The sequence below is a fragment of the Erinaceus europaeus genome, chromosome 11, assembly GCF_950295315.1.
Source record: "Erinaceus europaeus chromosome 11, mEriEur2.1, whole genome shotgun sequence".
NCBI classification, from domain to species: Eukaryota; Metazoa; Chordata; class Mammalia; order Eulipotyphla; family Erinaceidae; genus Erinaceus; species Erinaceus europaeus.
The window spans coordinates 72,583,241-72,655,329 of NC_080172.1; positions in this window are offsets into that span (position 1 = coordinate 72,583,241).

The window sequence follows — 72,089 nt, forward strand, 5'->3', positions numbered from 1 at the left end:
AGACACACTGACCAGTGGAATAGAAGTGAGAGCCCAGAAGTCAGCCCCCACATCTATGGACATCTGATCTTTGACAAAGATGCCCAAGCTATTAAAGGGGGAAAGCAGACTATCTTCAACAAATGGTGTTGGAAAAAATGGGTTGAAACATGCAGAAGAATGAAACTGAAACACTGTATATCACCAAATACAAAAGTAAATTCCAAGTAGATAAAGGACTTGGATGTTAGACCAGAAACTATCAGATACTTAGAGGAAAATATTGGCAGAAATCTACATAAATTTTAAAGAAATCTTCAATGAAATGAATCCAATTACAAAGAAGATTAAACTAAGTATGAACCTATGTGACTACATCAAATTAAAACACTTCTGCACATCAAAAGAAACCACTACCCAAACCAAGAGACCCCTCACAGAATGGAAGATCTTTACATGCCATACATCAGACAAGAAGCTAATATCCAGAATATATAAAGAGCTTGACAAACTCAACAACAAAAAAACAAATAACCCCATCCAAAAAAGGGGAGAGGACATGGACAGAATATTCACCACAGAAGAGATCCAAAAGGACTAGAAAAACATGAAAAAATGCTCCAAGTCTTTGATTGTGAGAGAAATGCAAATAAAGACAACAGTGAGATACCACATCACTCCTGCGAGAATGTCATAGATCAGAAAAGGTAACAGCAGCAAATGCTGGAGAGGTTGTGGGGTCAAAGGAACAAAAATGGGCAGAGATATGAACAAAACATTCACCTCAGAGGAGATCCAAAAGGCTAACAAACATATGAAAAACTGCTCTAGGTCACTGATTGTCAGAGAAATGCAAATTAAGACAACACTAAGATACCACCTCACTCCTGTAAGAATGGCATACATCAAAAAGGACAGCAGCAACAAATGCTGGAGAGGATGTGGGGACAGAGGAACCCTTTTACATTGCTGGTGGGAATGTAAATTGGTCCAGCCTCTGTGGAGAGCAGTCTGGAAAACTCTCAGAAGGCTAGACATGGACCTTCCATATGATCCAGTAATTCCTCTCCTGGGGTTATACCCCAAGGACGCCATAACACCCAACCAAAAAGAGGTGTGTACTCCTATGTTCATAGCAGCACAATTCATAATAGCTAAAACCTGGAAGCAACCCAGGTGCCCAACAACAGATGAGTGGCTAAGAAAGCTGTGGTATATATACACAATGGAATACTATGCAGCTATCAAAAACAATGAACCCACCTTCGCTGACCCATCTTGGACAGAGCTAGAAGGAATTATGTTAAGTGAGCTAAGTTAGAAAGATAAAGGTGAGTATGGGATGACCCCACTCATCAACAGAAGTTGAGTAAGAAGATCTGAAAGGGAAACTAAAAGCAGGACCTGATCAAATTGTAAGTAGGGCACCAAAGTAAAAACCCTGTGGTGAGGGGTAGACATGCAGCTTCCTGGGCCAGTGGGGGATGGGAGTGGGTGGGAGGGATGGGTCACAGTCTTTTTAATATATAGGCTGTGTATTTGATATGAGGGCTCTTTCAAAAGCCTAGACCAAGTAGAATAGAAGCATCCAATAGCACAGCTATATACAAGATACTGGGTATTGTACAGCAAACCCTAACAAAAAGACTTTTCAAAGTTAACCCAATTACCAAATAATGTGATGAGAACATTAACTATCGATTTCTTTTTGAACCCTAAGACAGCAGGAACCTCATATCTCCACTATAGAGCCCCTACTTCCCCCAGTCCTGGAACCCTTGGATAGGGCCCACTTTTCCGTATGCGTCTCCCAATCCATACCAAATAATATTGCATCTGCCGATCACAACCTAACCAACGCAACGATGGCACCTCAACATGCTTCACCTCAGACTGTGTCCAGAGACTTCAAGTGTGGAATGACAACCCTTCAGCTTCATTACTCGGGTGAGACCTTTCCTTTTATAGTACACTCTAATTTCATCTCAGGTGGTTCACTTTCTAACAAAGTCCCATAACCTAGATATACACCAGTTTCTGTGAGAGAGAGCTTATGTTCACACATATCCATAAACTACTGCAAAATATATACCTGAAAGCAGAAGTACACTAGAGTTTGCAGTGAGTACCCCCCTAACACTTCCTCTCCACTATTCCAAGCTTTGGGTCCATGATTACTCAACAATTTGTTTGGCTTTGTATGTTAACTCTCTTTTCAATCACCAGGTTCCAGATGCCACCAGGATGCTGGCCAGGCTTCCCTGGATTGAAGACCCCACCAATGTGTGCTGGAGCTCAGCTTCCCCAGAGACCCACCCTACTAGGGAAAGAGAGAGGCAGACTGGGAGTATGGACTGACCAGTCAATGCCCATGTTCAGCAGGGAAGCAATAACAGAAGCCAGACCTTCTACCTTCTGCAACCCACAATGACCCTGGGTCCATGCTCCCAGAGGTATAGAGAATGGGAAAGCTATCATGGGAGGGGGTGGGTTATGGAGATTGGGTGGTGGGAATTGTGTGGAGTTGTACCCCTCCTACCTTATGGTTTTGTTAATTAATCCTTTCTTAAATAAAGAAATTAAAAAATTATTTAAAAAATTATTTATTGGTGGGTGAATGGTTTACAATTGACAGTAGATACAATAGTTTGTACATGCATAACACTTCTCAGTTTTTTCACATAACAATTCAACCCCTACTAGGTAACCCTGTGCCATCATATTCCAAGACCTGAACCCTTCCTCCCACATCAGGGTCTTTTACTTTGGTGCAATACATTGGACACAGTACAAGTTCTGCTTTGTGTTTTCTTATTTTTCAACTTCTTTTTTAAATTAGTGATTTAATGATAATTGATAATATTGTGGGATAAGAGGGGTACAACTCATACAGTTCCCACCACCAGAGTGCCATATTCTATCCACTCCACTGGAAGCTTCCTTGTTCTTTTACCTTGGGGAAGATGGACCAAAGAGCTGTATGGGGTACAGAAGGTTGGAGGTCTGGCTTCTGTAATTGTTTCTTCAATAGACATGGGTGTTGACAGGTTGATTCATACCCCTAGCTTGTTTCTATCTTTCCCTAGTGGGGCAGGGCTCTGGAGGGGGGAAATCCAGGACACACTGATGATGTTATTTGCGCAGGGAAAACAAGTTGGTGTCACAGTATTATTATTATTATTATTTACTTCTATGAGTGAGATCATCCCATATTCACCTTTCTCTTTTTGACTTATCTCACTTAATATGACTCTTTCAAGCTCCATCTGAGATGAGGTGAAGAAAGTGAAATTACCATATTTAGTAGCTGAGTAGTATTCCATTGTGTGTATATATATACTGCACCTTTCTCGGTGACTCATCTGTTGTTGGACACATGGGCTGCTTCCAGGTTTTGGCTATTACAAATTTTGCTGCTATGTACACAGGCATACACGGATCTTTTGGGATAGATGTGTTTGGTTCCTTAGGCTATATCCTTAAGAGAGGAATTGCAGGGTCATAGTGTAGGTCCACTACTAGCCTTCTGAGAGTTCTCTAGACTGCTTTCCACATGCAGGGGGGGGGTTCTTTGTCCCCACAACTTCTCCAGCATTTGTTGCTGCTGTTACCTTTTCTGAAGTATGACATTCTCACAAGAGTGAAGTGGTATCTCATTGTTGCCTTTATTTGCATTTCTCTGACAATCAAAGACTTGGAGAATTTTTTCATATGTTGGCCTTTTTAATCTTTTCTTTGGTGAATATTCTGTTCATATCCTCTCCCCATTTTTGGATGATGTCATTTTTCCTGATATTATATATATATATATATACATGTATATGTATATATAATATTTTTATTTATAAAATGGAAATATTGACAAGACTATAGGATAAGAGGGGTATATTACCACACAATTCCCACCACCAGAACTCCATATCCCATATCCTCCCTTGATAGCTTTCCTATTCTTTATTCCTCTGGGAGTATAGACCCAGGATCATTATGGAGTACAGAAGGTAGGAGGTCTGGCTTCTGAACAAAGGCACTGACAGGTCGATCCACACTCCCAGTCTGTCTCTCTTTTTCTCTAGTAGGGTAGGGCTCTGGGGAAGCAGGGCTCCAGGACACATTGGTGGGGTCATCTGCCCAGGGAAGTCAGGTTAGCATCATGGTAGCATCTGCAACTTGGTGGCTGTAAAAGCATTAAGATATAAATTAGAAACTATCAAATACATACAAGAAAAGGTTGGCAGAACATGTCATGACCCATGCTTTAAAAAGACCTTCATCTGAACTATTCCAGCCTTTAAATTCATGAGTAGTCCACAATTTGTTTGGCTCTATATGTTAACTCTTTTTTCAGCCACCAGGTTCCAGATGCTAACATGATGCCAACAGGACTTTCCTGGGAAGACAACCCTACCAGTGTGTCCTGAAGCCCTCCTTCCCCTTTCTTTCTTTTTTTTTTTTTTAATTTTTTATTTAAGAAAGGATTAATGAACAAAACCATAAGGTTTTGTTGAGCAATCATGGATCCAAAGCTTGGAATAGTGGAGAGGAAGTGTTAGGGAGGTACTCACTGCAAACTCTAGTGTACTTCTGCTTTCAGGTATATATTTTGCAGTAGTTTATGGATACGTGTGAACATACGCTCTTTCTCACAGAAACTGGTGTATATTTAGGTTATGGGACTTTGTTAGAAAGTGAACCACCTGAGATGAAATTAGAGTGTACTATAAAAGGAAAGGTCTCACCCAAGTAATGAAGCTGAAGGGTTGTCATTCCACACTTGAAGTCTCTGGACACAGTCTGAGGTGAAGCATGTTGAGGTGGCAATCGTTGCGTTGGTTAGGTTGTGATTGGCAGATGCAATATTATTTGGTATGGATTGGGAGACGCATACGGGAAAGTGGGCCTATCCAAGGGTTCCAGGATTGGGGGAATTAGGGGCTCTATAGTGGAGATGTGAGGTTCCTGCTGTTTTAGGGTTCAAAAAGACAATCGATAGTTAATGTTCTCATCACATTATTTGGTAATTGGGTTAACTTTGAAAAGTCTTTTTGTTAGGGTTTGCTGTACAGTATCCACTATCTTGTATATAGCTCTGCTATTGGATGCTTCTAATCTACTTGGTCTAGGCTTTTGAGAGAGTCCACATATCAAATACACAGCCTATATATTAAAAAGATTCAGTTTGTGTTTTGAAAAACTTTGAGACATACAACTGATTTTCCCCCTCTCATATTAATTAACTACTGATTTATATGTCTACATTTTGCTAGGAGTGTACATAAACACCATTCCCACCACCAAAAGACTGTGACCCATCCCTCCCACCCACTCCCATCCCCCACTGGCCCAGGAAGCTGCATGTCTACCCCTCACCACAGGGTTTTTACTTTGGTGCCCTACTTACAATTTGATCAGGTCCTGCTTTTAGTTTCCCTTTCAGATCTTCTTACTCAACTTCTGTTGATGAGTGGGATCATCCCATACTCATCTTTATCTTTCTAACTTAGCTCACTTAACATAATTCCTTCTAGCTCTGTCCAAGATGGGTCAGCGAAGGTGGGTTCATTGTTTTTGATAGCTGCATAGTATTCCATTGTGTATATATACCACAGCTTTCTTAGCCACTCATCTGTTGTTGGGCACCTGGGTTGCTTCCAGGTTTTAGCTATTATGAATTGTGCTGCTATGAACATAGGAGTACACACCTCTTTTTGGTTGGGTGTTATGGCGTCCTTGGGGTATAACCCCAGGAGAGGAATTACTGGATCATATGGAAGGTCCATGTCTAGCCTTCTGAGAGTTTTCCAGACTGCTCTCCACAGAGGCTGGACCAATTTACATTCCCACCAGCAATGTAAAAGGGTTCCTCTGTCCCCACATCCTCTCCAGCATTTGTTGCTGCTGTCCTTTTTGATGTATGCCATTCTTACAGGAGTGAGGTGGTATCTTAGTGTTGTCTTAATTTGCGTTTCTCTGACAATCAGTGACCAAGAGCAGTTTTTCATATGTTTGTTAGCCTTTTGGATCTCCTCTGAGGTGAATGTTTTGTTCATATCCTCTGCCCATTTTTGGATGGGGTCATTTGCTTTTTTGGTGCTAAGTTTGCTGAGCTATTTATATATTTTGGTGATTAGTTTCTTGTCTGATGTCTGGCATGTGAAGATCTTCTCCCACTCTGTGAGGGGTCTCTCTGTTTGTTTAATAGTTTCTTTGGATGTGCAGAAGCCTTTCAATTTGATGTAGTCCCATTGGTTTGTTTCTGCTTTAGTCTTCCTTGCAATTGTGTTTGATTCATCAAAGATGTCCTTGAGGTGTATGTGGGAAAGTGTTTTACCAATGTTTTCCTCTAAGTATTTGATTGTTTCTGGTCTGACATCTAGGCCTTTGATCCATTTGGAGTTGATTTTTGTTTCTAGTGAGATAAAGTGGTTCAATTTCATTCTTCTGCATGTTACAACCCAGTTTTCTCAGCACCATTTATTGAGGTGAGCCTCCTTTTTCCATTTAATGCTTCTACCTTCTGCAACCCTCAATGATCCTGGGTCCATGCTCCCAGAGGTATAGAATGGGAAAGCCATCAGTGGAGGGGGTGGGTTATGGAGATTGGGTGGTGGGAATTGTGTGGAGTTGTACCCCTCCTACCTTATGGTTTTGTTAATTAATCCTTTCTTAAATAAAAAATAAAAAATAAATAAAAAAGGAACTCTCCTGCACTGCTTATGGGAATGTAAATTGGTCCGAACTCTGTGGATAACAGTCTGGAGGACTCTCATAAGGCTAGAAATGGACCTTCCCTATGATTCTGTAATTCATCTCCTGGGCATATATCCTAAGGAACCCAACATACCCATCCAAAAAGATCTGTGTACACATATGTTCTTGGCAGCACAATTTTTAACAGCCAAAACCTGGAAGCAAGCCAGGTGTCTCACAAGATGAGTGGCTGAGCAAGTTGTGGTATATATACACAGTGGGATACTACTCAGCTATGAAAAATGGTGACTTGACCGTTTTGAGTAGATCTTCGATGGTCCTTGAAAAATTCATGTTAAGTTAAATAAGTCAGAAAGAGAATGATGAATATGGGATGATCTCACTCTCAGGCAGAAGTTGAAAAACAAGATCAGAAGATAAAACACAAGTAGAACCTGAACTAGAGTTGGCATATTCCACCAAAGTAAAACACTCTTGTATTGGGGTGGAGGGATAATAACGGTTCAAAAGGATGACAGAGGACCTAGAATGGGTTGTATTGTTATATGAAAAACTGGGAAATATTATGCATCTACAAACTATTGTATTTACTGTTTATTGTAAAACATTAATTCCCCAATAAAGAAAATTTTTAAAAAGACAGAAAACAAAACAAAGCAACAGAGAGAGAGAGAGAGAAGAAGAAGGAGGAGGAGGAGGAGGAGGAGGAGGAGGAGGAAAAAAGAAAATTTGTTGTTGTTTTCAGCATCTCTTAGTCTCTTTTTGAGATCTATTACTTCTTTTTTAGTTGTCTCTAATTCATCCTCAATCTTGCTAATTCTGTCTTCAGCCTCATTGATTCTATTCTCTCTGCCCTCTACTGCTTTCTGGAGTTCATCTATTTTGTTGCCCTGCTCTGATACTGTTTTAGCTTGTTCAGCTAGTTGCCTTCTTAGCTCAGCGATTTCAGCTTTCAGCTCTCTAATAACCATGAGATTATTAGAATTTTCTTCCATATTCTCATTTGTTGTTCCTGCATTTCTGATTACAATTTTTTCAAATTCTTTACTCACTCCTGTTATTATTTCCTTGGCTAATGTTTGGATGTTGAACTCGTTGTTTTGTGCTTCACCCTCTGGAGGACTTTTAGCTGGACTCTTGTCCTGGTTCGAGTCTCCAATATTTTTTCTTGTTGTGTTAACCATTTTATATAAGTTAACAGTTTTTTCAATCCCTGAGTTGGAGTTCAGTGGTGTAAAAGCCTTTTTTTTTCCACTGTAGGCTATGGGAGCCTGAGGGCTTTTAAACTATCAATAGGCTTCTTAGCTTAATCACTGACTCCTGACCAAGAGATAAAGCAGGGTGTGGCAGAGATAATCCAGTGGTTATGCAAAGAGACTTTTACAGCCCCTCAGCTATGCCACCGAGGTATAGGTCTTCTCTTGAGTTTCCCGGTTAGATCTCTGTACCCTGGTGTCCCTCCCTGTTGCTGCTCCAGATTCTGAGGGTAGTAGCAATGGAGACTCAGAGTTGCACTTGGTGAGTCTCTGGGGAGTCCTTTCCTCCCTTCAGCTGTCCCCTTGTTGGTGGAGCAGACTGGAGGTGGTGTCTCCACTGACAAACTGTTGGACTGTTAGCAGTCACTTAATCTCTCCTTAGGCCCCTCTCTCCTCTCTGTCACCAGCCACGCGTGTTTGTACTCACGGGTGATTTACTGGGTTTCTGTGGTCATTCTAGTCCTGTCTTGTTTCGGTCCGGGTGGTCTCCTTTGGTATTCCCTTGCTGGGAGCAAGAAGCTCCCCGTTACCTAGCAACCAGCGACTCAAGCTTCCACCGGCAGGAGTTTCCCATTAGGTATAGCAGATTCGCCTCCCAAGAGATGCTGAAAACAACAACAGAGTCCTATGGGATGACTTCAAAAGAAACAATATACGCATTATTGGCTTACCAGAGGAAGAAAGAGAAGGGGAGGAAGAAAGCATTCTCCAGGCCATAATAGCTGAAAATTTCTCTAGTCTAGACAACACCAAAGACATAAAGATTCAAGAAGCCCAGAGGTTCCCAAACAGAATTAACCCAGACCTAAAGACACCAAGACATGTCATACTTAGATTGGAAAGGAATAAGGATAAAGAAAGGATCCTCAAGGCTGCAAGAGAAAAACAAAGAGTCACCTACAAAGGAAAACCCATAAGATTAGCAGCAGACTTCTCCATACAAACACTACAGGCCAGAAGAGAATGGCAAGATATCTATCGAGTGCTCAATGAGAAAGGCTTTCAGCCAAGAATATTATATCCTGCTAGATTGTCATTCAGATTAGATGGAAGCATCAAAACCTTCTCAGACAAGCAACACTTGAAGGAAGCAACCATCACCAAGCCTGCCCTGAAAGAAGTTCTGAAAGGTCTCCTATAAATAGTCAGACCACCACAAATAGGACATATATCAAAACACTCTAAAACTCTACAAGAATGGCGTTAAAATATCTTCAATCTTTGATATCAATAAATGTTAATGGCCTGAATTCACCTATTAAAAGACACAGAGTAGGAAGATGGATCAGAAAACACAACCCAACAATATGTTGTCTACAGGAAACTCACCTAACGCAACAAGACAAACACAGACTTAAAGTGAAAGGATGGAAAACTATCATTCAAGCCAATGGCCCACAAAAAAGGGCAGGAACAGCTATTCTCATATCTGACATGATAGACTTTAAAATAGATAAGATTAAAAAAGATAGGAATGGACACTACTTAATGCTCAGAGGATCAGTCAATCAAGAGGACTTAACAATTATTAATATCTATGCACCTAATGAGAAGCCATCTAAATACATCAAACTTCTACTGAAAGAGCTACAGCAATATATTAACAGTAACACAATCATAGTAGGGGACTTCAACACCCCACTATCTCAACTTGACAGATCATCCAGGAAGAAAATCAGTAAAGACATAAGGGAGCTAAATGAAGAGATAGATAAACTAGAACTATTGGACATTTTCAGAGTCATTCATCCCAAAAAACTGGAATACACATTTTACTCAAATCCACATGGATCATTCTCAAGGATAGACCATATGTTAGGCCACAAAGACAGCATCAGCCTATTCAAGAGCACTGAAATCATCCCAAGCATCTTCTCAGACCACAGTGGAATTAAACTAACACTTAACAATCAACAAAAGATTAGTAACAGTGCCAAAATGTGGAAGCTCAACAGTACACTTCTTAACAACTTCTGGGTCAAAGAGGAAATCAAGGAAGAAATCAAAATGTTTCGAGAGTTCAATGAAAATGAAGACACAAGCTATCAAAATATTTGGGACACAGCTAAAGCAGTCCTAAGAGGGAAGTTCATAGCTATACAAGCACACATTAGAAAACAAGAAAAGGCACAAATAAACAGCCTGATTGCACATCTTAAAGACCTAGAAGAAGAACAACAAAGGAATCCTAAAGCAACCAGAAGGACAGAAATTACTAAAGTTAGGGCAGAAATAAATAACATTGAGAAGAGGAAAACCATACAAAAGATCAATGAAAGTAAATGTTGGTTCTTCGAAAGAGTAAATAAAATCAACAAACCTTTAGCCAGACTCACAAAACAAAAAAGGGAGAAGACCCAAATAAATCGGATAGTAAATGAAAGAGGAGAAATCACAACAGACACTGCAGAAATTCAACATATCATGCGAGGCTTCTATGAACAACTATATGCCACCAAGCTAGAGAACCTGGAAGAAATGAATGATTTCCTAGATACCTACCAACTTCCAAAACTAAGTAAAGAGGAAGTGGATAACATGAACAGGCCCATCACAGCTAATGAAATTGAAACAGTTATCAAAAATCTTCCCAAAAATAAAAGTCCTGGACCAGATGGTTTTACAAATGAATTCTACAAAACCTTCAAAGAAGAACTAATACCTCTACTTTTAAAAGTCTTCCAGAAGATTGAAGACACTGGAATACTCCCTGCCAGCTTCTATGAAGCCAACATCACCCTGATACCAAAAGCAGACAGGGACACAACCAAAAAAGAAAACTACAGACCAATATCTCTGATGAACATAGATGCGAAAATATTGAACAAAATTCTAGCCAACCAGATACAGCAGTATATCAAAAAAACTGTTCATCATGACCAAGTGGGGTTTATCCCAGGCATGCAAGGTTGGTTTAATATACGTAAATCAATCAATGTGATCCACCACATCAACAAAAGCAAGACCAAAAACCACATGGTCATATCAATAGATGCAGAGAAAGCCTTTGACAAAATACAACATCCCGTTATGATCAAAACACTACAAAAAATAGGAATAGATGGAAAATTCCTGAAGATAGTGGAGTCTATATATAGCAAACCTATAGCCAACATCATACTCAATGGTGAAAAACTGGAAGCATTTCCCCTCAGATCAGGTACTAGACAGGGCTGCCCACTATCACCATTACTATTCAACATAGTGTTGGAAGTTCTTGCCATAGCAATCAGGCAGGAGCAAGGAATTAAAGGCATACAGATTGGAAGAGAAGAAGTCAAACTCTCCTTATTTGCAGATGACATTATAGTATACATGGAAAAACCTAAGGAATCCAGCAAGAAGCTTTTGGAAATCATCAGGCAATACAGTAATGTGTCAGGCTATAAAATTAACATTCAAAAGTCAGTGGCATTCCTCTATGCAAACACTAAGTTAGAAGAAATTGAAATCCAGAAATCAGTTCCTTTTTCTATAGCAACAAAAACTATAAAATATCTAGGAGTAAACCTAACCAAAGAAGTGAAAGACTTGTATACTGAAAATTATGAGTCACTACTCAAAGAAATTGAAAAAGACACAAAGAAGTGGAAAGATATTCCATGTTCATGGGTTGGAAGAATTAACATCATCAAAATGAATATATTACCCAAAGCCATCTACAAATTTAATGCTATCCCCATCAAGATCCCAAGCACATTTTTTAGGAGAATAGAAAAAATGTTACAAATGTTTATCTGGAACCAGTAAAGACCTAGAATTGCCAAAACAATCTTGAGAAAAAAGAACAGAACCGGAGGCATCACACTGCCAGATCTCAAACTATATTATAGGGCCATTGTCATCAAAACTGCTTGGTACTGGAACATGAACAGACACACTGACCAGTGGAATAGAATTGAGAGCCCAGAAATGAGGCCCCACACGTATGGACATCTAATCTTTGACAAAGGGGCTCAGACTATTACATGGGGAAAGCAGAGTCTCTTCAACAAATGGTGTTGGAAACAATGGGTTGAAACATGCAGAAGAATGAAACTGAATCACTGTATTTCACCAAATACAAAAGTAAATTCCAAGTGGATCAAGGACTTGGATGTTAGACCAGAAACTATCAGATACTTAGAGGAAAATATTGGCAGAACTTTTTTCCGCATAAATTTTAAAGATATTTTCAATGAAACGAATCCAATTACAAGGAAGACTAAGGCAAGTATAAACCTATGGGACTACTTCAAATTAAAAAGCTTCTTCACAGCAAAAGAAACCACTACCCAAATCAAGAGACCCCTCACAGAATGGGAGAAGATCTTTACATGCCATACATCAGATAAGAGTTTAATAACCAACATATATAAAGAGCTTGCCAGACTCAACAACAAGACAACAAATAACCCCATCCAAAAATGGGGGGAGGACTTGGACAGAATATTCACCACAGAAGAGATCCAAAAGGCCGAGAAACACATGAAAAAATGCTCCAAGTCTCTGATTGTCAGAGAAATGCAAATCAAGACAACAATGAGATATCACTTCACTCCTGTGAGAATGTCATACATCAGAAAAGGTAACAGCAGCAAATGCTGGAGAGGGTGTGGGGTCAAAGGAACCCTCCTGCACTGCTGGTGGGAATGTCAATTGGTCCAACCTCTGTGGAGAACAGTCTGGAGAACTCTCAGAAGGCTAGAAATGGACCTACCCTATGACCCTGCAATTCCCCTCCTGGGGATATATCCTAAGGAACCCAACACATCCATCCAAAAAGATCTGTGTACACATATGTTCTTGGCAGCACAATTTGTAATAGCCAAAACCTGGAAGCAACCCAGGTGTCCAACAACAGATGAGTGGCTGAGCAAGTTGTGGTATATATACACAATGGAATACTACTCAGCTGTAAAAAATGGTGACTTCACCGTTTTCAGCCGATCTTGGATGGACCTTGAAAAAATCATGTTGAGTGAAATAAGTCAGAAACAGCAGGATGAATACGGGATGATCTCACTCTCAGACCGAAGTTGAAAAACAAGATTAGAAAAGAAAACACAAGTCGAACCTGAAATGGAATTGGAGTATTACACCAAAGTAAAAGACTCTGGGGTGGGTGGGTGGGTGGGGAGAATACAGGTCCATGAAAAATGATGAATGAAATAGTGGGGGTTGTATTGTTAAATGGGAATCTGGGGAATGTTATGCATGTAAAAAAAAAAAAAAAAAGAAGTAGAAACGCAAAGCAGAAATTGACTGAGTTTGGAGTATGGCACCAAAGTAAGAAAGCAGAAGTACACTAGAGTTTGCAGTGAGTACCTCCCTAATACTTCCTCTCCACTTTTCCAAGCTTTGGGTCCATGATTGCTCAACAATTTGTTTGGCTTTGTATGTTAACTCTCTTTTCAGTCACCAGGTTCCAGGTGTCATCAGGATGCCCGCCAGACTTCCCTGGATTGAAGACCCCGCCAATATGTCCTGGAGCTCAGCTTCCCCAGAAACCCACCCTACTAGGGAAAGAGAGAGGCAGACTGGGAGTATGGACCGACCAGTCAACGCCCATGTTCAGCGGGGAAGCAATTACAGAAGCCAGACCTTCTACCTTCTGCAACCCACAATGACCCTGGGTCCATGCTCCCAGAGGGATAGAGAATGGGAAAGCTATCGGGGGAGGGGGTGGGATATGGAGATTGGGCGGTGGGAATTGTGTGGAGTTGTACCCCTCTTACCCTATGGTTTTGTTAATTAATCCTTTCTTAAATAAAAAAAATTTAAAAAAAAAGAAAGAAAAAAAGAAAATTTGTGGAGTTAACTTATGTCCATTGAGAGATGACTGCCTAAAAAATCTGTAGAATATTTATTTAATGGGAAAGTATACAACCATTGAAAAAATGACATCAAACTTTTCAACCCCCTTGATATGATTTTAATAGTCACATATATATTAAGATTCCTTTTGTCTCTCAACTTATAGTCATTTTATGAGTGTGCAGCTGAGAATAATGTGCATTTTGTTTCTGTTAGCATGGAAATTATTATATATATTTTTTATCATATGAGTTATCTTTGTTTAAAGTCACAATGTCTTTGTTAAAATTTTTGTATGGATATTCTGTCCTTACTGTAAGAGTGTGCTGAGAGCCCTTACTACTACTACTGTGTTGCTGGTTGTCTCTTCAGATATATTAGTAAGTTTTTTTTTTTTGTATTTAGTAGTGTCATGCTAGCAGCATACATATTGATGACCATTGCATCTTGATGAATTGATCCTTTGATCATTATATATTTTACACTTAAAATAGAGAAGTCTCATAACCTATAGAGTTTCTGTGGAAAAGTTCTTTAGTGCTGCATTTGTGTATTATTTTTTTCCTTTACTTAATAACATATAATATCTTCTTTCTACATACTTGATTTTTGATATTTTATTAATGGTTTGTCTCAGTGTAATTTATATTGCTTTCAGAAATTTAGGTGTTCTTGCCATTTTATGGTCATTTATATTTTGACCATTTCTAAGATTTAGGAAATTCTCAACTATTAAGTCTTTGAATATGGTCTCTGCTATCCTCTCTCTTTAGTTTCTGTAATTCTCATTGTCCTTATATTTATTTTTTAAATTTTTATTTATAACACGAAAATATTGGCAAGACTATAGGATAAGAGCAGTACATTTTCAGACAATGCCCATCCCCAGAACTCCATATCCAACCCCTCCCCCATTTCACTATTCTTTTTCTCTCTGGGAGTATGAACCCAAGATCATTGTGAGGTGCAGAAGGTGGAAGGTCTGGCTTCTGTAATTGCCTTTCTGCTGAACATGGGCATTGGCAGGTCTATCCATACACTCAGCCTGCCTCTCTCTTTTCCTAGTGGGGCAGGAATCTGGGGAGACGGGTCTCCAGGACACATGGTAGGTTCCTCTGCCCAAAGAAGTCAGGTTGGCATCATGGTAGCATCTGGAACCTGGTAGATTTAAAAGAGTTAAGATATAAAGCAGAACAAATAGTTGACTAATCATGAATCTAAATGCAAGAATATTGTAGATGAAGATTTGGGGTTCCCCTTTTGGAAAAAGTTAGTAGGTCTATTTTAGGTATATTCCTAATGACCCACAACTTAACTAGTTTTTGCCTGAACCTGACAGCTAATATGCAGGTGGACCCAGGTTATTGTCTGGGAAGATGGTGTCATAATTGGGAAAAGGACTAGAAAGCTGGATCAGGGAAGAGAGTAGCTCCCAAACATAGGAAAAGTATCTAAATATTAACTGTAAATCTCATAGATTTGATCTGGGGCCCATATTTAGCACAGGAGCCTATGTAACCTCTGCATCTCTTTAGGTCTGAGCTTGCATTCTGTGGTAACAACTAGGAACATTCCAGGCTACACTAATTTCAGGACCCATCTTCCTCAGGTAGTAGGTAAAGTATGTTGTCCAACCTACCTTTGTAGAATGGAACATCCCCTACCATTGTTCATGTATATTAAGGTTAAGGTCCTATAGGGGTCCACAAAGGGGTCCATTATGGTAATCAGATTGAATTTTAACAATGGGCTCGAGGAGCCAAGATGGCAACTTGGAGAGAACACCTGGTGTGAGTTCCAAAAAGAAACAGCTTTCAACCTGGGATTCTCTGGAAAAGGTAAAATTTCTGGACCAGCAGTGGAGGGGGAGAGCAAAGGGTGGTCAGTGTGATATCAAAGAAGAGTCCTATAACCCCCTCTTGGACTGGAAAACAGAGACCAAAAAGGATGCAGGAAAGGATAACCTTTGGCTTGGCTATTTCTAAACTCACCCTTTTCCCCACCCTTAAATCAGCACCCAAAAGTTGGCCAGCTTCTTCTAGCAGACTTCCTGTAGAGCTATTTTTTTTTTTTTTGAAGGGGTATAGAGCTCTATTGAGTGACAGAATACCTGACCAATCAGGGCCTCAGCCCTGCCTGGGAAAGACTACCTATTTACTTCTGGAGTTTCTGTCGTTGTTGTTTGTTTTGTTTTGTTTTACTTCTTATATCAGAGCAAATAAAAATTATTGAATAATAGCACTGCAGTACCTTAAATCCATAATATCAACAAATGTCAATGACTTAAACTCACCCATTTAAAGGCACAGAATAGGAGGATGAATCAGAAAATACATCCCAACCATATGCTGCCTGCAAGAATCCCACCTGACCCAACAAGACAAACACAGACTTAAAGTGAAAGGATGGAAAACTATCATATAGGCTAGTGTACCACAGAAAAAGGAAGAGCTGGGGAGTTGGGCTGTAGCGCAGCGGGTTAAGCGCAGGTGGCGCAAAGCACAAGGACCAGCATAAGGATCCCGGTTCGAACCCCGGCTCCCCACCTGCAGGGGAGTCGCTTCACAGGCGGTGAAGCAGGTCTGCAGGTGTCTATCTTTCTCTCCTCCTCTCTGTCTTCCCCTCCTCTCTCCATTTCTCTCTGTCCTATCCAACAACGACAACAACAATAATAACTACAACAATAAAACAACAAGGGCAACAAAAAGGAATAAATAAAATAAAGTATTTTAAAAAATTTAAAAAAAAGAAAAAGGAAGAGCCATTCTCATCTCTGACACAATAGACTTTAAATTAAATAAAGTAACAATGGGCTCAAATTATTAATAATTTATTTTTTATATTTTTTATAAATTTCTAATAATGACTTGTCCTTTGGAATATTAAATGTCCTAAAAACTTAGACCAGGGAGAACCGAAGCAACTGGTGGTGTTACTTTATAAGATACAGATATATATAAATAGCATAGAAGGACATAAATTATGGCGAGGTTTTGTATATAGCAAATCCTAACAATGGGGTTTTCAAAGTTAACCTAGTTGCCAAATAATACTGTTATAGCAATAACTATCTATTGCCTTCTTAAATCCTAAGACAGCAAGAACTTTCTTCTTTCCTATAAAGCTCATCTATCTCCCTGTCCTGGAACATCTAAGGTGGAGCTCACTTTCCTGTATGCTTCTCTCAGTTCATACCAACTGATACTGCATCTGCTGATCCCAACTTAAGCAATGCAGCCAGTACTACCTGAGCATGTTTCACTTTGGACTGTGCCCAGAGTCGTCAGGCATGGAATGGCAACCCTTCAGCATCATTACTCCAGTGAGATCTTTCCTAGCTCATAGGACTCCATAATTGCATTTTAGGTGGTGAACTTCTTAACAAAACCTAGATATAGACCAGGTCCCATGAAACAGGGCATATGTACATGTATCCATAATTTGGAGGAAAATATATACCTCAAAGCAAAAGTGCACAATAATTTGCAAAGTCAATAAATGAAGCCAGGAAGTAGAAAGACCTAAAAAAAAAAAAAAGACCTTTAAGTGCCTAATGAAACAGTTTATACTTAGACCTAGATACCCTCCTCACCGATCTCCTATTACATGTCCCACAACCACTCCAAAGCTAACCTTGTCAGACAAGGTAAGGACCACAAATGCTGAATAAGGGCAAGAGAATGGAATACTTTAATGATGACTCTTTAGTCACTACCAGGTCACTCCATCACCTGGGGCCTTAGTCAAGGAATCCTGGGATTCCTACACAGACATGATGGGCCTAGACCTCTAACAGATCTCTCTCGACACTGTCACTGGCCATCTCCATAAGGAACAAATATATTTACTTTTCTAATGGTCTGTTATTTCTCATAAAGTTATTTCATTCTTTCTATATCTTGTTTCTCTCTCCTCTTCCATTTGAGAGATTATTATCCATCTTTTTTCTTTAATATTTTTATTTATTCATTATTGGATAGAGACAAAAAGAAATTGAGAGAGGATGGGGAAAGAGAGAGCTAGAGATACAGGGATACTTACAGCTGTGCTTCACCACTTGTGAAGCTTTCTCCCTGCAAGTGGGAACCAGGGGCTTAAACCTGGGTCCTTGTATGTAATATGTGTGCTTAACCTGGCCTCCTCATTTTATTTTCTAATCCTTGTATTCTCTCCTCTGATTGATGGAGGGTCACTTGTCAGTTTTTTCAATGTAGTATGAATTTCATTCACTGTGCTCTGTACTACCAGAATCTCTGTATTGATTTTTTTCTACACTGTTACCACCAGGGTTATTGATGGGACACAGTGCCTGCATTATGAATTCACTGCTTCTGCAGCCATTATTCCTATTTTTCTCACTTTCTTTTATTTGACAGGATAAAGAGACATTGAGGGAGGAAGGTAAGATGGGGAAAGAAGAGGAAGGAGGAGGAGGAGGAGGAGAAGAAGGAGAAGGAGTAGGAGAAGAAGCAGAAAATGGAACCAGCAGTACTGTTTCACAATTCTTGAAGCTTCCTCCCTATAAGTATGGATTGACTGGGGACTTGAACTCAAGTTGTGCATGATAATCTGTATGCTTAACATGGAGCCACCATCTGGCCTGAATTTTTTCTATCTTATTTTTTTCTGATGAGGCATTCCTTGTGCTCATGTAGCTTGTTTTCAGTATCTTGAATTTGCTTTTCTCTATTAAATTGGAACTCAGTTTCTTTAAGCATGGTTATAGTGACTCACTTAGTTCTTTGTCCACAAAATCCTCCATATCTTTGTATTTATGAATGTTTCTTAGGAACTCATTCTCTTTAGGAGATTTCATTATCTTATTTCTACACAGGTCGCTGTTGATTTTCTCTTCCATCTAGGCCAGCTTCTGTTGCTTACCTGCAGGTGGCGCAGTAGCTATAGAGTTGGAATTTTCATTTGTATGGCATGTAGGGAAGGTAAAAGCAATAGAAAGAAAAAAAAAAACCCAACTTTTCTTGATCACCTAGTGCCATTAATGTAGCACAGTTCTCCTGTCCTCTTAATATGACAAAGTCTCAGTTTCCCTATCTATGTAAACAACTGTTTACTTTTGACTTCTGTCTTCTCTTGTATTGATTCCCTGAATGTAAAGGCTACATAGGCTCAGTCACCAGTTCTCAGCTGATTTCCTTTCCTACACCAGAACTAACATCATCTGGGAAAGTCAGTGCCTTCCTTCCTCTGGAATTTTCCTGATGGCATAGGGTAAGAGATCCCAGTTTGTGTCTCCTTTCATCATGGTTGACTCTGTCAGGAGTTTAAGTCCAATGTTTTAGCTGGTCCTCACCTCTTTATTTCAACAGCCACTAAATGTTTACTTGTATCTTTCGACAAACTAGCTGTGAGACTTTGAGATTTTGCTGTGTCTAATTGTTGAATATATATATGGAGCAGGAGAGGTGAAGCTTTGCTTATAACTATTCTGCCACAGATCCATTTCTATCTCAAGATGATTTTTTAAGTTTTCTTTTTATTTCATCATTGAACAACAGCTTATTCAGGAACATATAGTTAAAGCTCAGGATCATATTTGTCATTTTTCAACTTTTATTTTTGTGGATGTGTTCTAGCCTACTACCACTGGGGTCAGAATGAAAAAAAAAAGGTTTATATGATTACAAGCTTCATATACTTACTAGAACTTGTTTTGGGTGTCAAAATATGCTTATGAATCTAAATAAGGACAATAGACCAGGACATATTAGTGATGACCCTTTTGGTCACTAGCAGGCCACACCATCATCCAGGGCTCTAGTCAGGGAGTCCTGGGTTTCCCACATAAGATATGATGGGCCTAGATGTCTAACAGGTCATTCTGTCCACCACCATTGGTTGTCTCCACCTGGAACATCATAAACCCCCTTGTGGGCCTCTACAGGACTTTGCCTTCAGTGCAGAACAATAATGGTAGATATTGCCCCACTCTCTGAAGAGAGGCTGGGTCAATGTATTCTGCCACTTGAAGAAGACTGTTCCAGAAATGAATGCAGCCTAGAATGTTTCTATCTAGAACAAGCTCAGACTGACAGGGATGCAGAGGTTACAGAGGCTCCTGTGCTAAATATGAATAGATATGAGCCTGTGGTAAGATATATGGGGTTTACAGTTAATGAAACTTACATAATTTTCCCATATTTGGGAACTACTCTACCCTGATCCAGCTTTCTAGTCCTATCCCCAACTTTGACACTATCTCCCCAGACAATACTTTTAGCTCACCTGCATGTTATCTGTAGGGCTCAGGCAAAAATTAATAAAGTCATGGGACCCTTGGAATATATCTAAAATAGGTTTCCTAGCTTCTTCCAAAATGAAGACCCCAAATTTCATCTGATATACCTTTTACCTTTATGTTCCTGATTATTAAACACATTGTTCTGCTTTATATCTTAATGCCACCAAGTTGCATGACACCAAGATGACTTTCTTTTTTCATTTATAAAAAGGAAACATTGAATAAACCATAGGATAAGAGGGGTACAACTCCACACAATTCCCACCACCAGAACTCTGTATCCCATCCCCTCCCCTGATAGCTTTCCTATTCTTTAACCATTTGGGAGTATGGACCCAAGGTCATTGTGGGATGTAGAAGGTGGAAGGTCTGGCTTCTGTAATTGCTTCCCCGCTGAACATGGGCAATTGACAGGTCCATCCATACTCCCAGCCTGTCTTTCTCTTTCCCTAATGGGGAAGGGCTCTGGAGAAGTGGAGCTCTAGGACACATTGGTGGGGTTGTCTGTCCAGGGAAGTCTGGTCAGCATCATGCTAGCATCTGGAACCTGGTGGTTGGAAAGAGAGTTAACATACAAAGCCAAACAAATTGTTGACCAATCATGGACCTAAAGGCTGGAATAGTGCAGATGAAGAGTTGGGGAGCCCTCCATTTTGTCAATAGCTAGTAGACATATTTTCGTTATATTCCGAAGGGCCTGTGGCTATACTAGTGTTTTGGTATTTTTTTTGCCTGAGCCTGAAATCTGATATGCAGGTGGATCCTAATTATTGTCTGGGGATGTGATGTCATGGCTGTCAGAAGGACCAGAAAGCTGGATCAGGGAAGAGAGTAGCTCTCTAATATGGGAAAAAAAGTATAAATATTGTTGACTATAAACCCCATCGATTTGATGTTATCTGGGGCTCATATTCAGCTTAGGAGCCTATGTGACCTCTGCATCCCTGTAGATCTGAGCTCATATTCTGTGGTCATAGGTAGGAATGCTCCAATCTGCCCCAATATCAGTACCCATTTTCCTCAGGTGTAGCATAGAGTTCGTTTCCATCCTCTCTTCGGAAGTTGGAACATTCTCTACCATTGTTGATTCAAGTTGAGGGCAAGGTCATATGGGGCCCCATAAAGGGGTCTATTGTGTTGTTCCTGATAAAATGACTGGTAACAATTGAGAGAGGGATTTATTTGAGGTCTAGGCCCATCATAACTGTTTGGAAATCTCAGGACTCCCCAGTTAGGGCCCCAGCTGATGGGGTGACCTGATAGTGACAAAAAAGTCATTGTTAAAGTATGTCAGTCTCTTGCCCTTATACAAGGTTAACTTTGGAGTGAAAGAACTGTAATAGGAAGTAGGTGAGAGGGCCAAGCTGACTGTCTTAGGCAGAGGACCTCACCAATATGTCCTGGAGCCCCACCTTCCCAGAGCCCTACCCCTCTGTTAAGAAATATAGAAACGGGGAGTCGGGCTGTAGCGCAGCGGGTTAAGCGCAGGTGGCGCAAAGCACAAGGACCAGCATAAGGATCCCGGTTCAAACCCCGGCTCCCCACCTGCAGGGGAGTCGCTTCACAGGCGGTGAAGCAGGTCTGCAGGTGTCTATCTTTCTCTCCTCCTCTCTGTCTTCTCCTCCTCTCTCCATTTCTCTCTGTCCTATCCAACAGCGAAGACAACAATAATAACTACAACAATAAAACAACAAGGGCAACAAAAGGGAATAAATAAATAAAATAAATATAAAAAAAGAACTTAAAAAAAAAAGAAAAGAAATATAGAAACAAGCTGGGGATATGGATAGACTTGTCAATGCCCATTTCCAGTGGAGAAGCAATTACAGAATCCAGACTTTCCACCTTCTGCACCCCATAAAAATATTTGGTCCCTCCTTTCAGAGGAATAAAGAATAGGGGAACTTCCAATGGAGGGGATGGGATATAGAACTGTGGTGGTGATTATTGTATGGAATTGTACCCCTTTTATCCCACAATCTTGTCAATCATTATTAAATCACTTATAAAAAATATGCTTTTTGAGAATGCTTTATGTGCATTCAAGAAGAATGTGTGTTTATTTCTTTTGGAATGTATATCTCTGTATATTTTCCTTTCTCCTCTTTCATGTTTTCTTTTTTTACTAGTGATTTAATAATGATCGACAACATTGTGGGATAAGAGAGATACAATTCCATACAATACCCACCACCAGAGTTCTGTGTCCCTTCCCTTCCACTGTAAATTCCCCTATTCTTTATCCCTCTGGGAGGATGGACCAAAGAATTTTATGGGGTGAAGAAGGTAGAAGGTCTGGCTTCTGTAATTGCTTCTCTGCTGGGCATGGATGTTGACAGGTTGATCCGCACTCCCAGACGGTTTCTATTTTTCCCTAGTTGGGTAGGGTTCTGGGGAGGTGGGCTTCCAAAACACACTGGTTATGTTGTCTTCCCCATGGAAGTCAGGCTGGTGTCATGGTAGCATCTGCAACTTGATGGCTGAAAAGCATTAAGATACAAAGCAGTACAAATTATTTAGTAATAAGGAACCTAAAGATAAGAGTATAGCTGATGAAATTTGGTGTCTTTATGTCAGAAGGAGCTAGATAGTCTATTTTAGATATATTTCAAGGGGCCCATGACCCAACTGATTTTTGCCTGCACCTAGCAGCTAACATGCAAGTTAGCTAAGCATATTGTCTGGGCTCTATCATGCTTTCTTATCCTTTCATTTTAGTCTTGTTTTTCACCTGATATTGTGATTTCTTACCTTTTTTTTCCCTCTTGTAGAATAAATCTGTTCAATATTTATTGTAACATAGGTATGGTGCTAAACATTAATTATTAAGAAGAGCCTTTATCATATTTGAATGGTAATTTTACAGTGTAGTATATTCATAGCTGGTCATCTTTGTCTTTTAAATTTTTGAATATGCCATTGTGTTCTACCATCCCCTGCTGAGAACTGATGGCAAATGTTATTCTAGTAAAGATGCCTTTGAATGATACACACATTTTTTTCCTGGATGACTAATATTTTTCTGCACTTTTGGTGATTTAACTAAGATGTGTCTTGATATAGATCACCTATATTTAGAGATTTAGACTTGTTATCAGTTTCTTGTACTTCTATGATTAGTTCTTCCAGTATTAGAAAAGTCTTAGCTATCATTTCTTTGAATAGCTGGTCTGTTCCATTATTTCTTGCTTGCTTTAATGTTTTGTATACCCATTATGCTTGTGTTTTCTTTAAATGAAAACTAGTGGTTTCCATATATTTTCTTCTTTTTTGCTAAATCTTATTTATTTTCTATCTCCCACTTGAGTTGTTACTGAATTTTATCTTCATTTTTATTAATTCTTCTCTCTCTTAGCTAAGCCTGCTTATCATAACTTTCAGTAAAGCTTTTTATTTTATTCATGATTTTTTTAATTCAGTATATCTGCTTAAATTTTTATGAAGTCAATCTTTTTGGTGAAGAACTCTTTTTGCTCCTGCATTTCTCTTCTTATTTATTTAATATTTCATTCTGTGTTAGAATACATTTAATGTATTTCTTTATAACACTTATTTTAAACTACTACTTTGTTAGTCTGCTTATTTATGTATCATTAGATTTTGCTTCTGAATATTTCTTTTTCAGTCATTCTGTCACAGGATCTAGACTTATTTAATATTTTATTTGTTTTTTCAATAGAATGTGTTGTGGCTGTAATTTAGGAATTCTGTTTTGTTTTTTAGAAGCTTCTGTCTATAGAAAGAGTAGGCAGTTTACCAGGGGCTTCCTTCAGACATTGTACTAGAGGTCAGCCTCACTGTAAGATACCACACTTTTCTTTCTCCCCTTATGAGCATATAGTTCATAGACCCAGATTGTTCCTCCAGATCCAGCTGCAGGTATCTGTAGTCATCCACTTCTTACTCTGAAAACGTTTCACTGGATTTCCAAGGAGGAGCTGCTAAAATGGCTGATACGTAGTGTCTTGCATGGCAACCAGCTTATAGAGATTGCATAGATCTTTCCCTCTTCTGTAAAGTAGCTACCAGGAGTCCTAGAAACTTAACCCCAGTGTTCTGGCCCTAATGCTGCTTAGTTCACAAACTAAGTTGTATGGGTCTCCGCCTTGTCAGGGCTATGACTGAAGCCAATTTTGCCAACATCATGAACTTTGAAGGAGGTTCCTCTCCCCTCCATGTGATTTATTCCGCTGTGTTCTCAGCAGTCTTCCATTAGTTTGCCATTTTGTTCTTTGTTGTTATATTGTTCTTTATTCTTTCTTCTGCTTTTGTATGTGATATGTTTAAGAAATTTCCTTAGCAAGTGGTTGTGAGTGTATATCTTTGAATGGTTAATGTCTTTGTAGATATTATTTATATGCATAACCTATTATAGTCTATAAGGTTCAATGCTCTATCAGTGCAAATGAAATGTAAAAATCATACTTCCTTTTACATTCAACTATCCTCTCTCATTGACAAAGTAATTGTCTCAAGTATTTCTTCTTCATATATTTACAACCAGTTCTCACAAAATTTATTATAATATTCCCTCTAGCCATCAAATATAATTTAGTAAACTCAAATGGAAATGGAAAATGGGACACACTTATTAACATTTTTACCTTTGTGTATTCTTTCTGGTGTTCTATTTTTTTTTCTTTTATTCATTCTTTTCTGTTTAGAGAACTGCTTTAATAATCTTTGGGATGTTATGCTATGAGATTCAACCATATTTATACCTTCTGTTTTATCTTATTCCTTTAGTTCTATTTATTCTCTTGAGCTTTTTGAGTCTGAATTTGTTATTATCCCTGGGTTTCATACTTCTTCAGTTATATATTTTGGGTACATGATGTACATAAAACCTCAGTATAGCCAATGTGTTATTTCTTAGGACACAAGATCTTTATCTACCTGGTTTACTTTATCTCTGCCTTTCAGGACCTTTGTTAAATTTGTATAATATGTAATGTCCAGGATATTTAATTGTATTTAGTGGAAAGCATAAGGATCAGTCAGTCTACTACATTTTCTGGATGTGGAATTCTCTTATGGGTTCTTTTAAATCATACAATTTTCAACAAGAGATTATTAGATATAAGTAAGTATATTTAACTTTTAAGAAGTCTGTGTATTATTAAATAAGTGATGCTATGAATCAGTAGATCCATAATAAATAAGTACTATGTGGTCACAAAATACAAGTTCCCTGTATCCCATAGTACCTAACTCAATGCTAAGAACATGTCAGGGATCCCATAAAATATTTCCATTTAATTCGTTCATTTCTCACTGTTATCATTTTGGTCATTCTCTTTTGATCTCTTACCTATATTAACATTTACTGATATGGTCAATTGGAAATAAGTTATTATAAATCTTTACCAAATAGAATTTTCACACAACATTTTATGTATATATTGTGACTGAAAACTCATGATGACCACTACAGAAACAGAAAACCACATAGAAATTATCTATAAACACATAATAAACAACCAATCATTCATTCAATAAGTGATAGTTTATTTACCTCTGGTCAACCTTGAGGCAATGTCCTCAATGACCTCAAGGGATGAAGAGATTAAAAAATTTCCAGAAAGAGTAGTATGATTTTTGTTATTGACATAATATGGAAGTCAGTTTTTTTATGCTAGCTCTCAATTTTATAAGTATTTCCATTTTATTACTTCTCAAAGCCAAGGTTCTAGATTTTTCTTCTTTTGTTCACATTTTCTATATATTTTCTAATGAAGTGATGAAAGACATATGGTTTGTGTTCTTGAGAAAGGGTCCTTTTTCAGAGATGTAGCATAGTTAGCATCTAATTTGACTCTGTTCCAGAGGCTGAAAATGAAACCTTCATGTATCTTTTTCCTGAAATGTAAAAACCACTGATTCAGTCCCTTGAAAAGTGTTAATTGATATTAGTTGAAGGTAGATAATCTTGGCCTTCATTAATATCATGTCCCTGTTCTTTTTTTGCCATAGAGAAAGCACAGTTATAATTGAAAGACAGCTCCACTGCCTCTCAGGTAGAGATGAGAAAAGTATTTATAATTTGCTCCATATCACACTTTGTTCTTCATTAATCAGAGGGGCAAAGTCAAAACTCTCAGGTAGCCTACAGGAGGCAAGAAATATGCCTAAGCCCAGCTGTAGCCCAAGAACCCAGGCAATTCCAGAGGGCAAAGGATAATCCTTAGCCAAACCCTGAAGGTAAAGTGTCATCATTTTCTTTTGCGATAAGAAGCTTTTATCCCAAGTTTCTTTAATCATTTAATCACTCTTAAAAAATATTACTGATTGAGGTCAGAGAGGTAATTCAGTGGGTAGAATATTGCCTTCACATATTCCAATGGAAAGGCCCTGCTTTCCATTCCTGGCACCACATTAAAGAGAAAATATTAATCATTACTGATGGAATAAGCATTTCTTTTTTATTGATTTAATTATGAACAACAAGTCCATTGGATAAGAGGGGTACAATTCCATATAATTCCCACCACCAGAGTTATGCACTCCATCCCCTCCATTGGAAGCTTTCCCGTTCTTTACCCCTCTGGGAGTATGGTCATTACAGAGAACAGAGGGTGGGAGGTCTGGCTTCTGTAATTACTTCTCCATTTGACATGGGCATTGGCAGGTTGGTCTATACTCCCAGCCTGTTTCTGTTTTTCTCTAGTAGGGCAGGGCTTTGGAGATGTGGGGTTCCTGGATACATTGATGAGGCCTTCTGCCCAGGGAAGTCAGGTAGGTGTAATGGTAGCATCTACAATTTGGTGGCTGAAAAGCATTAAGATATAAAGCAGAACAAAGCATTTCATAATCAGGAACCTAAAAGTAAGAATACAGTAGAAAAGATTTGGGTTCTCCATTTTGGGAAAACTACAGGCACCCAGGACATGATCATGGCCAACAGGGACAGGGGAGCACCTCTTTTCAAATAACTTATTCACTGGCAAGTGAAACAGATATATATATATAGTGCACTTTCATTTATTTATAAGAACAGTAAAAGAAATGCAAAGCAGGGAGTTGAAGAACAATGGAACAGAAGGACTGTTTTGCAGAGTAGTGAGGTAGACACTTGAAGAAATGACATTTGAACCTAAATGAAGCAAGGGAACAAGTGATGCAATGTTGAGTAACAACTTCATGATGAAGTGGAAAGACTCGGAGGCAGGCTACTGCTGAATGTGTTTGCAAGGCAGTCAGGCTAAGGCAATATCTTGCTTTACACAGGTGAGAAGCAAGAAGCACCCACAACCCCCACTCTGGACTGCTGCTTCAGAGAACATTGTGTATCAAAAATAAATAAATAATATCACACACACACACACACACACAAACACACACACAAACACACACTCTCATACTCACACTACAGTTCCTTTATCACACATAAGCTGGTTAGTTAATATTGCTATAACACAACAAATATATATATTCTCTTTGTTTGATAGGACAAAGAACATTAAGTGGGGGAGAGATAAAGAGAGAAAAGAGAGATACCTGCAGCACTGCTTCACTGCTAGTGAAGCTTCCCCCCTGCATGTGGGGACCAAGGACTTGAAATCAGATCCTTGCATATGGTAGTGTGTGCACTCAACTGGACCATGCAGCCCTACTTTCAAACAGCTGCTCTCATGGCTCACTATATCCAGGTTCCAGGGATTTGGTTCTTTATTTCTTGCCCTTTTCTTCAAAACAAACGGGAAGTTTGTCTGACTACAAATGCCAAAGGTTTGCTGTGCTGACATGCAGTTACAGAATGTACACAATGAGGGCTTGAGATGTGGAAGCACTTTGGATTACATGAAAAAGATAAATTAACTTGTCAAATCTTTTTTCTTGGAAAACATGAATACCATTTATTCTTGCATAATGAAGTTTCATTCTCAGTACCAAACATCTATTTTCTTGCTTCTCTTCTCATTCCATTTCCTGGCTCTAGTCATGTGCACAAATGAGGGCAATATTTACAAGACTTACTTTATGGAAAATGTGGAATATTTTGGTATGTCAAGAAATATAAATTCTCAAGTTTATGTATGAAGTTCAGATATGAAACATGATAAAATATTAAATTAGATAATCATTATACTCTAGAACTATGCATTTTGCATTATGAAATAACAGAATAATATATATATATATATGTTTAGTTTTAAGAAGTCAAATAAAATTTTGGTCTCATTAATTTCACTTGAAATTCGACAATCATTAGTTATCATTGCATATACATTTCAAACTTAATTCACCATTTAACTATTCTAGAAGAAAATAAGCCTTTGAAAAGGGAGTGGAAAACTACATAATAGTAATCAAGGGAATTTCATGCTTAGCTTCTGAAGTTCCAAGTTCAGTGCCCAAGTCCATCTTAAGATAATGCTAAGCAATTCTCAAGTCTTTCTTCCTCTCTCTGTGTATCTTTCTATCTGTATCCCCTGTCAAAAATAAACAAATAAAATATTTTAATAGAAAACACAAAATATTTTAATATTTTTGCTTTTGCTGCACACACACATATATGTATAATAATTAAATTCATGTGTGATACTCTTCAGGCTTCTAGTTATATAAATCTATATATACTAAATTTACACATATATATTTCTGTCACTAGAAAGATATGTTTTTACTTCTTGCTTGAGCCATACACAGGTTATGGCAGAGCCTGGGTGAGTGAACCTAAGATCATGACTGTATATCACAATAAGTAATTAAGATTTGATTCCAAGTTTGGTGGGAATCCATCCTACAGATCTGAGCTAGATGTGGTCAGCAAAAAACTCATTCCTATTTTGTAGACTGAACCAACTTTGACTTAAAATATATATAGGGATCATCTTGAGTATTTCTTTTCTGTCCCACCACTACAACTCTAAACCACAAGCATTAAAACTCTCTATATTATAATTACACATTTAGGTCTACAGTACCATATGCACAAAGTGATCTGATTTTCCCAAAAATGCAACATAATTGCACTGCAATAGAGTTTCCCCTTTAAAATATAAGGCTATTGTTACTATTGTTGTGCAAATAAATAAATAAACAAATTTCTCTGGGACAGAATTTTTCTTTAGGAAACTTTGACTTTGCTCATGCAAGCAATGTATACAAAATACTGATTTTTAAAAATAAATTTATGCTATATTTCCAGAAATTATATTATCTATAATCAAGCCGTCTGCTTCTCCACTTTCTAGATATATAAACTTGGTCAATCTAGTTGGCTCATTTCCACTTCTAAGGTAGTGGGTGATAGTATCTGTCTCATAGCATTGTGAAGATGTAATAAAATAAACCACATGTAAAATTTGGAACAGAACAAAACACATATTTAACACTTAAAATATTGGTAATTTATCACTGTTTCCCTTGCTCTTAAGTGGTAAGACTGAAAAAAAATCCATATTTTAGATCTATGATTGCTTTTTAAATTGAGAAATCCATGAAAATGTGGGTTTCCCACAAGTGGCAGTAGGGTCTTCAAAATTACCTCTGTGGAAGACTGTTGAAGTAAGCACAACGTAAGAAGAAAATTGAATTTCATGAGCTGTTTTCTAGTTTTGGAATTCTGTGATCCTTACTATGAATTCAGCTCCCTGTGTTAACAACTGTACAGATTCATAATCTCACTGGAGATATTAAAATGATTGACACCAAGCAAATTACAATAAAGATGAAGGTGATCCTGATGTAAGGCTCTGAGGAGAAACAGTTCAGTGAAGGATCCATGCTGAGAGCAGGCAGGAAGTCTTCATGGACTAGGCAGATTTTCTTCAACATACAGCACAAAGATGCAATGGTTGGGTAGAAAAATACTAAAAAAGATGATAAGATGATGAAGGAAAATCTATGTTTTCACACACAACAGCAATAACAGCAGAAACTATAATGCTGTATTCAGAATTGCTCCCTCTTATAGCCTTCAGTGGATAGAAGTCTATTCCTAGAGAAGACCAATGAATTTTTGACAGATAGTGAAGGTGGGATGAATTTGCTCTCCTCCATCCTGAGGTTTTGAGTCTTCCTGATACCAAGTATCCCAGTGAGTTATTTTTCTTCCATTATTGACTGTACTACATAGAATCTTGCTATTCTAAGTAGCTTTGGCTTGCTAGTCAGCAGCTTTGTTTTGCTAGAAATTGAGCATCTCCAGTCACATTCTTCACCTTTAATCAAAATCTACATTTTAGCAAGAGCCACAGGAAAGTTATATGTGCACTGCAATGTGGAAAGAACTTTTGTATCCAGGGTGGATAATTTAGGAGTACTGAGAGATCCTACATGGGGTAACAGACTACTCAGATCCTTCCTCAGTCCTAGTGAGTCAGAAACATCAGTGATAGGAGTCTTGACACTTGTATTATTTAAATTATAATTTCAAATATTTGAAGAAAATGTGACAGACTTTAACAAAGCATTGCTTTAGGGAGAAATCCAAGTCTTGTCCACATATTCAACATTCAAAGATATAGAAAATTATGCCAATTGTGAAAGGAAAATATTTTGAATCCCAGCTGACTGTGGAGACGCTCAGAAGGCATGCAAGCTCCCTGTAGCTCTGGAGAATACACTTCATAGAACTCCACAGCCATATTTTTTCATAAGCAAAGTTAGCATATTAAATCACCTACATAGTGAGTTTGTTTAATTGTCTCATTCTCAGTGAAATAAAACTCTAGCTCTTGTTAATATTAATAAAACTGGAAACAGTGGTTAGATTTCTCCCAGGATCCAGTTCTTCCTCCTGAGAGCTATACCATCTGATCCTGCTCAGGCTTTCCCTGACTTCTGCACAACTTAGCACCATCATTATTTCCCTTTTATGTCTTCTTACCTTTCTTTTTAATTTTCTTCATAGTATTTAGCTTTATCTAGCATTTTCAATACTTATTTGATAACTGTCTATATCCTCCAAATGCAAAATGTCCAGCAGGATAGCTCACCAGGATAATGTGCCTGCTTTGCCATGTATATGACCCAAGTTCAAACCAGGCCCCCACCAAACTGGAGGAAGCTTTGGTGCTGTGATCTCTTTCTCCCTCTCTCCTTCCTTCCTTCCTTCCTTCCTTCCTTCCTTCCTTCCTTCCTTCCTTCCTTCCTTTCTTCTTCCTTCTCTCTCTCTCTCTCTCTCTCTCTCTCTCTCTCTCTCTCTCCATATATGAAAAGGGAGAGTGAAGACCTTGGCAACAACAACAACAAACCTTATTTCTATTCATTGTTATGTTCCTGTTGCTAGAATACTGTAAGCAAGCATACAATTGGCATCAACATTTACTGAATGCTGTACCAGTCAGTGAATGCACTTAGATGTTAATATTGTTTGACTTCTTGAGTATTCTTGATTAAAAGTGAATCCTCTCTTTACTGTCTACACAGGTATCCTCTTCTATGATAAATCCTGTAGACTTATTTACCCTAGTCCAAACTAATGATCCTCTCATTGGTGCCTTTTTACATTTTATGTATTTTTATTATCTATTATTCAATGTATATTTTTGATTTTTTTTGTAGCTCTTTATGAGTAAGAACTACTTCTAATTCATTTTTGTGCCACTTATTGTATTGATTGTTCAGTAAAAAATAGGTGAGTTTCCTCACCATGAAAAATGAACATACACATACATTTTATTTTATTTTTTGTTTTTTCTATTACTATTTTATTTTATTTTAAATTTATTTATAAAATGGAAATATTGACGAGACCATAGGATAAGAGGGGCACAATTCCACACAGTTCTCATCACCAGAACCCTGTATTCCATGTCCTCCCTTGAAAGCTTTCCTATTCTATATCCCTCTGGGAGTATGGAGCAAGAATCACTATGGAGTACAGAAGGTGGATGTTCTGGATTCTGTAATTGCTTTCCTGTTGAACATGGGCATTGGCAGGTCAGTCCATACTCCCAGCCTGTTACTTTCTCTAGTGGGGCAGGGCTCTGGGGAGGCAGGATTCCAGGACACATTAGTGTGGTTGTCTGCCCAGGGAAGTCAGGTTGGCATCATGGTAGCATCTGGAACGTGGTGGCTAAAAAGGAGATTAAGATATAAAGCAGTACAAATTGTTGACTAATCATGAACCTGAAGGCAAGAATATTGCAGATGAAGATGTGAAGTATCCATTATGGAAAAAGTGGGTAGGTCTATTTTAAGTATATTCCAAGGGGCCCATGACTTTACTAGTATTTTACCTGAACCTGACATCTAATATGCAGGTGGACCCAAGTTATTGTCTGGGGAGATGGTGTCATAGTTGGAAAAGGAACTAGAAAGCTAAATCAGGGAAGAGAGTAGCTCCCAAATATAAGGAAAGTATATAAATATTGTTAACTGTAAACGCCATTGATTTGATCTGGGGCCCACATTCAGCACAGGAGCCTATGTAATTTCTGCATCCCTGTAGGTCTGAGCTTGCATTCTGTGGTAACAACTAGGAACATTCCAGGCTACACTAATTTCAGGACCCTCAAGTAGTAGATAGAGTATGTTGTCGAACCTTCCTTTGGAGAATGGAACATTCCCTAGCATTATTTTTTTTATAGACATATTAAAACTTTACTCATTGCAGTGGAATTCATTTGAATTTTAAATGGAGACTATTTTAAATAATGATTTTTAAATGATGATACACAATTAACTTAATTAAATTTTATTTTTTAATTAATTTATTTATAAAATAGAAAGACTAACAAGACCATAGGATAAGAGGGGTACAATTACCACCACCAGAGCTCCGTATCCCATACCCTCCCCTGATAGCTTTCTTATTCTTTAACCCCATGGGAGTATGGACCCAGAGTCATTATGGAATGTAGAAGGTGGAAGGTCTGGCTACTGGAATTGCTTCCCCACTCAACAAGGGTATTGACAGGTTGATCCATACTCCCAGCCTGTCTCTCTCTTTCCCTAGTGGGGCAGGGCTCTGAGGAAGCATGGCTCCAGGACACATTGGTGGAGTTGTCTGTCCAGGGAAGTCCAGTTGGCATCATGATAGCTAGCATCTGGAACCTGGTAGCTGAAAAAGAGTTAAAAATAAAGCCATACAAATTGTTGATTATTCATGAATGTAAAGGCTGGAATATTGCAGATGAAGATTTGGGGGTCTCTGTTTTGGAAATAGCTAGTAGGTCTATTTTAGGTATATTCCAAAGGGCCCATGACTTTATTAGTTTTTGCCTGAGCCTGACATCTGATAAGCAGGTAGACCCAAGTTATTGCCTGGGAAGATGTAATTCCCTACCATTATTGATCCACATTGAGGGCAAGGTCCTATAGGAGCCCACAAAGGGGTCCATTAAAACATATACATACGGGGGTTGGGCGGTGGCGTGGTGGGTTAAGCGCGGGTGGCGCAAAGCGCAGGGACTGGTTTAAGGATCCCGGTTCGAACCCTTGTGGATAGGGCCCACTTTCCCGTATGCATCTCCGAATACAAACCAAATAATATTGCATCCGCCGATCACAACCTAACCAAAGCAACGATTGCCATCTCAACATGCTTCACCTCAGACTGTATCCAGAGACTTCACGTGTGGAATGACAACCCTTCAGCTTCATTACTCGGGTGAGACCTTTCCTTTTATAGTACACTCTAATTTCATCTCAGGTAGTTCACTTTCTAACAAAGTCCCATAACCTAGATATACACCAGTTTCTGTGAGAGAGAGCTTATGTGCACATGTATCCATAAACTACTGAAAAATATATACCTGAAAGCAAAAGTACACTAGAGTTTGCAGTGAGTACCTCCCTAACACTTCCTCTCCACTATTCCAAGCTTGGGATCCATGATTGCTCAACAAATTGTTTGGCTTCATATGTTAAGTCTCTTTTCAATCACCAGGTTCCAGATGCCACCAGGATGCTGGCTAGGCTTCCCTGGATTGAAGACCCCACCAATGTGTCCTGGAGCTCAGCTTCCCCAGAGACACACCTTACTAGGGAAAGAGAGAGGCAGACTGGGGGTATGGACCGACCAGTCAACACCCATGTTCAGTGGGGAAGCAATTACAGAAGCCAGACCTTCTACCTTCTGCAACCCTCAACGACCCTGGGTCCATGCTCCCAGAGGGCTAGAGAATGGGAAAGCTACCATGGGAGGGGGTGGATTATGGGGATTGGGTGGTGGGAATTGTGTGGAGTTGTACCCCTCCTACCTTATGTTTTTGTTCACTAATCCTTTCTTAAATAAAAAATTTAAAAAAAAAAAAAGAAAAAAAAAAAGGATCCCAGTTTGAGCCCCCGGCTCCCCACCTGCAGGGGAGTCGCTTCACGGGTGGTGAAGCAGGTCTGCAGGTGTCTATCTTTCTCTCCCCCTCTCTCTCTGTCTTCCTCTCCTCTCTCCATTTCTCTCTGTCCTATCCAACAACAAAGCAACGTCAACAATGGCAATAATAACCGCAACGAGGCTGCAACAACTAGGGCAACTAAAATGGGAATAATGGCCTCCAGGAGCGGTGGATTCATGGTGCAGGCACCGAGCCCAGCAATAACCCTGGAGGGAAAAAAAAAAAACATATACATACATTTAACAAAAGTCTTTCCAATTCCACAGATGTAGATAAGCAAGGGGGGGGTGAAAACACAACGATTTTTTCCCAGTGGGTTCCACTGCTAAAGAACAACTTCAGAAGAGAGAGAGAGAGAGAGAGAGAGAGAGAGAGAGAGACCACAGGAGTCGGGAGTCAGGATTGAACCTGCATCACACATATGGCAAATCTAACACACTACCCAAGTGCACTATTTTGCTAGCACAAGCAGAGCTAATTAAGGGATGTTGGCTTCCATTCCTAATTTCAAAATCCTGGTTCACATCACTCTTAAGATCAAAATTCCCTTAATGCTGAGAATTGATGCCAGTGAGCTTAAAGCCTAACAAGGGAGATATGATGCAGCCAAGAGGGCAGCGAAGTCCAGAATCAAAGAGAAGCCAGAGGAATTGTTCCCTAAGCAGTAGTGCAGCTTCTGAGTCTTCAGTATAAAGGGGCCAGCTACATAAATCTTTCAATAAGTCTACTGTTGAATCTGCAAGAGAAAGCATACAAAGTCCTGAGAATTCAGTTACTCTTTGCCTAAAAAGTTCAGTCTTCACAGCTAAGTAAGTCTTCTAAGTCTTCTAAGTACTTGCTACTCTTTAACATCCAGGTAGCCTGCTGTGCATAGAGGCAGCAGGTCTTAGTGGGACTGTGTAGTGCACTCTTACCTTCAAACATTCTGAAAGATCAATTCAAAGCCATGACATCAAGATTTAAAAGATAGATGAGAATCTACTTAGACTATTTCAAATTTTGACTTTATCAAAAATTAGTTTAAAAACTAGTGTATCAAAAATTATTTTAAAAACTAGTAGTTTCTTCCTCTTTAAAAAATGTATTTTAGGGGAGTCAGGCGGTAGTGCAGTGGGTTAAGCGCAGGTGGTGCAAAGCACAAGGACCAGCACAAGGATCCCGGTTTAAGCCCTCGGCTCCCCACCTGCAGGGGAGTCACTTCACAGGTGGTGAAGCACGTCTGCAGGTGTCTATTTTTCTCTCCGCCTCTCTGTCTTCCCCTCCTCTCTCCATTTCTCTCTGTCCTATCTAACAACAATGACATCAATAATAACTACAACAATAAAACAACAAGGGCAACAAAAAAGGGAATAAATAATAAATAAATATTTAAAAATTTATTTTAGTATACTGAAAGGTCTTTTGCATTCTCACCAAAGGGTCTTCATTTACTTAAGGTTTATATTTAAATGGATTGCTTGTCTCTCAAGATGAAACCACTTTTCTGAGCATTTTTAATACTATCAGCAGAGGAAAAATATGACAATTCTGATGCCATAATGTGAAGATCTGCCAATGTAGCCATGAAGGTGAACTCAACACTGACATAAATTAAAACAATAAAGGCATATCAACTAGTCACTAATCCAAAATGCACCAAATTGCTGGACTTCTATCTTTATATACAAAAACATTTTTCCATCCAGTAGTCAGTAAATGTGCTTTATCAGTATTAGTCACAAAACAAACCAGCCTCAAGTCTGAAGTCTGAATAAGGAGATACACCCTCTGCCCCAATTGCTTGCAGATAAGCTGATGAACATTCACTTGCTCTTTCCCATTTAATTAACTCTGATGGGCTATTGATGTACCACAACTGTTTGTCCTAATAATGAGCTCCAAAATTAGAATAGCTGCAACCCATTTAGACAACTGCCACAGAAAATAAGCATTTGAAAATGCTCTTGGTCAAGGCAATGGGGTAGAAATGGCTCTATTTCAACAGTAAATTCACATGACTGTGTCACATGAGCTTTATTTTTCCATCTCAGGCATAGTTAACATACCAGCAGTGATGACCACAAAAACTATTACTAGCTGTAGAGTTAATGCTGCTGCTTTACATCAGTATGGCGCAGATAAACATGCAGCCTGAAGTGTGCTAATCGTGGAGCTGATATAGCAACAGGCATTGAACAATTTAGGTCAGTTCCTTGCAATGTTTAATTAGACTAATATATCTGTTTGCAATTAATAGCAGATGTGACAAGCTAATGTGTCCATGTACAGACAAATTAACCTCTGCTCATCAGCTGCTAGGATCTGTGAGAAAACTGCCATGTTTTGCATCTATCCATCCGAGTCTAAATGAAACTGCAGGATAATTATAAACATAAATGTTAATAGAATATACCTTTCATATGAAGCACTGCCCATGGGAAACCATTTTTTTAATCAGACTTTCAGACTTTAACAATAATAAGAAGAATAAACACACCTGTGTTACTCTTTATACTTTCTAAAATATGGTCATGCAGCTTCTATCTTTCTAGTAATAGAAATGAACCTGTAATTTTCAACTGTCATAAAAGAGAGTCATTGTTTCTAATAGAGTTAAAGTTTAAGTCACTGAAGTTTAGTATGTACTCTTGAAAATAGAGATTTCTACCTTATGGTTGAAATAATGTCCCAGTACCAATCAGTCTTTACTCAGTTCTGGAGAAGTCAGAGGACATGACAAATTTTCACAGGGCAGGACACTAGAAAGACAGAAGTTTGTGTTCCTTCCTCCCACCCTTCCTCTTTTTCTTTCTTTCTTTCTTTCTTTCTTTCTTTCTTTCTTTCTTTCTTTTTTTCTTTCTTTCTTTCTCCCTTTCTTTCTTTCTTTCTTTCTTTCTTTCTACCTTTCTATCTTTCTTTCTTTCTTGGTAAGATTGGTGTGCAAGATACGACTGCCTTTCATTGCTACTCTAGTCAGGCATCCTTCAGAAAAGCCACAGGCCTGCCCAATACCCATAGGGCAAATGCCCAGATAATAGTGGGGCTTAGTCTTCTAGTCTGTGATGTTAAAAGAAGAATTAAGCTTTGGTTTTGCTCTGTGAAAGGTAAACAAGGATTCAAATGTAGTGGTAGGGCATGCAAATTATTATCTCCTGACACATTCAGGCAAGAATCATAGAGCTAAACTCTAAATGTGACTTCCCTTCTCATTCTGTGAGCTGACACTAGCTCTCACGCTCCTCTCAGTATCTGTGCTCCTGATCTGATTCCCACAACTGTGGCAGTGGTCCTCAAAACCAACAGGAAACTCAGGGTGGGAGTGTAAGAAATGCCCTGTCACATCCCTATAGAATCCAATGGCAGGAAGTCGGGTGGTAGCACAGTGGGTTAAGCCTATGTGCCACAAAGCTCAAGGACCTGCATAAGGATCCCAGTTTGAGCCCATGGCTCCCCACCTACAGGGAAGTCGCTTCACAGGTAGTGAAGCAGGTATGCAGGTGTCTATCTTTCTCTCCCCCGTCTTCCCCTCCTTTCTCCATTTCTCTTTGTCCTATCTGACAGCGACAACAATAGTAACTACAATAACAATAAAAAAGGGAAAAGAAAGGAAGAAAGAAAGAAAGAAAGAAAGAAAGAAAGAAAGAAAGAAAGAAAGAAAGAATCCAATGGCATTCTCCCACCCCACTGTGAAGGGTTTATTTGGGCAGGTCTTGAAAATCAACCAAGAAGAAGTAGTACTCAGAAAGTAATTTTGGACTTGAAAACCCCCTCTCCCACAAGTCAAAACTCCTGCCATGTAAAAAGCCAGCCCTGAAACATCAAAACCTTGAGCAGATATGGGCAATGGGTGGATTTGAAAGAGGATAAAGCCCTAGAGATTCATAAGTCTCAAGTAGAGAAAAGAATGGGTCACTTAATGTCTCTTTAAACATAGGAAATATTATTATTCAGAAGTTGTATCCAGATGTGTGAACATTTCTCTGTTGAGGATAGAACAGGAAACAATGGGCTTTAGCTAGAGAAGGAGAGGATATATGTGCATAAAGAGGGCCTTCCTGACACTTGTGGTTATAAAGTATTGTAATGGGAGACTAGAAACGCTGTCAAATCCACTTCCCCACAGAATTTTAAGAATACAACAGATACCTCTCAGTAAAAATGGTTTAGATAAATCCTCCCAGGAGGCTGAGGAATGGATCAGATGACTTCTCAGGGGTCCTTTCTGCTCTATGTGTTTATCATTTTAAAACTGGACTACAACACCTTTTCAGATAAGCCTCATCCAGTAAATAGACAGTATATAGACAGTATATCATTTCTTATCCCCAACCCTAAGCCCTGTCTTATCTTATTTTCTCTGTTTACACTTGCTTTGCTGATGCCTTCTCGACACTTGTTCTTTGGATATTGTCTTCACGCTGTCACGGCATGCCATAAGGCACACAGACACTATCAAAGATGGGCAGGACATCTGCAAGGACAGAGAAAATATGGTTTCTTAGTACATGGTGGAAAGGCACTGCATGCTTCCTGCACTTAGAAGCACAGTCTCTAATAATACAAGCACTATATTAAGTTTTTACATTGACTTCAATTGTAGTTCAGGATGTGAGAATAGTTTACCTTCATGAAGGAAACCTTATATCACATCACATATGGTTTGATCCTCCTCAAACTTAGTGTTCCACTGAAGTCACACATCCCATTTACTTATAGTGCCACCTTGAGAGTCTTGTGCTAGAGGTGGCTGTCTTAGTCCCAGTTAACACAAAGCAAACTTGAGAGCACATGAATGATGCTTCACAATGTGAAGGGCCCTTCTGAAGCCTTGCTCTTTCCCAGTTCCAGATGGTTTCCTGTCCTCTGTAATTCAGAGTTTAACAAGTGCATGTTGACTTCCAGGGATATACTTTAATAAAAGAAGGTTGGAAATTAAAAGAAAGATATTTATAAGGTCAAGAAATTTGTTAGATCACCTCAGGGTTACTCAATTGAAGGCATTTGAAAAATAATTCAGTATTTATACTACCAACAAGATAAACTCCATTATATTAAGTAGAAGTAACTTTAAATTCAACAAAAGGTGGGATGGGGAGAAAGGATAATGATTATGCAAAAAGACTTTCATGCCTGAGGCACCAAAAGTCCCAGGTTCAATCCCCAGCACCATGATATGCCAGAGTTAAGCAGTGATGTGGTTGATATATATATATATATATATTTATATATTATATATAATATATAAAATATATAATATATATTATAAATATATATATATTTTTTAATTCAACTAAAGGTATCCAATACAAGATGTATTTGCATGGACAGTATGCAAGAATGAGTAAATAATTAACAAAACACACTCTCACTTGTAAGGTAGTAGTGAAAATTTCCACACATGCATAGAGGAAAAATGTCACTTTCATATTATTTTTATTAAATTAATTTTGAACTCCCCACTTGCAAGGTACAGGAAGCAATACTGTGGGCTACTCCAGGCATCTCTCTGTATGTTCCTGGTAACATATAAATTTATGTTATGGTAATAACTACAACAACAGTAAAAAAAAAATTCCATACACAGCTAAGATGTTAAGGCATCACTGGAGGCACCTAATATCTATGCTGACACCACCATGTCTGCTGTCCCACATGGTCTTTGGTTATCAGTCAACGTAAGTCACTATTGCAGTTCCCTTGTCCCCAGCTCAAAGTTTTCCCAAATGTCAGCTATCTCCCCAACTCTATCTCTAACTGACAAAAAAGGGAAAAAGTTGACTCCAAGGGGTGAAGTCTTAGAATGAAAAAAATAAATGGGTAGAAGACACTTCACCATAGAGTATCTACACTTGGTCAATATGCTCATGAAAAGAAATGCTCTCCTGAAAAGTGTGCTGCTTTTTCATGCACACTGCCTAGGTTACAACATGACTCTCACCACACTGAGGAACATTTTGGTACGGTGATCTCTTTCACTCTCTCTTTCTACCTTCTCCTTTATCTAAAAGAAAGAATAAAAGGAAAGAAAACAAAAGAAAAATGAAGAACAAAGAAAACAAATACTAAATTATCTCCCTCACCTTTGAGATTTAAGAAGCAAAGTAAATGGTGTCTATGGTGTGGACTTAAACCTTGTAATCTTGCAACTTTATCATCACTATTTTTCCCTTTTTAATTTTTATTAGTGATTTAATATTGATTTACAAAATCATGAGATAACAAAGGTATAATTCCATATTGTTCTTACCCACCTGAGTTCTTTTTTTTTAATTTTTTATTTAAGAAAGGATTAAAGAACAAAAACATAAGGTAGGAGGGGTACAACTCCACACAATTCCCACCACCCAATCTCCATAACCCACCCCCTCCCATGATAGCTTTCCCATTCTCTAGCCCTCTGGGAGCATGGACCCAGGGTCATTGTGGGTTGCAGAATGTAGAAGGTCTGGCTTCTGTAATTGCTTCCCCGCTGAACATGGGCGTTGACTGGTCGGTCCGTACTCCCAGTCTGCCTCTCTCTTTCCCTAGTAGGGTGTGACTCTGGGGAAGCTGAGCTCCAGGACACATTGGTGGGGTCTTCAATCCAGGGAAGCCTAGCCAGCATCCTGGTGGCATCTGGAACCTGGTGATTGAAAAGAGAGTTAACATACGAAGCCAAACAATTTGTTGAGCAATCATGGATCCCAAGCTTGGAATAGTAGAGAGGAAGTGTTAGGGAGGTACTCAATGCAAACTCTAGTGTAATATTGCTTTCAGGTATATATTTTGCAGTAGTTTATGGATACGTGTGCACATAAGCTCTCTCTCACAGAAACTGGTGTATATCTAGGTTATGGGACTTTGTTAGAAAGTGAACTACCTGAGATGAAATTAGAGTGTACTATAAAAGGAAAGGTCTCACCCGAGTAATGAAGCTGAAGGGTTGTCATTCCACACATGAAGTCTCTGGACACAGTCTGAGGTGAAGCATGTTGAGGTGGCAATCGTTGCGTTGGTTAGGTTGTGATCGGCAGATGCAATATTATTTGGTTTGGATTGGGAGATGCATGCGGGAAAGTGGGCCCTATCCAAGGTTTCCTGGACTGGGGGAAGTAGAGGCTCTATAGTGGAGATGTGAGGTTCCTGCTGCTTTAGGGTTCAAAAAGACAATCAATAGTTAATGTTATCATAACATTATTTGTTAATTGGGTTAACTTTGAAAAGTCCTTTTGTTATGGTTTGCTGTACAGTATCCAGTATCTTGTATATAGCTGTGCTATTGGATGCTTCTAATCTACTTGGTCTAGGCTTTTGAGAGAGTCCGCATATCAAATACACAGCCTATATATTAAAAGGATTCAGTTTGTGTTTTGAGAAACTTTGAGACATACATCTGATTTTCCCCCTCTCATATTAATTAACTACTGATTTATATGTCTACATTTTGCTAGGAGTGTACATAAACACCATTCCCATGACCAAAGGACTGTGACCCATCCCTCCCGCCCACTCCCAACCCCCACTGGCCCAGGAAGCTGCATGTCTACCCCTCACCACAGGGTTTTTACTTTCGTGCCCTACTTACAATTTGATCAGGTCCTGCTTTTAGTTTCCCTTTCAGATCTTCTTACTCAACTTCTGTTGATGAGTGGGATCATCCCATACTCATCTTTATCTTTCTGACTGAGTTCACTTAACATAGTTCCTTCTAGCTCTGTCCAAGATGGGTCAGAGAAGGTGGGTTCATTGTTCTTGATAGCTGCATAGTATTTCATTGTGTATATATACCACAGCTTTCTCAGCCACTCATCTGTTGTTGGGCACCTGGGTTGCTTCCAGGTTTTAGCTATTATGAATTGTGCTGCTATGAACATAGGAGTACACACCTCTTTTTGGTTGGGTGTTATGGAGTCCTTGGGGTATAACACCAGGAGAGGAATTATTGGGTCATATGGAAGGTCCATGTCTAGCCTTCTGAGAGTTTTCCAGACTGCTTTCCACAGAGGCTGTACCAATTTACATTCCCACCAGCAATGTAAAAGAGTTCCTCTGTCCCCACATCCTCTCCAGCATTTGTTGCTGCTGTCCTTTTTGATGTATGCCATTCTTACAGGAGTGAGGTGGTATCTTAGTGTTGTCTTAATTTGCATTTCTCTGATAATCAGTGACCTAGAGCAGTTTTTCATACGTTTGTTAGCCTTTTGGATCTCCTCTGAGGTGAATGTTTTGTTCATATCCTCTGCCCATTTTTGGATGGGGTCATTTGCTTTTTTGGTGCTAAGTTTGCTGAGCTCTTTATATATTTTGGTGATTAGTTTCTTGTCTGATGTCTGGCATGTGAAGATCTTCTCCCATTCCGTGAGGGGTCTCTCTATTTGTTTAATAGTTTCTTTGGATGTGCAGAAGCTTTTCAATTTGATGTAGTCCCATTGGTTTGTTTCTGCTTTAGTCTTCCTTGCAATTGGGTTTGATTCATCAAAGATGTCCTTGAGGTGTAGGTGGGAAACTGTTTAACCAATGTTTTCCTCTAAGTATTTGATTGTTTCTGGTCTGACATCTAGGTCTTTGATCCATTTGGAGTTGATTTTTGTTTCTGGTGAGATAAAGTGGTTCAATTTCATTCTTCTGCATGTTTCAACCCAGTTTTCCCAGCACCATTTATTGAAGAGAGCCTCCATTTTCCATTTAATCCTTTGGGCCCCCTTATCAAAGATTAGATTCCCATAGGTGGTGGGATTTACTTCTGGGCTTTCAATTCTGTTCCACTGGTCTGTGTGCCTATTTTTGTTCCAGTACCATGCTGTTTTGATGATGATGGCTTTATAATATAGTTTAAGGTCTGGGAGTGTGATGCCTCCATTTCTGTTTCTTTTCCTTAAGATGGTTTTGGCAATTCTAGGTGTTTTCAGGTTCCAGATAAATGATTGTAGTGTTTGTTCTATTCTCTTAAAGAAGCTTGGTGGAACTTTGATGGCTATTGCATTAAATTTGTATATGGCTCTGGGGAGAATATTCATTTTGATGATATTTATTCTTCCAGTCCATGAGCATGGGATATCTTTCCCTTTCGTGGTATCAGTTTCTATTTCCTTGAGTAGCGGCTCATAGTTTTCAGCAGACAAGTCTTTCACTTCTTTGGTCAACTTTATTCCTAGGTATTTGATTGATTTTGCTGAAACAGTAAAGGGGAGTGATTTCTGGATGTCTTCTTCTTCAGATTTAGTGTTTGTATAAAGAAATGCCACTGATTTTTGTACATTGATTTTGTAGCCTGATACCTTGCTATATTGCCTAATAACTTCCAGTAATTTTCTACTGGATTCTTTAGGTCTTTCTATGCATACTATCATATCATCTGCAAATAGTGAGAGCTTGACTTCTTCCCTTCCAATCTGTAACCCTTTGATTTCTTTCTCTTGCCTGATTGCTATGGCAAGAACTTCCAATACTATGTTGAAGAGTAACGGGGACAGTGGACAGCCCTGTCTAGTCCCCGATCTGAGGGGGAATGCTTTCAGCTTCTGTCCATTGAGTATGATGTTGGCTGTAGGTTTGCTATATATAGACTCCACTATCTTGAGGAATTTCCCATCTATTCCCATTTTTTTAGAGTTTTGAGCATGAATGGGTGTTGGATTTTGTCAAAGGCTTTCTCTGCATCTATTGAGATAATCATGTGGTTTTTGGCTTTGCTTTTATTGATGTGGTGAATGACATTAATTGACTTATGGATGTTGAACCAGCCTTGCATTCCTGGGATGAATCCCACTTGGTCATGATGAACAATCTTTTTGATATGCTGCTGTATCCGGTTGGCCAAGATCTTGTTTAATATTTTGGCATCTATGTTCATCAGAGATATTGGTCTGTAGTTTTCCTTTTTTGTTCTGTCCCTATCAGCTTTTGGTATCAGGGTGATGTTGGCTTCAGAAAAGGTGGAAGGGAGTATTCCTGTTTCTTCAATCTTATGGAAGAGCTTAAGAAGTATGGGTATTAACTGTTTCCTGAAAGTTTTGTAGAATTCGTTTGTGAAGCCATCTGGTCCAGGACTTTTGTTGTTGGGGAGATTCTTAATAACAGTTTCAATTTCTTTGTCTGTGATTGGTGCATTTAGATTTTGTAGTTCTTCTTGGTTCAGTTTTGGAAGTGCACTGGTTTCTAGGAATTGTTCCATTTCTTCCAAATTCTCTAGCTTGGTGGCATATAGTTCTTTATAGAAGTTTTGCAGGATTCTCTGGATTTCTGTGGTGTCAGTTGTGATATCTCCTGAATCGTTTACAATTCTATTAATTTGAGTCTTCTCTCTTTTTTGTTTGGTGAGTCTGGCTAGGGTTTTGTCAATTTGGTTTAATCTTTCAAAGAACCAACATTTGGCTTCATTGATCTTGTGTATGGTTCTTTTATTTTCGATGTTGTTTATTTTTGCTCTAACTTTAGTGATTTCTGTCCTTCTGGTTGCTTTAGGGTTCCTTTGTTCCTCTTCCTCTAAGTCCTTGGGGTGTGCAGTAAGGTTGTTCATTTGATCTTCTTCTTGGTGTTTAATATGTGATTGTATGGCTATAAGTTTCCCTCTCAGTACTGCTTTAGCTGTGTCCCAAATATTTTGATAGGTTGTGTCTTCATTTTCATTAGTTTCCAGGAACATTTGAATTTCCTGTTTGAGTGAGTCTCTGACCCAGTGGTTCTTAAGGAGCATGTTGTTTAGTTTCCATATTCTGTGTCTTTTAATAATTTTCCATTTGTTGTTAAATGTTAGTTTTACTCCACTGTGGTCTGAGAAGAGACTTGGGATGATTTCAATGCTCTTGAATTTATTGATGCTGTCTTTGTGGCCTAACATGTGGTCTATCCTTGAGTATGTGTTATGTGGATTTGAAAAGAAGGTGTATTCCAGTTTTTTGGGGTGGAGGAGTCTGAAAATGTCTAAGAGGTCTAGTGCGTCGATCTCTTCATTCAATTCTCTTGTATCTTTATTGGTTCTCTGCTTTGTTGATCTGTCTAAGTGTCCCACCTGAGTTCTGTGTCCCCATTATCTCCACTGGAAACTGGAAGAGTCCTTTGAAGGTCACAGATATAGGCTGACTATTAACTGTCTGTCTATCCATCTATATATATAATATATATATTTGTCCATTTGTTTCTGTGGTCTTGCCTTCCTTCCTTTCTAAGCCACACCTCCACCTATTGCTATTTCTGAATTGTTTACTTTTTCCCCTTTTTTACAGCACTGCTCTACCACTCAGGAAGCTCCCCCCTATAAGTGGAGACAAGAGATTTGAATCTGGGTCCTTGAGTATTGTAATGTGTGCACCACCACCCAGTCCCAGTTGTGTATTAGGAAATCTCTCAGAACTATGGTGACTATCGTTAAGGGAAAAGGGGGTACAGAACTTTGGTGGTAAGTATGGTGTGGAGCTATACCCAGTAATCTTTAATTTTGTAAACCATTATTAAACCACTAAAAATAAAATGGAAAATATTAAATACCTCACTCTTTTAAAAACTCTTATTAAGGTATCAAATATGGTATCCTTTTTTGACCATTGGGCAATAGAGAGAAAAAAAATAATATCCTGAATAGCAAATGTTTGGGCAAAAGTATTTCATTCAATATTGTAGAAAAAAATGAAGTAGCTTTTTTGAGGAGAAACCTGGAAGTACATATCAAAAATTTAAATGTATATGCTCTTTGATTTAGCAACCCACCTCTAGGAATCTAATCTACAGGAATAGTGTGTGTGCACCCAAAGCTATTTGCACAGCATGTTCACCACAACATTATTGGTAATAGTAAAACAAAAATGTAAATCAAAATCCAAGGAGAGGAATATAAAAAAATAAAGGTATATCTCTGCAATTAAATAACACAATAGAAGTCAAACCTATGCTCTGGCTTCAACCTGTGTCTAGGAACACTGTTAGAGAACAAATAATGTTGCATAACAAAAAATAGTATAATTTTCCTTTATAAAGATAAAAACTACAGGCATATATACACAATATGATTATCAAAATGTAGTCTAAATCATACTATAAGCATACCTTAGATAAATTTACAGCAAAGGGATGCACATCAATTATTGGTGGTAGTTATTTTTTTTAAAGAACACTTATTTGTGTCTCACATGAATTGCACATGGATTTGAGTTTGCCAAATTGCTGACCTATAAAGTAGCTCTACTTTACAATAAAGTTGGTCATTGTTACAGTGGACTTTCATTTTTATTCTGTAACATTTTATATTGCCTGGATTTTTTTCATAATGAAGATATATTCATTTAGTTTTCTTCCACTTCAAGAATTTCAAAGAATCAAACAGCAGAAAATCACAGATTATTGGAGAATAAAGTATGCTTTGATAGTTAAAAAATGGTACCTAACACAAGACATCAAGCGCTGACCCCTTCTACCAGTCAATGTTATCTTATTTTGGGAATGGGCATTTGTTAATAAGATTAAGGTAAGAGTTTTCTCTTGTAGGGATTATCCTAATGAGTCCTAAATAAAATCGCATGCATTCATATAAGAAGAAAACAGAAATAGGCTTAATTACACAAAAAAGGGAAGTTGGTACAAAGATAAAGCGGAGAGAAACAAAAGATGCTAATACTGCAGGTTGGAGTGATGTGGTCATAATCCAAAAATGTTGGTATCCACCAGGAGCATATTCTCTCCTATCTTCACCAGGGAGCCCTGTCCTTCTGACACGTTGTTGTTGGCCCAATAATAGTTTCAGTAACAAATTTTATTGTTTTAATTTGCCTAATTTATAGCAACTTGTTATAGAAGTTACAGTAAACTCATATGTGTACAGTCTAGAAAATGCATAGGTGGAACTTAAAATACAAAAACAGAAAGGGGAAACACAAAGTAAAATTTGTACTGGGTTTGTTGTATTGAAAACAAGTATAAGACTCCGGTGAAGTAAGAGGAGGGAAGGAGGTGGGAGTGCTTTGGTGCATTATGTGGAGAAGAACCTAGGCTAAGGGTCAGAGTGTTTTGATGACACCTATCATGCTGAGATAAAAAGTTGTCCCTAACTTGAAGACATCATGTTAAGTGAAATAAGCAAAAAGGAGGTCAAATATTGAATGATCTCATTCATAAGTAGGACTTAATACATAGGGAGAGGGTTGGAGAACACAAAAGTAAAATATGAACTGGATATGATGCATTATATCAAAGCAAAAGACTGGGGAGTGAGGGGGAAGAAAGGATGGAAGGAACTTTGGGGTCCTGATGCATAACGAAACTGTACCCATATATCAATAATACACTGTAAACCATTACCTTCTCAATTAAAAAGACAGTAAATTTCAGCAATAAACAGTTGTTCCCGTATATTAACAACTGTATTATAAATAATTCTACCATTCAGTAAAGTAATAAATAGATAAATAAATAAAAGCCTTCTTGTCCAAACCCCACCCCTGAAGATAAACATAATAGAACACAGAGAAAAACTAAAAAGAAAGAAAAAATTAATTGCAACCCTACTTCCCAAAAATAGCTATGAATGTTTTTAAGTACACTTTGTTCTAAGCTACTATTCTTAAATATGATATACATGGTCATTTTAGCATATCTTTCAGCTTTATTTATGTATGACTAATGTACTTTTAGAAATACATATCTAAAGTATACAACTTAATGAGTTTTTGACAGATGTACATACCCATAAAATTATTAACAAACAATTGATCATCCTTCAGTGTTTCCTTATATATCTTTCCTGTCTCTCATTTCTTTTTTTGCTGGAGCCTGTGCCTCTCATATCCATATTTTCATAGCTCAGATTCACTTTGTCATTCAGGCAGAGTGGTAGAAACACCATCACACTGAAGCTTTCTCCATTGCCATAGCATTTGCCACATGGTGTTAAGATTAAATCTGAGTCACAAGCAGAGCAGTACAAACTGCTTACCCAGTGATTTCTTCCTCTATACTCTCTCATGTATCTTTGTAAGCCCTCACTACCTTAACCTTATTTCTCTGCTTTCTGATACTATAGATTAGGTTATATTTCCTAGACATCTTTGAATGTATTTTTCTTTTTTCTGTCTTCTGCTTTGCATAATCATTTTGAGATTAATCTATGTTATTTCATACACTAACAGTTCGTTTCATCTGTTGCTGAAACTTTTTCAGTTGTATGTGCCAGTCCATGTTCGGGTGCCAGATGCCATGCTAGCTTCAAGGGCGGGAGAGAGACAACCAGGGACTCATGGCTGAGCTGGGAATGCAGTTCAATCTTTATTGAAGAGCGGGGTTGCAATTCAACAATCTAATCTCTATTCATTAGAAAATGCCTTTATATCTCCTTAATATATCCTTTATATCTCCTGAGGCGGAAGTGTCAAGAAGAGGAAGTATGTAGGATAGGGGGTGGGGAGAAGGAAAAAGCATGTGAACCAGTGGGGATTAAACCAATGAAAACAATGGTTATGTAAATAGACCACAGCATCAGTCAAGCAATGCAACATAAGGGGTCTTAGAAGCAGAATTTAGAAGCAGACCAACAGTATGAATATACCACAAGTTGTTCATTTGTTCAACTACTGATGAACATTTGGATTTCCATATTTTGGTTACTGGAGATTAAGCTGCTCTGTGCTTGCTTACAAGTCTTTATGGAGATACATGCTTTCAGTTCTCTTTGGGTAAAAATCAAAAAGTGAAATGGCTGGGTGATATGGTGATTATTTGTATAACTTCTAAGAAGCTGCCTTCCACTTTGCATCCAACCAAAAGTTCCAGCTCATAAATACTTCTGTGGTCAATCTTTGTTTTTACCACCAAGGTCATTACTGGGACTAGGTGCCTACATGAATCTGCTCTTCTCCACAGCTTCTTTCCTTTCTTTCTCATTCTTTCTTTATTTGTTCATTTCTTTCTTTGTTATTTCTTTCTCTTTTAAGGAAGTTGAGAGATAAAGAGAAATGGAGAAGGAGAGACTCCTGAAGAATTGCTTCACCACCCAAGAAAATTCCCCTGGGTAAGTGGGGACCAGGCACTTGAAGCCAGGGCCTTACATATGGTAATATGTGTGCTTTAGTTGGTGCACTACCATCCACTGATATCTTTTGAATACTTGGTGTGCCCCAGTGATATCTTTTGAATAGCATACATTTAATGTTTGGAGAAGGTTTTTTTATTTTCCTTTTTCTTTTTTTTTTTTTTAATTAGTAAAACTTTGTCTCCCTTAACTTGCTAAGATCTTCTTTTACATTTTCTTTAAGAAGTTATGCTATTTTAAGCTTTACATTTAGGTCTATCACCGATTTTGAAGCAATCATTATATATGATAAAACTTAATGTTTATTTTTCCCCACATGAGTATCTATTTGATGTAACTGCATTCACTTAAAGGCTTTCTTTTGCATGATTAAATTAATGTGTTAAGGACTAGCATGTAGGGTACCTGCCTTGCCATGTACACTGCTAAGGTTCAAGCCTGGATACACCAAATGAGAGAATATAACAGTGTAAATGCTCTATTACTGTGGTTTCATTTTGGATAGATGGTAGATGATGATAGATTATATACATGATAGATAATAGATGGATGGGTTATTGATAGATCTGAATGTAAAAATACACCTGAAGCAGTGAAATCATGCATATGTGAGGTCCCAGTAACACACACACACACACACACACATACACACACACACACACACACACACACACACACACACAAAGAGAGAGAGGGAGGAAGAAGAGATGAGGGAGAAGAGAGAGAAAAGAGAAGAGAGAGGAGAGAAAAAAGTTACATTCATAAAAAAAAAACATGGATCTATTTCTAAACTCTGTACTGTGTTCCTGTGATATTTATGTCTATCTGGCAATATTGGTTTATCTTGTTAAATGTAACTTTATAAATTTTCAGAAGTCTTGTGGGTTGGGCAGTGAGTTAAGCGCACATGGCGCCAAACACAAAGGCCTGCATAAGGATCCCTTTTCGAGGCCCCTGCTCCCCACCTGCAGGGGGGGTAGCTTCACAAGTGGTGAAGCAGGTGTCTGTCTTTCTCTCCCCCTCTCTGTCTTCCCCTCCTCTCTTCATTTCTTTCTGTTCTATACAACAACAATGACATCAATAACAATAATAATCACAAAAATGATAAAACAACAAGAGCAACAAGAGAAATAAAATAAAATAAATAAGAAATAAAGTTTCAAAAGTCTTGGAACCAGAAAGAGCAAATCCTATATCTTTGCTCTTAAAAATTGGACTTTAAGAGGCATGGCCATTGAGCAGCAGTTTCCACATGTGACTTCCCTGGTCAACTAGTTAAAGTAACAGGGAAAAAAATCACCTGATACCATTGTTTTGGGTTTTCTAGACCCGTCATATTCCATATATCTTTCATAAATAAACATGCCAGGGTGGGGGGAAAAAGCAGACAAAGCTGAGAGCACATTCCATCATGCAGAAGAACCAGAGTGTAGGAGCACTTTGAACGGCATTAGGGGAAGGTTTGTGAACTGTGGAGTAGTGCTTTTGTATCTCTTTCGTCTCTCTCTCTCTCTCCCTCTCTATTCCTGAAATTTAAAGGGGGGGGGGGGTATATCAGGAGAAACTTAATTATAAAGGCACAAAGTCCCTGGGTCAAAAATAAAAAGTCGGTTTCTACACACAAAAAGACCCATGGAAATTTTGAATTGGGTTGTATAATATCTGTAGCTCAGTTTGGGAAGAATTGCCATTCAACAATATCTTGTCTTCCAAACCAGCGTGCCACCAAAACACACACATATACATGCTTTTAGAAAAATTTTGTTTGTATTTGTAACACAAATTACCTCAAATCTAACTAACATGCACAACCTGTGCATGGAAGTTCAACTCTCCATCCCTTCACTTACTTGTTTTTCAAGTGTCAGTCAGGTTCTCTCAGTTCTAAGTCTTTTAAGAGATGGCACTAACAGGTTAATCATTTAATTTCTTGTCTTCACAGAGTTGACTCAATAGTTACAACCTCAATTCTTTTCTTTCTATGGACTGATGAAGAACTTTGAAGTTCATCTAATTCTGGAATTCCTCAGAGAGTTTCAAATTTATGATTATGCCATGCGTGGAATGTCAACCCGTTAGCCTTATTACTCCGGTGAGAACTTTCCTTCCCTAGGATTCTCTAATTCCATTTCAGGTGGTTCACTTCCTAACAAAGTCCCAAAACCTAGATATAGACCATGAGATAGGGCATATGTTCACATATGTCCATAAATTAGGGCAAAATATATACCTGAAAGCAAAAGTATGCAATAGTCTGCAGTGAGTCAGTATATGTAGCAAGCAAGTAGAAAGACCTAAACAGACACCATAAAGTTTCTAATAAAATAGGGTCTATTTAGACTTAAGTACCCTCCTTGCCTACTTCCTATTATACTTCCCTCACTCAGTCCAAAGCTAACTTTATCAAACTAAGGACTGCAAAAGCTGAATAAGGGAAAGAGACTGGCATACTTTAACAATGACTCTTTAGCCACTATCAGGTCACCCTCATCAGCTGGGGCCCTACTTGGGGAGTCCTGAGATTCCCAGACATGATGGGCCTAGACCTCAAATAGACCCTTCTCTCCAGTTATCTCTATCAGGAACAACAAAACAGACTCCTTTGTGGGCTCCCATAGGACCTTGCCCTCAAAGTGGATCAACAATGGTAGAGAATGTTCCATCCTCTGAAGGGAGGATGGACAACATACTCTGTGTTCCACCTGAGGAAAATGGGTCCTGAAATCAGGCAGCTTGGAATGTTCCTACTCATGACCACAGAACGTGAGTTCAGATCTGGGATGCAGAGGTCATACAGACTCCTAAGCTGAATATGGGCCTCAGATCAAATCAAATCGATGAGGTTTACAGTCAACAATATTTATACACCTTTCCCATACATAGGGGCTACTCTCTTCCCTGAACCAGCTTTCTGGTCCTTTTTCCAGCCATTATATCATCTCCCTACACAATAACTTGGATCCACCTGCATATGCCACAGGCCCTTTGGAATATAACGAAAATACGCCTACTAGCTATTTACGAAACAGAGACCCCCCCCCCCCATTCTTCATCTGCACTATTCCAGCCTTTAGGTTCATGATTAGTCAACAATTTGTTTGGCTTTATATGTTAACTCTCTTTTCAACCACCAGGTTCCAGATGCTAGCATGATGCCAACCAGACTTCCCTGGACAGACAACCCCACCAATGTGTCCTGGAGCTCCGATTCCCCAGAGCTTCTCTCCACTAGAGAGAGAGAAAGACTGGGAGTATGGACCAACCTGTCAAGGCCCATGTTCAGCGAGAAAGCAATTACAGAAGCCAGACCTTCCACCTTCTGTATCCCACAATGACCATGGGTCCATACTCCCAGAGGGTTAAATAATATTAAAGCTATCAAGGGAGAGGATGGGATACAGAGTTCTGGTGGTGGAAATTGTGTGGAGTTGTACCACTCTTACCCTATAGCTTTGTCAGTGTTTCCTTTTTATTAAAAAATAATAATAACAACAAAACAACCTTCCCCAAAAAGAAAAAAATAGAGAGAGAAGAGGGGGAAGAAAGGATGGACACTTGAAAGTAGTTATAAGTGTAGGTGTAGAGTCATGGTGGTAGCTCAGTGGTGAGTAATAAGTGTAGGTGTGACTTAGAAAGGAAGTGAAGGTAGGGTAGGAACATAGAAAAAAAAAAGTAAATAGAAGGTAGCTAGATAGATTGATAGAGATGGTTATAGATATTAAGTCAACCCATACCTGTGATCATGGGGGCTATATGGTAGTTTCCAAGAAGACAAGGACACAGGAATGTGATGATGGAAATGTTATGAAATTATATGCCTATTATCTAATAATTTTGTAAATTATTATTAAATCACTAAATTAAAAATCCATTTAAAAATATAAATAAATTCTATTCTTTATCTAAAAGGAAAAAAATACTTAACTCTGTCTCACACTCCTGGGCAAAAGGCACCTTTTATTTTTATTACTTTTTTATTGATTTAATAATGATCGACAAGATCATAGGATAAGAGGGGTACAATTACACACAATTCCCACCACCAGAGTTCTGTATCCCATCCCCTCCACTGGAATCTTTCCTATTCTTTATCCCTCTGGAAAGATGGACACAGGAAATAGACCTATTAACTATTTTCCCAAAATAGAGTCCCCAAATCTTCATCTGCAATATTCCAGCCTTTAGGTTAATGATTAGTCAACAATTTGCTCTGCTTTCTATCTTAACTCTTTTTCAGCCACCAAGTTCCAGAGGCTACCATGATGCCACCTGAACTTCTCAGGGCAGATGACCCCACCAATGTGTCCTGGAGCCCCGCTTCCCAAGAGCTCTGCTCCACTAGGGAAAGACAGAAACAGGCTAGGAATATGGATCGACCTATCTATCAATGCCCATGTTCAGTGGGGAAGTAATTACAGAAGCCAGATCTTCCACTCTCTGGGCCCCATAATGACCCTGGGTCCATGCTCCCAGAGGGTAACAGAATGAAAAAGCTATTAGGGGAGAGAATGGGATGTGGAGTTCTGGTGGTGGGAAGAGTTAAGTAATTTTTTTTTTGTATTTTTCATATATTTATTTTTCTCTTTTTGTTGTTCTTGTTTTCTTATTGTTGTTGTAGTTATTATTGTTGTTACTGATGTCATCATTGTTAGATAGAACAGAGAGAAATGGATAGAAGAGGGGAAGACAGAGAGAGGGAGAGAAAGATGGACATCTGCAGACCTCCTTCACCGCTTGTGAAGGGACTCCCCTGCAGGTGGGGAACAGGGGCTCCAGCTGGAATCCTAATGCTGGTCCTTGTGCTTTGTGCCACGTACGCTAACCTGCTGTACTACGGCCTGACTTCCCTGAGTTAAATGTTTTTACATCTCTGTCTCAGATAGATGATGACTTCATCTCTAGGTGACATATGACAACAAAAACCTTGAAGTGTCAAGTGGCTTGACTAAGGTCACACACATTGGCCAAAGTTGAATTCATACTCATATCCAATTAGTGTCTGTTCAGTACATCTTCTCTCTATGTTGCTGTCTCACAGCCTTGCAGATACAAATGATGAGATACAAGTGCAAAGTGCATGTCAGAGCAATGGGAAGAGAGAGCAAAAGAGAATGAGAGAGATAGAGAAAGCTACAGCTGTGTGAGAGAGAGGAAACATTGTGGATCCTCAGGGAAGACACTAAGGAGGCAGGACAGGAATTAAAATCCAAGGGATGGATGTTTTCAAGTTTGCTCTCTGGTATAAATAAAAATTAAACTCTTGGGAGTAGGGCAGTAGCACAGTGGGTTAAGCGCACGTGGCGCAAAGCACAGGACCAGTGTAAGGATCCTGGTTCGAGCCCCCGTCTCCCCGCCTGCAGGGGAGTCGCTTCACAAGTGGTGAAGCAGGTCTGCAGGTGTTTATCTTTCTCTCCCCTTTTCTGTCTCCCCTCCTCTCTCGATTTCTCTCTCTCCTATCCAACAAGGACGACATCAATAACAACAACAACAATAAAACAACAAGGGCAACAAAAGGGAATAAATAAATATTAAAAAAAATTAAACTCTGCTCTTGGAGTCTAGTTCAGTATCAGTGGGTAACCAGGCATCTGTGCCTACTAGATTATCATTAAATGCTACTTGGCTGTTGTTGCCTGTTGGGTCATCAGCATTCAGCTAGTAACATAGCATAAAAGAGGGGAGGAAAGCTACATTGAAGAGAAGATAAAAAGAACACAGCAAGCAGAAAATAAAATGCCTTGAGTCTATTTTGCAGACTCAAACCTGCTAATCGATTTTTCTGACTCTGAGTGGAACTAACACAAGACTTATTATACACCCAGATCAGTAGTAGTGCACACATTTGGACATAATCTGACCATGGAAAAGAAAGTCATTTTAAAGATCCCATTAAGTTATTTGGCTAAAGGAGCTAGCTGCCCACCAGCCCATCTCAACTACCCCCAAGTCGAAGTCAGCCTTTAGTCTCCAGTCTGAATTCTATTCTGTGCCCATGCTAGTTATAGTTTCATTCCAGACTCAAGGAAGCTCACTGATATTTAAAGCAGGTTAGCTATTTTTAGTTAGTTGCTGAACACCTGCCTGCCTTTCTCCTTAATAACTTGCTCAGTAGAAGAGGAGGAGAAAAACAGTATAAGATCATTTTGTTGTTCAATACCATGATTAGTTTTCTCAAGTTGACAGCTAGCCTTAACAAGATTCTCCTCTTCAGGAAAGGTTCTTTTGATGGATGGTGTCCCTGTGGTCTAAACTGAATAGCAGAGACAGGAAGGAGGTGAATTCTATAGTTGGAGAGTATTTTTCCTGCTAACTCAGGTGTAACTGATAAAGCCCCATACCTTACATAGCCTCCAAGTGCAAATTCAAGAGAAAAGACAGGCAGCCCCCCCTTTTAAAGTGGATTATTCCAGATTCTGCTCTCTCTGAATCTGAATTTTATTACAAATAATATTATTACAAATAATAATAATAATGCAATAATTTTATTACAAATAATAATCTGGTGCCAGCAGTCAAGTTTAATATTTCATAGTACACTTTGAAGGAAAACAGAAATTCTCCAAATTTCAGTTAAAAATAATAATAATAATATGGTGTTTACCAAAACAGAGATACACAGCAGTGCAGCTCTAGTTAAATAATCTAGATTTGGGTTGGCAGATGTTTGATTTTTGTAACTTTATAAAAATTTCATTATACAAAAAAAAATCATAGCAGGAAATGTCTTGGGTTTTTTCCATATATATGTTATGAATCGTATCTGGATAAAAACCAAGTTTCTTTGTAAAAATAATAAACAAATCATGCTCTTGCACTTTTAATTAATTAATTTATTGTAAATAGGTGTTCTGGTGAAAATTATTGGTAATCCGTCTATTGGTGGCATTCATTCAGGCAGAGTAGGTGTGTCTTTAACAGAAAATATAAGAGATAGTGGAATCTCACGGAAGATGTCAGATAAATAAGACCTCGCACAGGATATTTTTCTTATTGTTATTGTGAGATTAGTTTTTCAGCTTTAGTATCACTTTATTGAGGGGTTATTGATTTACAGGAGTGTTGTTGTCACCAGGATATATTTTCACATTTCCCTAAGATAAATGTCAGTACATTTCACTCTCCATCAAACCATCATTCAGTTCTGCCATAAGAACTTAAGTCCCCACCTTCCTCTTGGTGTTCCTCCCTTCCCTCTTCTGAGTCCCCACTAAAGCTCCTAATGGCATGACTGTCCAATAGACTGGCAGCACAGCTTTGAAAGTCAGAAAAAAAAATTCCACATATATCTACATATTCATCTTAAATATACCCATGTATTTCCACATGTTGTGTATATTTTTTAATATTTATTTATTTATTCCCTTTTGTTGCTTTGTTGTTTTATTGTAGTAGTTATTGTTGTTATTGATGTCGTTGTTGTTGGATAGTACAGAGAGAAATAGAGGAGGGGAAGACAGAGGGGGAGAGAAAGATAGACACCTGCAGACCTGATTCACTGCTTGTGAAGTGACTCCTCTGCAGGTGGGGAGCTGGGGGCTCAAGCCAGGATCCTTCTGCTGGTCCTTGTGCTTCATGCCACGTGTGCTTAACCTGTTGCACTACTGCCCGCTCTCATAAATTTTATATATTTATGTTCATTTATGCCCATTACATCTAAAGGTAGGTCCTACAACTATTTCTGTGAATAAAACAAGGCATAACATTCACAAGGGTCCCGAGATGTGGGTTACAACATGGCAGCTTTAGAAATGTTTTCTATGGTTTTCTACTTACAAATGAGCATGAACCCAGAAATCCAGTTTTTAATAAAACTAATCACAAAAGATTAAAGGCACCTAAAATTTGAGGTAAACACTTCAGATTGCTAGTAGTTATAGCACTTTCAACTATGATGGTTAATTGACCATACAACATCACCAGTTATTAAAAGATATTTGTAATTAAATTATGCCACATAAGAATGCTTTCAATACACGTTACCATATGCAAGGGATGGGGACTTCAGCTGGAGCAGTGCTGAAGGTATTTTTCTCTTCTCTTTTTCTCTTTCAATCAAGAAAAAGAAAAAGAGGGGCCGGGTGGTGGGGCACCTGGTTGAACATACACGTCACAATGAGCAAGGACCTGGGTTCAAGCCTCTAGTCTCCACCTGCAGAAGGAAAGCTTTGCAAGTGGTAAAGCAGTGTTGCAAGTGTCTCTCTGCCTCTCTCCCTCTCTATCACCACCTTCCTTCTCTATTTCTGACTGTCCCTATCCAATAAAGAAAGATAATACCAAAATTTAAAAAAAAAAAGAAAGAAAGAAAGAAAGAAAGACAGAAAGAAAGAAAGAAAAAGAAAAGGAAAAAATGGCCACTGGGAATAGTGGAGTCATCAAGCAGGCTCAAAGCCTGATGAACCGGGTGGCAAAATAAATAAATAAATAAATAAATAAATAAATAAATAAATACAGAAATACTGTCTCATGTTGTAAATAGAAGTATTATTGTTATTTGAATATATCCAATTATGGCACTATTGGTTGTTAGAAGTGAAAGTATGAATTTCTCTAAAGAGAAAAACATAGTTGTGTGTCTTCTCAAAAACAAAGAATTGAGACGACACAAAGAAGTGAAAGTATTTCATCTATGTGGGCTACATATGTCTAGAACCAGTGAATATGAACTTATTTATGGTACAATTTCTTACACAAAGATTGAATTACAAAGCAAAGAGATTAATAAAAAGGAAACCCATTAATATTCTCCTAAACTCAGACACACAAATTTAAAAGAGAGGATAAATTACTAGGCTGTTAAGTTTTGCTGTTTGACTTCAAAATAATAAAGGAAGCTTCAAAATGTTCCTCTTTATGCGTAACTTTCACATCTTGCACTGAGGTTTTTTTTTTTTCATTTTCTCGATGGTGATATAATCAAAGGAGAAATATATGAGAAGCTTGATAATTTCAGAGTCTTCATTTCAAGCCATTAAAGCTGAATTGCATCATTTCCTTTCTAAAGATTGAAGCTCTCCAAAAATGAACAGATGAAAGGTCTCAGCTTTCTAGGACACTTGTTCACCCACTTAAACAAATAACATATAATAGCATGCATTCAAAGGTGAGTTATTTTTCCTTTAGTATCTCAAAACAGTATGAACTGATTCAGTCTAGATCAGCTATTAAGCTCCTTCATTGCTTGCCCATCAATATCTGGCCATAAAGCTACATTACTGAGCCAAGGCATTACCAAGCAACAATGATCATATGAAATTAGACTCTTCTTCAAAAACAAAAATTTTTGTGGCTGAAATTATGATTCTGGGTGCAGGCTTGAGCATCAACATTGATGCAAAATTGATGAAACTTCCAAGTGAAATTGCATTGTTTGATCTTCACAGCCCTGGAATAACATAGCCTAAAGCTACAGTTTCTGTAAACCTACTTTGCACAAATGACTTAGCCAGTACGGATGTATTGACACAGAGTGCCCATGAATGACATTAGGGCTACTTAGAAAAGAGACAAAATAACAGCAAAAGAATGCAGCAATTGGTTCTGAAAATTACCTTTTTCCACTGAACCTCTCTGAAAAATTACCTTTTTCTGCTGAATCTCACTCAAAAATTACCTTTTCCAACTGAAGCTCTCTCAAAGTGCCTTGATGTTTAGCAATATAGTTTTAAGTTGAAAATGTCACAAGGCCATGAAAAGAAATTGATAGAAAATTTCAGGGTTCCTTGTTGATATTTGAAGAAGCCTGTGGATTTTTGTTCTTTAACAGAGATATGCTCTGCTGTGCTACCACTTTGATTTCTGTATTGCCAAAAACAGCATGTTTCTAGGCTTAATGGCTTCACAGAGAAGAGAAAGAAGGTGGTTTAGTTACTGCTACTGAGGTTCTGTTACCAGCAGAAAATTGGCAAACAGATGTTTTCAAAATCCTGTCCACTTACCATGAAACTTCTAAAATGTGTAGCAAATAAAATTTTGGGATTTCTTCATGCTTTAAATAAAACTATGATTCCAGTTACTATTGAATTCTTTTAGAAATTGTGTACTTGAACTGATTTTTCTTTTTTTTTTTCTGCTTCTTTATAGCAGAAGAACTTTTTATTCCTTCTGCCAAAAGATGAATCTTTACTCAAAAGATACAGGAAAGGCATTGTGCATTTTGGAAGATGGATCACTTAAGTACATACCCAAGGGCCTGTGTTCTAGCTCTGAGTATATCTCTAATAGCAGGTGACCTTGGGAAAGTCCTCCTGGGTAATGTCAGAGGATCCTTCTAGCTCTAACATTCTGCAGTTACCTCTTAGTACATGTTTAAAGATGAAGTATAAAACTGTGGTTATGGGAGTCAGGCTGTAGTGCAGCGGGTTAAGAGCAGTTGGTACAAAATGCAAGAACCTGCGTAAGGATCCAGGTTTGAACCCTGGCTCCCCACCTGCAGGGGAGTCGCTTTACAAGTGGTGAAGCAGGTCTGCAGGTGTCTATCTTTCTCTCTCCTTCTGTCTTCCCCCTCCTCTCTCCATTTCTCTCTGTCCTATCCAACAACGACGACAACAATAATAACTACAACAATAACACAACAAGGGCCACAAAAGGGAATAAATAAATTTTTTTTTTTAAATTGTGGTTATTGGTTTCTTTTGACAGTGTTGCTAAAAGACAAGGAGATGTTGTTTGTTTTACTTTGGTTTTTGCTTGTTTGGTGGTGATTGTGTGTGTGTGTGTGTGTGTGTGTGTGTGTGTGTGTGTATGTGTGTGTTTAAAACCAAAGAAATGTTCCCCAGTGTGGGACACTATAGGATTGACCTCTTACAAGAACAGATAGATGACTTTGGCAAGGAAGAACCAGTCATCAAAGTAATTGACCAATCCTGACATGAAGATGGAGTTTCCTCTTTCTTGCACGCCTTTTTAATTTTCTTCTTCAGGCAGAATCTCTGCCTATGTGCCACTTCTCTATTCTTACTTCTCCCTTTATGTTCCGTCTCTTCTCTTTCCTCTCTTCCTATCTTCATTCACAAGTATTTTCAATTTTCTTAGTACCAGGAAAAAACACCCTGCTGATAGATATAAAGATTGTGAATGGTTTGAACTGCACTAATAGGTCAACTTTTAATTTTTTTTTCAAGTACAAGTTAGAATTAGAAGTAACAATGTGCCAAGTAACCATTTTTAGTTAAATGCTTAATCATCAGCTATAACTAAAATGAATATCCTGGCAAAGTAGATGTTAATTTGACTGCTGTGCATAGGTCTGAATATCACTAAAATTAGGAGTCAGATAAACAGTGAAGTGGTGGTACATCAGACTAGCATGCTTGAGGTTTCAGGTTCAATTGATAGCATCACAATATCCCAGAGCTAATCAGTGCTCTGCTCTTTCTCTCATAAAAGTAAATAAATCTTTGAATATTAGTTGTAATTTTGTTATTATACTTTTAACAGCTAAATATTAACATTTTAAGACCAGAATGTAGAAATAAATCTTTATTTGCATATTGCCAAATTTCCTTTATAACTTTAGCCATGTATAACGTTTAGAGTAAATACATTATAACTTCCATGTGGCACAATGGGTATTTTTAAATTTTTTTAAATTTTATTTATTTTCCCTTTTGTTGCCTCTGTTGTCTTTTTATTGTTGTTGTAGTTATTATTGTTTTTGTTATTGATATTGTCACTGTTAGATAGAACAGAAAGAAATGGAGAGAGGAGGGGAAGACAGAGAGGGGGAGAGAAAGATAAGACAACTGCAGACCTGCTTCACGGCCTGTGAAGGTACTCCCTTGCAGGTCGGGATCCCAGGGCTCAAACCAGGATCCTTACTCCGGTTCTTACGCTTTGTGCCACCTGTGCTTATCCCACTGTGCTACAGCCTGACTCCCACCATTGGGCATTTTATTAACTGCTTTGTGCAAAACAAAATGTTGGAAGTCAGAGGTTATATGTATTTCAGGTCCATAGCACTTAGCCACTACCAAAGTGAACATTTCATTTATCACTGGCTCAGTGGTCCCTATATACCCACACTCTCTATGCCCCTGTTCCCTCTTTTCTAAGAACTGTGAATCTTTTCTCCAACTCTAAATATCTTTCTCTAAAAAATCCACTTCTAGGAATTTAACATTATGATACACATCAAATTACATGAAAATAAATAAGGATATTTAGAAAAATGTTGAAGCTTTATTTGTAACTGTAAAATATTAGCTATTTCTAAATGTCCAAACATAAAATATTGGTTAAGAAACTATACTACATGTAGACAACAGAGCACTATGCAGCTACATACATGAAAAAGATCTTTATGAGCTGACAAATGATTTCTAAGAAATATCCTTAAGTGAAGAAACCAAGTGCAAAATTGTGTGCATGTGTATGTTGTTCAATAAGGAAGATAGAAAAATGCTATCTCTGCTTATCTTTAATTAGAAAAAAAATTAAACTAGAAAGCAATGTCATTAGCCAGCAATAAAAGACTGTGAAAAAGCGTGAGACAGGGCAAAGGGATACAAGTGGGAATGATACTTCTCTGGATATGTTTTTTGCAGGAGTTGACTTCTGGAACTGTAAATATTTTACATATTCAACAAAGTAAAGCATAAGTAAGAATGGGGGGTACGATAACACTGAAAGGAAGCTAGAAAAAATCTTATTGTATTTTTAAAAGATATCCCAATCACTCTGAAGGTGAAAGAAATGGAAGGAAGAAAAGGAAGTAAAGAAAACCATGAATACAGTCTTAACGGTTACTCTTAGGAGAGACTGGTTAAGTAAATGTATAGAGGAGAATTTTTGAAGAAGAAAAATACTGTGAGCTTTAAAAATGGGCTTACAAGGCTCTGTGGCTGAGTGTAGCACACTCAGATGCGCACAGGTTACCATGAGCAATGACTTTGGCTCAGTTCTCCAGTCCCCATCTGCAGGGAGGAAGCTTCACAAGTGGTAAAACAGTACTGCAGTGGATGTCTTTCTTATTCTTCTTTGCTATCCCCCCTTCCATTTCAGTTCCCCTCTGTCTCTATTCAATAAATGAATAAGTAAATAAATAAATAAACTATTGAAAATAAATGATAGGCTTGCTTATTATAGCAGCAAGCATGAAGCTAAAATAAAACTATTCAGACACAGGATAGAGAAAATGAATGACTGTTATTGGAGAGTATCAATATGGAAGAAGACACATATAAATATGGGCTATAGAAAACAAAGAAAAACCCTTATGGGCATGGTTTTAAAACTGGTTAATCTTTTTTGTGAAACAACTCTCTTAGGAAGCATTTAATAAGCACTTGAAAAGAAATGTCTTCCCAGTTCTGGGTGTGGTGTTATATAAATATCAATTAACTCAAGTTGATTGTGTCATTCATGTTTTTCAGTAGCTTTACTGTTCTTTGTTTTGTATACTTGTTCTCTCTTTCAGTTACTGGAAGAATTATTATATTTTCAACTAGGATAAAAAAATTATATCCTTCCCTTTAATTCTTTCTTTCTTTTGTTTTGGTTTCTGTTCTTTAAATATTTGTTTCTTTCAGGTAGATATTACAATTGCGCTGTAGTTTTGATGCTCCTTCTTATTCTATTCTTGATCTTTAATTACGCTTCTTGTGTTAAAAATCTATGCTCTTAATACTTGTACTTGATTGATATGTCTTATTTTGCTCTTTTACATCCTATTTTATTTTCTTTGTTTAAAGTGTGCTTCCTATAAATAGCATATATATGGATATTTTTTACATTTTTAATATTTATTTATTTATTCCCTTTTTGTTGCCCTTGTTGTTTTATTGTTGTTGTTATTGATGTTGTTGTTGTTGGATAGGACAGAGAGAAATGGAGAGAGGAGGGGAAGACAGAGGGGAGGAGAGTAAGATAGACACTTGCAGACCTGCTTCACCACTTGTGAAGTGACTTCCTTGCAGGTGGGGAGGCTGGAGCTGGAACCGGATCCTTAAGCTGGTCTTTGAGCTTTGTGTGACCTACACTTAACCTGCTGTGCTACTGCCTGACTCCCATGTGGATATTTCTTATCTAGTCTGTTTGACAATGTGTAGTGATTAGTGATCAGATCATATACATTTAAAATTAGTGTTGAAGTACTTGGATTTACTTTAACCATTATATCAAACTTTTCTATTTGTCTCACCTGCTTTGCTTATCTTTTCTTATTTTTATGTGTTAATAAAATATATTTTAGAATTCATTTTAAGATACTACTTTGCATTTTATAGTGAATATTGTCACAGTATTTTGGAGTATTTCAATAATGTATTATAAACTCTCTTCGTAGCTTCAAGTTCTATCACTCCTCCCTCTGTGAACAATAAACACTGTCCACTTTAAACTTCTCCACGACACATCATTTCTAGGTCTGAGTTTTAGCAACAAAAAACTGTTAACAAAAATAAAAGGGGAAAATCACCTAAGACTCACCAATTTACAACAGTGGGTTCTGTGTCTCCTATACCATTGGCCCTTAAAGCATATAACAGCAGCAGGGAAACACAATAAGAAAATAAGAAAACCATACAGAAGATCAACAAAGTTACATGCTGGTTCTATGAAAGAGTAAACAAAATTTACAAACCCTTACTAGACTTCCAAAAAAGAAAAAAAAGGAGAAAGAAGGCTCAAATCTCAAATAAATAGGACTGTAAATAAAATAAAAGAGGAAATATTGCAACAGAAATCAACTATATCATGTGAGGTTCTTATGAACAATTATATGCCACACAGCTAGAGAACCTGAAAGAAATGGATGAGCTCCTAGATACCTACAAACTTCCAAAACTGAACAAAGAGGACCTGGAAAATGTGAACAGCCCAATCACAGCCTAAGAAAATGAAACAGTTATCAAAAACCTTCCCAACAATAAAAGTTCTGGACCAGGTGGTTTTACATATGAATTCTACAAAACCTTCAAGGAAGAGTTAAACCTCTACTTTTAAGTCTTCAAAAAAATTGAAGACACAGGAATACTACCTTCCAGCATCTATGAAGTGAACATCACTCTGATAACAAAAGCAGATAGGGATACACAGAAAAAGAAAACTACAGACCGGTATCTCTGACGAATATAAATGCTAAAATATTGAACAAATTTCTTGCTAACCAGATACAGCAGTATATTAAAAGATTGTTCTTCATGACCAAGTGGGGTTTATCCCAGGAATGCAAGGTGGTTCAATATATGTCAGTCATTCAACATTATCCACCACATCAATAAAAGCAAGACCAAAAGCCACATTATTATATGAACAGAGGCAGAGAAAGCCTTTGACAAGATCCAACATCCCTTTATGATCCAAACACTAAAAAAAAAAAAAAAATGAGAATGATGGAAAATTCCTTAATACAGTGGAATCTCTATATAGCAAACCAACAGCCAACATCATATTCATTGTTGAAAAACTGGAAGCATTCTCCCTCAGATCAGGTAATAGGGCTACTCACTAACACCATTACTATTCAACATATTATTGGAAGTTCTTGCTATAGCAATAAGCCAGGAGAAAGAAATTAAAGAGATACAGATTGGAAGAGAAGTCAAACTCTCCCTGTTTGCAGATGATATGGTAGTATACATAGAAAAGAATACAGCAGGAAGCTTTTGAAATTATTAGGCAATATAGTAAGGTGTAAGGCTACAAAATTAACATACAAAATCCAGTGGCATTCCTCTATGCAAACACTAAGTTAGAAGAAGAAATTCAGGGAGTCGGGCGGTAGCAGCAGGTTAAGCGCACGTGGCGCAAAGCACAAGGACAGGAGTAAGGATCCCGGTTCCAGTCCCCGGCTCCCCACCTGCAGGGGACTCACTTCACAGGCGGTGAAGCAGGTCTGCAGGTGTCTATCTTTCTCTCCCCCTCTCTATCTTCCCCTCCTCTCTCCATTTCTCTCTGTCCTATCCAACAACAATGACAGTAATATCAACAATAATAACTACAACAATAATAAAACAAACAAGGACAACAAAAAGGAAATAAATATTTAAAAATCTTTAAAAAAAAAGAAGAAATTCAGAAATTAATTCCTTTTACTATAGCAACAAAAACAATAAAATATCTAGGAGTAAACCTAACAAAAGAAGTGAAAGATTTGTATACTGAAAATTATGAGTCACTATTCAAAGAAATAGAAAAAGACACAAAGGTAGAGCCACGGATTAAGTGCACGTAGTGCGAAGCTCAAGCACCAGTGTAAGGATCCTGGTTTGAGCCCCCTGCTCCTCACATTCAGGGGAGTCTCTTCACAGGTGGTGAAGCAGGTTTGCAGGTGTCTCTTTCTCTCCCCCTCTCTGTCTTCCCCTCCTCTCTCCATTTCTTTCTGTCCTATCCAACAAAGATGACATCAACAACAACAATAAAAAATAGGGCAACAAAATGGAAAATAAATAATAAAAAAAGAAAGAAAAAGACACAAAGAAGTGGAAAGATATTCCATGTTCATGAATTAGAAGAATTAACATCATCAAAATGAATATACTGCACAGAGTCATATACAAATTTAATGCAATTCCCATCAAGATCCCAACCATTTTTCCCCCCTGGAGGATAAAACAAAAGCTACACTTGTTTATCTGGAACCAGAAAAATACCTGAATTGCCAAAAAAATCTTGAGAAGAAAGAATAGAACTAGAGTCATCACACTCCCAGATCTCAAACTGTATTATAGGGTACTTGTAATCAAAACTGCTTGGTACTGGAACATAGATATACTAGCCAGTGAACTAGAACTGATAGCCCAGAAGTAAGCCCCCACACCTATGAACATCTAATCTTTGACAAAAGTACCCAGATTATTAAATGGGGGAAGGAGAGTCTCTTCAACAAATGGTGTTGGAAAAAATGGGTTGTAACATTCAGAAGAATATAACTGAGCCATTATATTTCACCAAACACAAAATTAAATTCCAAGTGGATCAAGGACTTGAATGTTAGACCAGAAACTATCAGATACTTAGAGGAAAATATTGGCAGAATTCTTCTACATCTAAATTTTAAAGGCATTTTCAATGATACAAATCCAATTACAAAGAAGACTAAAACAAAAGCAAACAGGACTACATCAAATTTAAAAACTTCTTTACAGAAAAAAAAACTATCAGCCAAACAGAGACCTTTTACAGAATGGGAGATCTTTATGTGTTATAAATCAGACAAGACATTAACAACCAAGAAATATAAAGAGCTCACCAAACTCAGCAACATAAAAACAAAGGATACTATCCAAAAATGGGGAGAGGATATGGACAGAATATTCACCAAAGAGATCCAGAAAGTCAGCAAACATATGAAAAAAAAATGCTCCAAGTCATTGATTGTTAAAGAAATGCAAATAAAGACAACAATGAGATACCACTTCACTCCTGTGAGAATGTCATGCCTCAGAAAAGGTAGCAGCAACAAATGCTGGAGAGGTTGTAGGGACAAAGGAACCCTCCTGCACTGCTGGTGGGAATGTAAATTGGTCCAACTCCTGTGGAGAGCAGCCCAGAGAACTCTTAAAAGGCTAAATGTGGGAGTTAAGCACACTTTGTCCAAAGCTCAAAGACCAGCATAAGGATCCCAGTTCAAGCGCAGGCTCTCCACCTACAAGGGAGTCACTTCACAGGTGGTGAAGCAGGTCTGCAGGTGTCTATGTTTCTCTCCCCCCTCTGTCTTCCTCTCCTCTCTCCATTTCTCTCTGTCCTATCTAACAATTATGGAATCAATAACAACAACAATAACTATAACAACAATAAAAAACAATGACAACAAAAGGGAAAATAAATAAATACAAACAAAAAAAATTTTTTAAAAAAAAGGCTAAAAGTGGACCTACCCAGCAATTCCTTTCCTGAGGAACCTCTCCTAGGGAATTCTAAGGAACCAAAAAAGGCCACTCCAAAAAGATTTGTGTATACCTATGTTCATAGCAGCACAATTGTAATGAAAAACCTGGAAGCAACCCAGGTGTCCAACAACAAATGAGTGGCTGAGTAAGTTGTGATATATATATATACACAATGGCATAGTAATCAGCTATTTAAAATGGTGAATTCACCTTCTTCACCACATGTTAAGTGAGATAAGTAAGAAAGAGAAGGATGAGTATGGGATGATCTCACTTATAGACAGAAGTTGAAAAATAATAACAGAAGGGAAAACACAGTGCAGAACTTGGACTGGAGTTTGTGTATTAGACTCTGTGGTGGAGGGTTCAGGTCCTGGAACATGATGGCAGAGAAGGACCCAGTGAGGGTTGAATTGTTATGGAGAAAATTGAGAAATGTTACACATCTACAAACTATTTTATTTTACTGTTAACTGGAAACCATTCATCCCCCATTAAAAAAAGTTAAAAAAACAAAGTAAAAAATGTCACCTAAAGCAAAAATGGTACATTTGATCATACAAAAAAGGACTTAAATATGAAATGTTTCAGAGATTTTCTGACTCAGTTTATTGACTTCCAAATGTTATTCAGGAGTTATTCTGGGGATACTAAAGCACATTTTTACAGCACACAGATAAGGTAAATTATGTCAGCTATTACATGTTGTATAATAATATATAAAAATAGTAATGGTTAAGGCTTTTGAATTTAGCTAATTAATACTCTATATCTTCAAGTATAAATTTTGATCAGCATAACACTCTAATTTCTCTATGGTTAAAGTTTTAGTCATAATATAAGGAAGTGGCCAATCTCTGGAGGCCAATACATGTTGATCAACAGAGAATGGGTTGTCTAGGATGAGACAGCTAAAGATCATCTCAAAAACAGGACTCTATCTATTACAATCTATCATCTCATATAGTTGAATCTTACAAGTTTTGTAGCTAACTAAACCCTCATAAGAAAACAATCTTTTATTTTTTAATATCAAATTTTCCAGTGGGAAATCAGATTAATATCATAGTCTGGAGAACAGGTAAATGGTCTAAACATATCTTTGAAAGACATCTAAAAAAAAAAAAAATCTGAGAATTTATTACGACTGATGAATTCTAAAGAGGACACCATGACAGCAAAGAGAGTGATACTTTATCTCAACTATAAGATGCTCTGAGCTCTTATTATTTCACCTTAGAAGTCATATCATCATCATAGCACCTATTTTGTTGAATGTCTGCTAACTTAATTTAGTGAGAAAAATATATGACAAACACATTTCCACAGTAAACACTCAAATTAGTAGAATGGTCAAATGTTCTCAAAGAATCAGTCACATTTATAAAGATAAAATAGTTTTGAAAGAATCAGTCACATTTATGAACATAACAATTCTGACTGATAATAAAAATAAATATGTTAAGTATATAAACATTTCAAACAAGAACAAAAATTCAGATATTATATACATTCAACATGAGAATTTTGGCATTTTTTTAATGATAGACATATGAACCCAGAAGCTCAGACAAGACATTTCTTAGAGCAGTTATATTTTCTCAAATTTCATTCTTCTTTACCTTTAACTATCATAAACCTTTTATGCCTATGTGCAAAGCATATCTAATATCCATTAATAAAACCCCAAATATAGACTTCTACTTATTTACATGGTAAAGTAAGAAATTTCTGACTTAGTCTCATAGTATAAGCAACTAGGAAATTATACAAGACTTTTCCTCAATATCAAATAGCAGGTGGTTCAACATCAGATCATAAATATTTCAACACTGTGACCCCCAAGAGAGAAATAAATTAAGCTGCATGGTCACTCTGACTATTTGGAACCAAGTTTCAGTTGATAGGGGGTGGGAGAAAGACCTCAACTAGAGCCCCTTCACTCCACTAAGTTAAAGAAACTAGAATTCCCTTCTCAAACATGAAAAATTATATGTCAGAGCAAAAGCAAGAAATACAAAGGTAGTTACAAAAATGAGATATTTTTAATTAATTTTTAAATTTTTCTTTTACCATATTTAGATTAGAAAACCCAAACTATTGCCAATCACCTCCCACCCCCATCAGTGTCACATCAGTGTTTGGGTACAGAAGATACTTTATATGATTCTATAGCATCAAAGACTGACATCAACTAGAAACACATACATGAGGCACAACTAGTGCACTCAAGTATTCCCATAGGAATATCTGCAGCCTAGCAGAGAATTGGAGAAACCTCTAAAGGGAATTTGAAAATACATTTTTAAAAAAACCTTATAACTGTTAGTGTTTCCAGAGAGCCTGGCTTTTCAAATTTCAGAACATAATATGTTACCTTAGAGTCAGACACAAAAAGATACAAAATTCATATAGGAGAAAATAAGACTAGTAAACAACCAAGAGAGGACCAGTGGTGGCACACCTGGTTGAACACACATTACAATCCCTAGGACCCAGGTCTGAAATCCTAGTCCTCATCTGCAGGGAGATAGCTTTGCAAGTGGGGTAGTAGTGCTGCAGGTATCTCTCTGTCTCTCTCTCTCTCCCACTTCCCTCTTGACTTCTGGCTGTCTCTATCAAATAAATAAAGATAAATGAATAATCAAAAGAAAATATTTACCTTGATAGTAACCAGAAGTACATAAATGGAAACATTGGGCAAGCTTCTTTTTCTTAAACTAGAAAGAAAAGAGAGAGAGAGATAATTCCAACTATCAGCAAGGACATAATGAAAGATATGATTTAGAGCTGACTAATTAAAAATATATATAATATGTTAAAAAGTAAATTTGGTTATAGGAAACAAGACCCAATTTTATACCAAGGAGTTTCTTTCTGGAAGTGTAGTTAAAGTAAAACTTTTATGATAAAATATTTTCACTATAACATTGTTTATGATAAATATTAGAATCCTCTTGAAATACAATATGGACATATTTAAGTTGTAGTGTAGGGAAAGCTATGAATGTGTGCTATAATTGTAGAATAACATAGAAATATATTTACAATATTAAATGAAGTAAAATGTACAAAATTACATTGTATTGTGATTACAATTGTGTTTAGAAAACTTTGTAAACAAAAACTCAAAGAGAATGAATAAAATGCCAAGCTGTTAGGTGGAAGAATTTATGAACATTTTCTCTTCTTTCCTAAGTTTTTTTATAATTTATTTTCCTAATAAATGAAGCTGAAGCATAGAATATTTTGAATCATGGAAGATTAAATGAAATGACTGTACAAATAGCTAAGAGCTTTAAAATGCAAGATGGTAGCAATCGCTAATGAGTAGAAACAACCTAAATGCCCACTGACAAATGACTATTGAGTGGGCCTCTAATTGACACCTCTTTTTAACAATCTTTAAAAAAATATCTTATTTCACTTATTTTAGTGTGTGTGTGTGTGTGTGTGTGTGTGTGTACTGGGAAAGAGATAGAGAGAAATTGAGAGGGAAATAGAAGATAAGAGAAGGAGAAAGAGAGAGAGACTTGCAGTACTGCTTCACCACTCCTGAAACTCACCCTGGAAATGGGAAGCCAGAGTCTTGCAGGGCACCTGGTACCATTACACTCTACGAAGTGGGTCATAGCTCAGCCCCATGCTACCACTTAACATAGTCCACATATAAGGTGAAACATTTAATTTTTACTCATGTGAACAAGAAAGATAACGGTGATGTACATCTAACTTACCATAGATATAATTGTCAGAATTATATGAAATAATAAAGTAATATGTAATAACAAGTAAAAGAAAAAAAGCATTGGGAATTTATTCATTCATTGTCTGTTCTTAGTTTCTACCAAACCAGCCTCCTCAGGAGACTGAATTTTAAAATGTGTCACACTGGATTCTGTGAACTTAGGATATCTAAGAAAACTGGTTCACTAGTTTATAATCAATACCATAAATATATAGTTGAGAGACAGTTTAGAGAAAATGAAAGGGCTGGGCATCTCACAGAGATTCTAATCATAATTCTTTTCAGAGTAGAAATATTGTAGCATTTTTCTTTTTTCTTTTTTTTTTAATTTTTTTCTTTTTTATTTAATAAAGGAATTAACAAAACCATAGGGTAGGAGGGGTACAATTCCACACAATTTCCACCACCCAATCTCCATATCCCACCCCTCCCCTGATAGCTTTCCCATTCTCTAGCCCTCTGGGAGCATGGACCCAGGGTCATTGAGGGTTGCAGAAGGTAGAAGGTCTGGCTTCTGTAATTGCTTCCCTGCTGAACATGGGTGTTGACTGGTTGGTCCATACTCCCAGTCTGCCTCTCACTTTCCCTAGTAGGATGGGTCTCTGGGGAGGCGGAGCTCCAGGACACATTGGTGGGGTCTTCAGTCCAGGGAAGCCTGGCCGGCATCCTGATGACATCTGTCACCTGGTGACTGAAAAGAGAGTTAACATACATACGAAGCCAAACAAATTGTTGAGCAATCATGGACCCAAAGCTTGGTATAGTGGAGAGGAAGTGTTAGGGGGGTACTCACTGCAAACTCTAGTGTACTTCTGCTTTCAGGTATATATTTTGCAGTGGCTTATGGATACGTGTGAACATATGCTCTCTCTCACAGAAACTGGTGTATATCTAGGTTTTGGGACTTTGTTAGAAAGTGAACCACCTGAGATGGAATTAGAGTATACTATGAAAGGAAAGGTCTCACCCGAGTAATGAAGCTGAAGGGTTGTCATTCCACACTTGAAGTCTCTGGACACAGTCTGAGGTGAAGCAAGCATGTTGAAGTGGCAATCGTTGCGTTGGTCAGGTTGTGATCAGCAAATGCAATATTATTTGATATGGATTGGGAGAGGCATACGGGAAAGTGGGCCCTATCCAAGGGTTCCAGGACTGGGGGAAGTAGAGGCTCTATAGTGGAGATGTGAGATTCCTGCTGTCTTAGGGTTCAAAAAGACAATGGATAGTTAATGTTCTCATCACATTATTTGGTA